Below are 72089 nucleotides of genomic sequence, written 5' to 3'. Positions count from 1 at the left end.
CTTTCATCACTGACGTCTCATTGACGTCACAGAATTTCTATTTGCTCAGCTGATCTCCATTATTACTGCACCTAAATTATCTTTTGTAGGTTTGGTTTACGATTCTTTGGTGACGTCAATGCGACATTTCGAATCTCTGCTTTGGTTACCCCTTGTTTGATGAAGCTCATATTTTTAAATATTCAACTAAAGCTCGTTATTAATAACCTCTCTTTCCATTATTAAGCCAACAAAGATCGAAATATGATAATGTCTAGTAAACTCTAGATAGATTAAGTATTAATAATGGCCGTAAATACATACTAGGAATAGGTCAGCATGTTTTTGTTATAAAAAGGGAGGTGGCAGCACTGGTATATTTGTCTTTTCGGTAATAATATTATGCAGAACTTTTAAACAAGTTGTTCCTGCGAGTATTGCGAGAACAAAATTCATACAACTAGACAACAACTATTAAAGTGAGGAAAATGTTTTCTTAAATAAATATTCATAATCATAATCATAATCATAATCATAATCATAATCTTTATTTGCTAAATAAGGTACAATAGGTGTTTAGGCAAAGTATACAATCCTCTTATTTTGCCTGTAAGGCGTGCAAATATATAGTCAGGTATGACGTAATTATTTTATAGTACCAAGTAACAAATTAGTATACACAGATTTAACTATTGCTTTTCTATTCACACATAAATGTCAAACATAATTTTATGTCAATATATGTTCCAAATTACATTTACAAGATTATCTAAGTCAGGTCAATTACATAATTTATACATGTCATTTAATAAATATTTTAATAAATTCATATTCAAAAAACAAATTCAGTCATTACAATGTCAATCATTACAATTTCAATTAAATAATTCACTTGATATTACTATAACAAACATAATTATTAGATCAGTACACATACATCTATTGTTACAATTTTATCTATGTATATTGTTCTTCTAAAAAATCTCTTATCGAGTAATAGGCCTTTTCTATGAGATAGGCTTTTAGGGTATTATTAAATTTATAACTTGGTGCTGATTTTATGCTGTCTGGCAATTTGTTGTAGATTGTAGGTGCCATACAGAATATATTTTTTCTGTACAATTTGGTCCTAGAGCCTATTGCTCGTAACTTATTGTTGTGCCTATTTGTGACTAATCTCTCATAGCTGTTTATTTCTTTGTTTACCATCACGGCTACTTCATGTATATATAGCGAAGGGAAGGTCAATATTTTCAAATTTTGGAAGTAGGTCTTACATGAATCCGTTTGATGTAACTTACACATTGAACGTATACATTTTTTCTGTGCTTTAAATACACTTTCATTACCAGATGCATTGCCCCAAAAGACAATTCCGTATCTCAAAATACTTCCTACATGGGCGTGATAAGCTGTAAGAATTGCGGTTTCGTTAACTACATTTCTTAATTTATATAGTGCAAATGAGTATCTGTTGAGCTTTTTAGTAACATGTTCTATATGCGTTTTCCAAGATAAATTGTGATCAATGTGTATTCCTAAAAATTTTGTTGTGTCAGTTTTATTTATAGTTTTATCCTTATAATGTATACATAGTTTTACCCGTTTTGTATTTTTATTTGCAAATGTTATCATGGATGTCTTGTTCAGATTTATTTTGAGATTATTATGATTTAACCAATTAATTAGTGTTGTAAGTGAGCTATTGATTTCATTCTCGTAGTTAGTTGAGGGATCCTCAATAAACAAGGCCGTACTATCGTCGGCAAATAATATCATAGGATGTTTAATTATCTTTGGAAAGTCATTAATGTAGATTAGGAAAAGTAGAGGACCCAAAATACTTCCCTGAGGAACACCGAATAAAACTTCTCTCGCCTTTGATAGAAATTTTGTTTCTGTTTTATTGACAGGACTAATGTTACTTATTTCCGTTATTTGGTTTCTTTTAGTCAAGTAAGATTTAATTAGATCTAAAGCATTATTTCTTATTCCATACGCTTCCAATTTATTGAATAATATTGAATGGTCAACATAGTCAAACGCCTTGGTCATGTCCATAAATATAGCCGTTACATGCTTTTTGTTTTCTAGGCTCGACATTAAAATTTTTAAGAAATTTATAATTGCTTGATTAATTGATTTATTTCTCCTAAATCCCATTTGTTCATTGGCCAATATATTAAATTTTTCAAAATAATTGTATAAATTATTATATATAACTTTTTCGAATATTTTGGAAAATACAGGTATTAGTGCAATAGGTCGGTAGAATTGCATATTTTGTTTATCTTGTTTTTTGAAGATTGGCTTTACTATTGTTAATTTCATTTGGTCTGGAAATTTACCATGCTGAATACATTTATTTAAAATATAGCTAAGAACTGGGGCAACGATTTCTGCAACATATTTAATAACTTTCGTACTTATGCCGTCGAACCCAGTACTGTTAGTGTTTTTCAATGACTTAATAATAAGAAGTATATCTCGCGTAGACGTTGGACCTATAAATATGGAATTTGGTAAGTTATTATTAGTTTTGTATTTATAATTACCATTACTTATGTGACTGTTGTTGTGTACATCATCTACAAAGAAGTCATTAAAATGTTGTGCAATGATTTGGGGGTCAGATACTAATTTTCCGTTTACTTTAATTGTATCTATATGGTCTTTAGGGATAGTGGTAGTGTTGTTATTTATTATATTCCACGTTGTTTTTACTTTATTCTGTGAATTCTTTATTATGTAATCATTTTGCGATTTTTGTGTAAGTTTAATTATGGTCCTGAACCTTTTTGTATAGATTTTAAATTGATTTCTGTAGCCTTCATTCTTAGTCAATCTGAATTTCCATAAAAGTTGTCGTTTAATCTTAGAGCACATTCTAATGCCTTTAGATAGCCATTTTGGACGTCTTGTCAACGGTATTTTTATCTTAATGAGAGGAAAACATAATTTATAAAATAACTGAAATAAGTCGAGAAAATTATTATAAGCTGTATTAGGATCGGCAGCGTTATATACTTCTTGAAATGATAGACATTTTATAGACTTATTAAATATTTTAAGGTTTTCAATCCGTAAGTCGCGTTTAAAACTATACCAGTAATTAAAGGTAAAAGTTTCTTTAACCGGACACTGTAGGGCCTGAGCAGTGTGGTCTGATAGGGCTAATTCTAATATAGAACTTTTACAATTACGCATATTATGTGCAAAATTATCTATACATGTTTTACTGCTTAATCGTGTCGGTTCGTCAATACATAGCTTTAAATTGTATGTGCTTAATAATTGCTCAAATTGTACTGCTGTTTTATTTCTTTTTAATTTATCGATATTGAAGTCGCCGCATAATATGATTCTTTTTTTATTTTTAAAACATAATTTGTGAAGAATTGAATCTAGTCTATTAAAAAACATGTTAATTGTTGACGAACTATTGTTGGGTGATCGGTACGTACAAATGATTATTATATTATGCTCTATGAGTTCTATAGCACAACATTCTATAATATTCACAATATTATAAGGTTCTATATCATCGATCATTCTAAATCTAAGACCGTTTCGCACTAATATGCATGATCCACCATTCCTGTTTTTCCTTAAACAGAATGAGGCCAGAGTGAAGTTTGGTATTTTTAAGAAATCTATGTCAGTTAAAATCATGTTATGCTCAGTAATACAATATTACAATATTACAAGTATCTACTACATGATAAAGACCGTATAACTAGCAAATAACTAACACGTAAATAAGTTATTTACAACGTCACACTTCCGATATTCCGTTGTTGCAATAAACAAATGTTTATTTGTTTATTAGAGTATTGTTTATTCATTGAGGAAACACCTTGTTTTCTTGTTACGTAGAATATTTTAAATAACATGTTATCTACAACTTTCCACGTCACTGCGGATTTCAAAACATATTGTTAGCATATCTATATCTAGTATCATAAATATCAATGTTAGTAAGGGTGTTTGTTTTATTTATTTATCTATCAGCTATTGAAAATTATCTGCAGAAAAACATATTTTTCTAAAACGGGACTTGTGGTCAGATAAAAGTTATGTTTCATTCTAAATGCTTGATTAAGCTAGCTAGCTTAATGTATTTATTTGTAAAGTCAATAATAAAAATATTTCCTATAAATCTAAATCTAAATCTATCTTTCGTTATCAACTAATTTTAGATTTTGTATCGTAATATGTAATAATTTCTATGATTTAGCAATTTATACACTAAAAGATATTCGATAAAAACTATTAACATTCAATAATTAAAAACATTTTAACAGTTTTAAATAAAACCTAAACAGTTCAGACATAACATAATACCACTAATCCGTAATTCCGCGCGTTGAATTCTTTTCAAGGGCGTAACTGGATGAATACGAAACTCCCTGAATCGAGTACGAATATCGTTTGCGAACCGCAACCTCGACGCGAATCGCCGCCCTAAATGGCCAGCTCATTTCGCGCTATGCACCAGATAGTGCACCGTTTCCATTGTTAGACAGTAAACGGACGATACGATGTTTTTATCGGCTGTTTTTAACTTACAGCAACTCGGATAGAGATGACGCTACACGATGTCTAGCCAATACGATTCTGAATTCGAAGATCGAAGATCAGATCTCGAAGATTTTTAAAGATTTAATATGATGATTTGATTCCAAACTAAACAAGCGGAGCATGACTGTGACCCCAGACAGGGTTCCATGGTCTGAAGGCAGATTTTTCTTTGCCAAACCTATATATTACATAACTATATAAATTCTTTAAGGTCCACTGATGGGATCACACCGGGAGGAATACTGAAAAATATTTGCCTATGTTGCATCAAATTACATTGCCAGAGGATGGCGCTGGTTAACGGTTAACACTGTCGACAAGGTTCACATAAATATACTAACTTACCAGATTTTCATATCAGCTTTTTTCACAATAATTAAAAATAGTACGACTTTAACGATTGGAATAAAGGGAGTCAAGCTCTACATTTTCATAAACAAAATTCTTGCATACGATTCCATAGTAACTACCTATTTCAAAATTCCTTAACCATATCCTCGTGTAATATATTCGACAGCTCAAATAAGTAACTGTATAAACAATAGGCGGGTCAAATATTCCTTTGTCAGTTCATATTTCTTGTATTTTTACACTTCATTAGGAATCTCGTGCTCCTTTGTGTTGCAATGGGTGTCGTTTGCTTATTTATCTTTTTCTAACACGAATTATCTGTAGCATTCCTTTGTATAATGTTATGGAGTATTAGATATTTTGCTCCTTTACACATAAAAGCAACAGGATAATTAGATACGAGTAGTTCTTGGTGTAGAGCACGCATCCTTTGACAGAATGAAAAGTATTAAATTCTACAGCCTACTAGGATAATATACTACAAATTTGATAACATCGGTCTAAATTGCATTTAACTACAACGCCATCTATTATTGAATTGACGCAACTAAGACTGCGATAATGCTGATAGAACGAGGCAATGAGATAGCACAAAAGGTGAGACGAATAGACATGATAACAATTAATTTACTTCAGTTCAAAGATTTCTTTATTCAGGGTGCTCTGTCTGGCTTAAGCGATAAGGATTTGTTTTTATTCTGTTTTTCTATTTTGACTGACCGTAAAATAAAATAAATAAGTGTTATTAGATAACCAAATTAAGTATACAAATCTGGGTCAAATAGAAATGATATTATCAGCATTTGGCCATACTTCGTGGATTTCCTTCAGATAACTCACTCGATGTAACGATTACGGGAACTACCGTAAACATGCAATCTATTAATTTGTCAATCGGAGCAGTCCCTAATTTGATATTGATCAGTTTTTATAAGATATTCACAGCACAACTATTATTCTTCTTTGTACTATATTGATAATATTCTTCACCTTGTAAAATAATCGCATATTTTAAAACATGCTTGTGAGTTATTGCTTACATCATTAGAGCGTGTAATTAGCGCATAAACCTTACGTTAAAATTAACTTTTTCGTCTGATCTGTCGCATTTTGAAATCGCAGATAATACAAAAACTAATGAAAATGGGCGTAGTTGCCAAAAATATGTCATTTTATCTGTAATTCATTTAGTAATTTACTATCATTACTATTAATTACTTTAATTAATTAGTGGAGTTAGTAGAGCCCTTTGTGAATTGACGGCGGCAGCACCACCCCACATATATTTCCTCCTTGTAACAGCCGTATTAAAACCTGGGTTCCGGTTGAAGTAACGGTAACAGTACACGGAATATATCATATGAATACTCAAGGAAAGCAAAGCATTTAAAGCCAACATTAGATAGCTCCAATCCTATTCGAAGTTGATTACAGATGAATACGTGTGGCAGTGACCACTAAGCAGTAGGCGGTCTCGCTCGTTTGTAACTCGTATCAAAAATAAATCTAACGAAATATATTCGCAAAATAAATTCGCAAATGTCGTGTGCAAATGAACCCGCGCGGCGAGGGTGGCGTACGTGCGCGCTCGCACGTCTCTCTAGCGCCGGGTTCTATTCCGGGCAGGACATTTACTAAGGCCTTATCGCTGCCAATTAATATTTTATTACACGTTCTCAATCGCTGGCGCCGCGGGTTGCGATTCTCTCAACTTAGTGACGTCGGTATGCTTATTGAGGTAACTGAGTCAGCCTTTCGCGCGACATGATTGTTTATGAGTAGTACAGGGGTTTTCCTTCTACTTAATATGTGTTATAGTTTGTTGGAAATTGATTTCCGTGTATTCTTATATGGAAATCTGAATTTTAGATGGCTTATTGATATACATTTAAATATTAAATAAAAATAGTTCACTCATTAAATATCAAATCAAGGTAATCATTCGTACTAACTTAAATTACTGGGCGTCTTACTTTCGATCTTAGGTCTAAAGAGAAACTCTGTCTATGATATGGAAGTCATAAATTTAATTCAGGTATTTGTCTGAACATAAAGATAAAAAAATCAATAATCATTCAATATGAAGAAATTCACACATTACTTTAATAGAATTTAAAAGAATAATTTTATGGATTTATTACCTGAACCGATTTATAAAACACTCATATAGGTAGTAGTCTCTTATTAAACCTACAGGGTAATAGAGAGAATCTGAGATTTATCGACTTAACTGTATGTTCTTGGAGCAAAGATACGACTATAGTATTTTACATAACAGTTACAGCGCGTCTATTAAGTGTAATCTGCGAAATCAATGCAATTTTCATCTGCCCATTCGATCTAACTATATATCTTTCTGAAATACGAACAGGGCGAAATAGAATTGGATTGAATATTTATTCGTAACTAGCTTTGTTCGCGTCTCCGCCTGATTGCATATTTATCTTTGTTAGAGCCCTCGTTTTGTGCAACAAAGACATCTATAAAAATGTATTTATAGTAATTTTGAGATTTTAAGTTATTCATGATGAATTGTATTTTATGATAACATGAAAGATAACTACAAAAAAGAAGTCCAGGATCTCCTTCAACCAGAGTCCTCCCTAACTTTATTTTGTTCCCAAGACTATAGAGGCACACCACTGAGACCCTAAAGATCTTTAGCGCTAAAGAGTGCCTTGCCAACTCCTCAAACCAGAATATAGTTGAAATCAAAGTCATGTTGAAGGTCTTGAAGTCATGTAATAATATAGTCATATAAACGGTACAGAGTAACGATATAACAATTATACGTAAGTAAGTTCACACTAGTGATTAGAAGTATTATAACTACACAAATATCTCCGTTATTCGACTGCTCTTGCTGAAGTCTCCGACCAGAATGTCGCTCTCTGTTAATTCGAGCGCCGCCAAGGTGTCGTCCCCACTTCACCTACCCGCATCTGTTTTTAAACTGCAGTATCAAATGAGTCACTTATTACTTTAATGTAACGTTATAAAAATGTGATATCGTTAATATCCAAGCTTCTTATTAACGACGATAGCATAGTAGTGCTTGGCACTACTATTAAGATCAATGTCTCTTAAGCTGGCCAAAATAAATCATTGACGCTAGTCGCAAGAAGTAAGAACTACAGAAATTTTGTGTATGACAAGTGTATGGCTAAATGTTCTAAATGACTCTGTCCTAAAAGTAGAATTCTAAACATTAAACTGAATTTGACTTCAGATTTCGGTGACTTACACAGTTATTAACAGCGATTTACAATCACAGGAAGTGCATGCTAGTGTACCATTTTTAAGTAGGTACCTACTTCATAAAAATAACCATTTTTTGTACTACAGAAAGTAGTAAGGTGAAAACTCCATATGGGTGTAAACATTCGTTTAGTATTTCAAAAATCTTGACATCATTATTTCGGTATTAGTAAATATTTTCTCTGTAGGTACAATATAAATATGCACTGAATGTAGTAAGTCGGTGTAATAACGCCTGCTACTTTTAGTTTAGAAATTATACGAAGTGCGATTTCGCTAGTTATAATTTTTAATTGGAGTACGTACCTATTTTAAAATATTTTTGGTATAATATAGTGACCTACTTAATGCATGACAATATGTAGAATATTTTTCATAATATGTAACGCTATATTCTATTAAGAGTTGTATCATAGTACAGACATGTAAGGCTGATATGCCCTTAGATTTTACTGAATTTACGGGACTTAAGTAAGTCCTAAGTTTTACTAATTCGCACTTGGCCAGCGCCGTGGAATATGGCCCTTAGGCCTAAGCTAAGGTCTCACAATTTGAAAGGAGACCCGTACCCAGCAGTGGAACAACAAAGATCCTTAGCAACAACGTATCATTGGATGTTAACATTTTTATTATCACCAATAAACTACGGGATTTATTAATCATTTATGTGGCGCCAACATTTCTGCGAATTATGTAAATTGAATGACATTTACAATCGAGGATATCTTGCAAATAAGAGATAATTTGCGATTCGTATGGTAGTTTTATACTAAACAAAATTGCGTGTATCGTGAGTTAGTATTTAACATTTTATATAAATATTATACATAATATTGTAAATAGTTAAGCTAAGAAAATATTTTTGAAATATTACCTTCGTTATCAATCTAATACACTACTTAGATAGTTTTTAAACGTTTCTAAATTTATAGCCTTACTGTGACTTTTTACGTTTTGACAAAATAGAGAGTTTTTTTTTTGTTTACGTATTTTCCATATATTTCCAATCAGTTCTGATATAATCCTCTAGGGGCGCTGATAGGAAATGTATGGGCAAATACGTAAACAAATACCAAAACGGTCAGTTTTGTAAAAAAACGTAAGAACTCATACTCAGGGTACTGCACCGGGATATATACCACACCTGTATAGTGGACAATGAACACACACAAAGGAGAAAACAGAAGCTACCAGATCCAGAACAGAATCTCAATTCATCCTTTTAACATCTGTCAAGCAGGGATCGAATCCAAAACCCTCCGCGCATCAGACCGGTTACCTCTCCGGGTAATCGTTTTTGCAAAATGTGATATTTTTATACAGGTTTCATGACAATATAAGTAAAACTTGACAGAATGAAATATTTTATAATCCAACAGATTACACAATTAGTTTACAACTTTCGTGAAATTATTTTGAGTCGACACGTAGACGGTAATGACCTCCGTGGCCAGGGGCACGGCAATGATGCAATGACGCGTCATTACGTCGCTTTTGTCAAGGTTATGAAGCTAAGTAAAGAGTTTACGTAACATCACATTTTACATTGCAATGTTAATTTGTAACACAAAGAACTGAAGTTGAAAATACTTTAACACAATGTAAATGTTATTTGTTTATGTGGCAACAAAGTTGAAAAATGTAACAACACTGCATACGACAATTATTTTTATTCCTATATATTAGATTTCACACAGTTCAGGAAGACATGACAAGATGCCTGAATCACGGTATCGAAATTTTCTAAACATCATACATTTTGAACAACCTACTGATCCATCCTTTACCATTTCTTTCCATATATAAGTATAGATATCTCACCGCCTTGTAATTGAAGGAAGCCATTAAATATTAAAGATTTTATTGAAACAGTAAAAATTTTCACAATTTGTACATTCGTAAACAACTGCAATAGTAAGAACTGTGTCGCATACATTAAATGGCTGACTATGTGTCAGCCTATGTGTTACGTCTCCGGCTTTCATGGTGTAACTTACGCGGAACACTGCTGACATGCGCAGTTATGTGACGCAAAAACACGAAATCGAACAAAAAGTGCGGAGAAATATCGTTTCATTCGTAAATGCTCTAAAACTACATTTTTTAAATATTTTTCAAACACGAAATAGATGACAGTGACAATTTCAATTGTCAAAACTGGTTACATTTTCTTGTTAGGAGTGAGTAGTCTTTACTAATCTATGTTTCTTTCAAATAATATTGCAAATGGAATTATGAGCCACATTGTCAATACACGCCACCATACGTTACACAACATAAGTATATGTGGGTCAAGCTACACAATCGATGGTAATGACTTCTGCTGTCGGAAACCTGTAATGACCCCATGCCCCATCACGTTGAGGTGTAATCAGAGAACACTTATAAATATAAATGGGATCTCTGCGGATGGGTTTCGGATCCTAAGTACAGTCTTTGTGTTGCAATGCCTAAGGATGAAGATGTCTTTCTTTTTTTTATGATCGCATTAAAGCAAACGAGCGTGCAGTCCACCTGATGGTAAGTGCCTACTCCCGCCCATAGACATCTGTGAGCTTCTCCAGGTAAGATTAGATTACTACCTGAGGTCGGCCACAGATGCGCCGCTACCCCTGAGGACTAAGCTGAAATGCCTCGGAAAAGTATGTCTCCCTTACCACACCACAATGTATTCAACTAACAATCACAATAGCTCTTTATGAATCTTTTTATAAGCCTTCCGAGGATACTTAAGAAGGAAACTATTCCGTATTCCTACGTTTAAGGTAAAAATGGGGGCAAATGTAAGCTGTAAATATGAAATCAAATAGATGCGGTCAGTGTTGTAAATAACTAATTATATTCTCTATTAATGCAGTAATTCCAATTAACTATCTAAGAAACATATAAGGATTGAAGACTTAAGTTTTCAATTACTAATTATTGTGGCAATTACCCATCTATGAAGATTCAGTAATAAAACGATTCAATGGACTAAGCCTATAAGTCCTTAAGTACCAACTATGTACTTTATAGGTCTTTACACTTTTTTAGTATTCCTTAAGACTTGTCGTTAATTACTAATTATATTTTTACTTAATTAAATAATTTACATGTGCTATTTTTGGAATATGTATTTCAATTAGACGCCAAAATCTCAAATAAAATTATTCACGCCATACTCAAGGAATAAATAAAAATAAAAGCTTGTGATAATAAGGATATTTGAACCTATTTACAGTAAACCTAAAAAGTAAAAACCGTAGAAAAAAAACTGGGCGAAAATGACAGTGTCTAATCGTATTTAACCAAAATTTCTTTCAAAATTTACACAAAATCGCGAATTAAGTGAAGATAAGGCCATAAATAGCACCTATGGTAGCTAAAACGAAATCTGGATGGGAGGAAAGGAGTCACAAAAATATAAAGGCGGATATTATTGTACTGGGATGTAGTCTACCAGGCATCGTCACCGCTCACAAACTTAACAAAAAGTTTGGAGACACAATTAATATAGTTGTTCTAGATTTGGCTGGAAATCAAAAAGTCAACGGTGCGTCCCAGCGTAACGTTGGGTTTCAAGAAGACGAGCAGGCAGACACCGAGACTTATTCGTTCGACGGAACCGCAAGACAACTTATCGACAACGTAGCTCGACACTACCTGGCTATGTTCGCTAAAGACTTTAAGATCTCCCTACCAGAAACTATTATTATTCCCAGAAATGTCACGGCCCCATTCAGCAAGATATTCGAATATAGCAACGGAACAACTGTACCATGTCCAAACGATTATCATGATTTTGATTACCTAAATTTTCTCGAGAGATTCGAACTAAACCAATATCAAACACTTTTAGATGAAAACATGAAAGATTTGTTCCAAACTAATAAAGTAGACGCCGCCTCCGAAAGATTGAAACTTCTTTATTACGATAAGACTACCATGGAGCAACATATTTGCGAAGCGCTGCTTTTTCCTAATTCCAGGCAAATTATGAGGACCATGGTTAGACTGGTCTGTGGCGTGCCTCCGAATACCGTTTCTGTCCTGTTCTATCTACATCAATGTTATAGGACTAGCAGCGCCAAGAACCACTTAGGCGGATGCAACACGAGATTTCGAGAGAAGCTCCTGGGGTATTGCAGAAAGCATCTTGCTAACAAATTGCAGCAAAGTATCGCTAAAATAACTCTTTCAGCAAAATCAATTAAAGAAATACGCTCGTATTCAAATAAGCAAGTAATTCTAACCACCATGAAAGGAGAAACAAATTATATTTGTAACTTACTTGCCATGGCCTTGAAACCTGACGAATTAGAAGACATTGAAGTGGAGGCTAATTTGCTATCCGAAAAGGAAGCTGCCATTGCAAAAGCTATGAAGCAAGGTAAAGCTAAGAAATTTATGGTACAATATGAAGAAAGTTTTTGGAAAGAACAAGGTTATAGTGGAGACATTTTTAGCATGCGAGGCCCAATACTCTGGGCAATGCAACGGCCAAAGTTATCAACAACTGGTGACTCGGAGCATTTCCCATCGTTAGTTGGATATTTAATGATCAAAAATGATAAAGAGGAGGACTCGAAAGAAGCTGTCATAAGACAGCTAGTTAAACTGTTCGGGCAGGAAGCAGCTAATCCTCTAAGTTACAAAGAAGCAAATATTGCTGATGTATTTGTACCTCGATGTGGCGATTACGTGGCGTTGCGCAAATTAACCAATGGAGCATGTCCACAAAATTTGGAGTGGGGAGCTCTCGACATATTTGCCGACGGTGACGTGGCCGCTGCTTTGGAAGCTGGTAACACGGCTTATCTACATTTGATGAGCTGTTTGCGTCCACAAGCGCAGTCGTACGAAGAAGTTGTTAGTGGCGAATGGCCGACCTTTTTGAATGAAACCCCCTATACGAAATGGTTTGCAAAATTTAATATCGTAAAAACCATGCATGTTATTGCATGTACAGCGGCAATTTATGTCGGCATACGTGTCATGCAATCGATGAGACGGAATTGAGGCTAGGCGTGCCAAAAAAATCCAAAGACTTCTTTGCAATGTTATGGATAGGACGAGTTTATTTTTAAATTTTGCTCTGTTGAATGGTGTGACTGATATGCACTGTTTTTGTTTAAAAATTCTCTGTGCGAAGTATCCAACAAACGAGCAATTAGATCGGAGGACTCGGTCACATCGCAACGTGGAACGACTTCTACATATATGGAAGACTTATGAGAGAGAAGAAATTCCTGCCCATTGTCTCTGACGCCATTTCAAATGCGTATAGTTTTTACAAGTGTGAAATGGCATTTTAGCACCGACTTGTGTTTCTGATTTATTTATAGCATTTTGCATCTTAATAAATGATTTATTATCTTTGACATGGAGGTCTTATTTGCGTCGTAAATTTTGGTCGTAAGTGTCCGTTAGCGCAATTTTATTATTGCACTTTGAACTGTTTACTGTTTGTCTTCCGTAAAGACAAGAAACTTACTTATGAAATATATATTTACTCAAATAACTACTTTTACTTCAAAGTGGTAATTTGAGTAAAAGTAATTAACTTTTGTCTTATTTCATACATTTAAGATATCTTTAAGATGATTGATTATATTATCATTGTATACGAGTTATATCTATAACTACTATGTACTTATAAAAATTTAATAAAATAACAAATTTTTTACACTGAGCGCCCTACATTACACAACGCTTACATTCGAAAACAGAAATGAATTTAAAAAATTGACCATTTTAATTTAATTTCAAGATTATTACCAAAAAATACTTATTTATTTTTAATTATAATTCCATATCATGACTATAAAATCGTCACATTATTATTAATGCAACATTGCCTTCATTATATTTTATCTGTTAAATATGTTGTAGGTAAAAGTAAAGTAAGTCTTAATCTCTGAGGTCTTAATTTAGATCACGGCTTTATGAATGCAAAGACAAGATTCTTAGCCAATCGTCCTACAGTACTAATAAACACGTCCTGCTCTGCTTGTGGTCGCGTGAGAATCCTGCTGGGTTTAACGAGGTGCTTGAAGGGCGCTTGAAACAAAAGTAAGATATATCGCTCTAAAAAATAAACTTCGTTAAAATTCATATGCAAAATACCTTTTTGAAAAAACCACAAGCTAGTTTTAAATGTAGATGTTCTGAGTAGTCTATAATGTATAATACAACACAAAGGTTTTTTGTTTCTACGATAGGTAGAAAATATCTGAAAAGTTTGTTCGATTACATATAGTACTTAGTAATTAACAATAAAAGTATTCTGTTTCGCCTTATCTATCTCAAATCAGCCATGGATGGACCTTGCTATCCACCAGAACTAAGTTGGAATGCGTCGTGTAACTTCTGTAACTTTTGTCTTACCACATCCATTGAACCAAAATACAGAATACAGAGGGGCCTCTGATGTTTAAGGGAAATCGATGTGGAATTGACGACGCAGTTGTACCTATCACAAAGTGTCCTACTATCTTCATGATGTAACTTATTTATTTTCCGTTTGCGCCCTTTGAAGCGCGGCTATAGTAAGTACCCTTTTTTTGACGAGGGGGAAACCTTCAAAAGGTGCCCGACGCCCTGGGATTGACCCCGGGTTATGTGGAACTTTTACCGCACTAAAACCCCCCCTGTGGCCGTCCTCGGTGTTTGGTGGAAAACTCCGGGATCTCCAACGGAACACAACCGGACTCCTCCTAACGCGATGCCCTTCTATTGGGCTCTGCCCTGGGGGGAGAGCAATTTACGCTCCTCTCACATGCCCTGGTGGTTACAGCAATATGCGACCACACAAACAGCTTTCCTTCTCGGGGTCGCTTGCTGGACGGTTTGAGCTCCCACTCTTGCCGCCCGCAAATCCGGAAGCCCCTTTTAGTCGCCTCTTACGACAGGCAGGGGATACCGTTGCCCTATTCTGGTCCCGGTACTACAGGGACAGGCTATGTTAGGTACCTAGTATATTATAATTGCCTTATTCTATCTGTCAACTGACTTCCATACTAAGAATTAGACCATGGGGCCATATGACCTCCGCATATGGAGGCCACATTATACTCATTACTAATGGGTCAAGTTCGAATGACCAACGAAACTATAAGGAAGGAAGACTCAAATCGATTGTGTAACGTACGATGCCCTTTTGTAGGGGCACAGAGAAGTGTGATTGACATGACAGCGTAGCCTATATTCTAAATTAATTGTCTCAACCATAATAATGAGTATGACCATTGCGTCTGAGAGATTTAACTAAAGTTAACTTAGTTTCTATTCGACTAAAGTACCTATTCTGGTAAAAACACGGTTATATAATTGTTTATTTGTATGGTTAATAATTATGACTGTGTAGAGATTTTTTTGTAAACTTTTATATCCAATTTATAAATTCCTGTTTCATTGCAAGATACGATTTATTACGTAAGTGTCTTGATTATTTCTTTTACAATTCTATAGGTTTGTAAATTGTGCTTAGTACAATGTATAATGACAACACATAATACCAATATCTTTTAAACTGAATATAGCTATGATCTTTAGCCAGGCGCTAAGTATAATTTGACAAAAACGGTAAAAGAAGTTAATCGACACAACGGACGACACCAGTACGACACTATTGAAAAAAATGTAGTATTTATTTTAAGTTATTTTAAGATGAATAATACTTTATGTTACTAATCAAAATAGTGATGTCCTAGTACATCTTCGAATCTCATGCTATTTCTGCAGTTAAAACAATTGCTATAATATTTTTCAAGGCTCATTGATTTGGTGACTTAATTGCTCAGGTCATGTTTTTTTAGATTGTAGATACATTTAGTACTAAAATTATGAGACAAATAGGTTAACAAACGCATTCAGTCCTCCTGATAGTAAGTAGTTCACATGGCACATGTCTTAGGCACACAATTACCCCCAAATAAAATTAGTCATAACTCATAACGTTGGTAGGTAAGTGTTTTGTGACGGCATATAGATGCACTAGTATCTTTAAGAAATAAGTTGATACACCCTATAATCTCATACTCAACTCAACATACTCAACCTCAACATACTCTCCAAATCAGAACAGCATATATTACTTAGTACTGCTGTTAAAAACAGGAATAGGTTCGACGGTGGTGCCTCTACACTACGAAACTAACTACGAAAGGTCTCTAAATCGTTTAAAATCTCCGCTCTAATTGAATTTAAAATCTAGTCACCGGTTCCGTTATTGTCCGGTTTTACGGTAATTGACTTATTCATTATTTTCATTGTATTCGTGATTATTCGTGATGACAATGATTGTACAGTTGGTACTTGGTTTCTATTTAGCTGTTGATTTAATGACAATCTTCTCCGTTTCTTTTTGTTCGTTTTCTGAACTTCCGCATCATCAATGGAATTCAAACTGCAATTTGTTTATTCTTCATTCAATTAACTGCTGAAATGGTATTCACTATATTGTAGTTTTTCATTGAACAACTTTGATGTTGATTTAAATAATATTACGTTTATAATCAGATACGTAAGATGATTATCTGCATTTTCTACATTTTTTTTTGTGAAGAACTAATCTGGATATAGTAAATAATAATAAAATTAGCTGATATAATACTTTATATATAATTATGTATTATCATATTAAAATAATCATTGTAGTGTCGCATTATGCGTAGCTTAATTATACAGAATATTATTACAGCAATTAAAAGACAGGTTGTAAATAATCCAATTAAATTATTGATTTTATTTTCAAAACAACAACACAGTTTAGATTTACTAATTAGTGTAATATTTTAATTTCTTTAACTGTTGAGGCATATTAAAAACATTATAATATCGATATACAGATGATTTCTGTACCATTAACATCCTTAATCAAATTTCCTCGACAGCCGGAAGTGTCCGCAAAAAAGAAATGGTATTGGAATTGGAATCGGTGGTGAGTAGGGAAGCGGAAGGCGTTTTGTTTTTTACTAATTCCGTTTAAACGCTTGGTAAGCACGCCACAAAAAACCTTTTAAACAATAATCCTGAGGTAATGGCAAAATATTGAACACGGGAAATCTGTCTTAGTAGCGTGGCAACAAGATGGAGTGGACCTTAGGCTTTCCACTTAAAATGAAACATTTGGTGGAAACCATATCGGTTTCCTACTTTCAATACATATATTGAACAAACATAAGTGAATCCAACTAGGCGGGGTTAGATATAGGTTCCGCCCATCATTATGTGTGATCAGTTCCAGATACGTGTGAAAACCTTATCAAACACCTTGTATTCTTCACCTCTTTTCACACTCTTCAAACCAGAAACAACAATTTTGATTAGGCAAAAAAGCACGTGGCAATGGTGCCTCTGGAGTCGACCACCGGAGTTTACCACCTCGTGTAGTAGTGTATATTTTTATCAAGTAATTTACTGCTGTCATCTTTAGGTGTCCAGCTAGTTGGACTGTGCCATTTCAGCTTAATATGGTTTATGCCATGACCATAACTTACATAACCTAGAGATATAGATTCCGTGATGTCATAGTCCCAGTGCTGTAACATGGTGTTTCTGGGTCAGCCAAGTTACGTGGGTGACCGCCGACCGCATGACAATTAGTCGCGCGTCGATATGATATTGTATAACCACTTTCCACTAACGAATCTATAGGCTTCGGCTTAACTATTGCTTTATTAATTATAGGTGCTAATTCTACTTGTTCATGTAGTCTCGGGAGCAGAATAGAGCTACGGTATCCTTTGTTTGAGGAGACTGAAAGGGGTTTCTGGGAAAATTAGTAGATTTTTTAGTTGAGTGCGTTGGCGTCAACATATATTATGGTTCCCTATTTCCACCATAACCATCCATACCAACTATAGCAAGCTACAGGTATAGGTAGAAAGTACTAACTACGTGTATACCTTTCTTTATACACCTAAAAATAAGTAGCTACTCTTGATTCTAAGAGTATTGGCCTCATCTGTTAAAAGTAAAAAATATGCGGTCTCACCGCATAAGTTTAAGGACTTCCAAATATTCAACTGACTGTCAATCCAACCTCCTACGTGTTCAGATAAAATAATGGGATGTTTTTGCATGTTGGTCAACTTTATTTTTGGAAAATCACGAAAGGTATGTTTGGGTCATTGAAATGATTATGAGATTTTATTCATGAGCATATATAGGTTTTTTAAAGATCACGTAATGTCTATTCTTTTATCTTCAGTCTCCTCGTAACTAGATTAGAAGCTATGTCTACATTTAGATATATCGATTGGTCTGTCTGTGATCTTATCTTATCCTGCAAGTCAATGCGCTCAGGTAAATAACCTAATAAAAACAATATTGCACTTGAATGGGTTCCATCATCAACATTCCAACATCCTTTTTAAGATCCTTTGTAACAGAATTACCAAATTTCTAATAACAATAAATAAGATAAGTTTTAAAAATAAAAAGTAATTACTGGATGAAATGAACTCGCTTTATTTTTGGAACAAGGACACCATTTCAACCATAGACTTAGATGGTTTTTCGCTACACTACTACTTATATCTATGACTTCAACACTACAATAAGATACAAATAGGTCACCTATCGGCGATGCTATCAAAGTCAAACTACGAAGATACCTAGGTGCTCTAAGAACGATTTTTTAACCAAAAACAGAAGTCAAATTTATACGCAGATCACTAAATCCACAAAATAAAACCATATCAGCGATGCAGATAATCCGTTCGTCAGTGTTTAACCTTGTCAAATAAAGAGGCATTGTCTCGTCAACTCGAGCACACTTCAATTGTATCGATAACAAGCGCCGTATACCGGTTCCATGAAGTTATTGTTATGCGTGATGCGTGGAACCTGCTATGAAAATAGTCTACTGGATTCCCGAGGTGTACCTTACTTTGTTTGAGAATCATTTTCGTCTTCGTCAATACGTTGGTTATTACGCACTTTGTGGCGGGAGACCCGTTCGTCGTTCGCCTCTGGTAGCACCACCGCCAGACCTAAAAACAGCTGTTTTAAGCGCTGCTGTGTTCTGGTCACTTCTGGTTAAAGGGTGCGGTAGAGAGACATACTTTTCTAGCCAGTGCCCATTGGGTGTACCTTTCACAGAAATGTAATTTTCAGATATCTGCTGGACTTACCAATCCATTAATAGGTTACTAATAACAACATCACCACACCTGATACTGCATTACTAATTCTAGCAGACTACTAGAATAATTTCATATTCAAGACATTGCTATTCGTTTCCCTAATAAATATATTTTGGCGTCTTGTCACATTCTCGGGAAGAAAAGGACCATCCAATGACACAGCTATTGAAACTCAATCAGTCCATGTCCATGACGCACATTACTGTGTCAAGAATACACCAGGATAAGCCAAATGTAATCATATAATTTGCGTAGGCATATTAATTTATGTAAATAAGAGTAGGTTAAGTGTTTGCGACCGTGGTTTTGAACACTTGGCCCACATAGATCGGCTGAGATCTGTGATACTGATAAGCTTGGACGTAGTAGTACCTAGGTACTGACGAGGAAATCATGTGTTAGGTATTTTATGACAGAGTCGCTTACCATCGCCGCCTAACATTGGCGGTTGCTAACGACAGTCGGGCTACCGCTCCTGTATATGCTTACTATTCCTCGTGTGTTACCTCCCTATCGTAAAAAATTGGTAAATGGACCTAATCTAGTAGCAGAAAGGTGCAGTTGTCATGTACTAAAATAAATAAGTACTCGTATATCAAGTTAAACACATATGTTATTTTCACTAGGCTAGGATTTTGGGAAAATATTAAAGTATATTTTTTTAAATAGATGCTTCGAAGCGTGGATCTCTTGTGGTCTTAATTTCCGAAATCGTACTAAAATACCTAAGAGGTACAACAAGTGCTAAAAAGTCGTCTTATATTTTAAAATAATCCTAAAAACATTTTCCCTCACTATACGAGCGATATTATTATCGTGACAGACATTGTTTGTGTTTCACACGCTTCCCATGATTTCTTGTTTGTGATATTCCGTCACCCGATATGTTGAGGTTGAATACAATTGCACCTAATTTAAACATGATTATCATTAAATAACATTAAATATTAAGGACACCTGCACTCAACAAGGCTGAATGTGAATCACCGGAAGGTAGTGCCTGCATATTGCCTATTGTGTTATAATGGACTGATCTTTCGAAACCTTTTTTGTTATTTTTTTAATTGTGCCTAGATTTTTCCCTTTTTTCTTTCCATTTTAGGTTAATCAAGTATGTATGTGCTACGTCGTTACCCCCAAATAAGTCTACATTTATACACCTGTTACTTTCAACACCCTTTAATTCTACACACAGGCCTCAGTAGATCAATATACTTTTACGACTTATATTTTACATACTCAGCAAAAGGTATAGTCAGTTCATGACGTTATAAACTTTGAATGATGTTGAAAAACTTCAAAACAATTTTATAGGTACTTGTACGAGTGTAGCTAATTTAAATAGAATATTTAGCACGTTTGCGTACTTACTAACGGAGATGACGTCGTAGCCCTCTTTCAACTGTGGTTAAATCTGACAATGGAAGTTACATAGATTATTAGGCACGTCCACGTATACTATATAAATCATAGGATATGTTTGAAGACGTCATAATAGTTGCGTAGGTAACTATAGAAGGCCCGTCCTGAAGGAGCGTCTGGCCTGAGATGCTGCGAGCTCAAAATTTTCTAAAAAAAATGTATGTCCAAAACGAAATTGTCTTGTTGATCCCGGGATTTTCCTAAATACGCAACGTGACCACTGAGGGGGTTTTAGTGATTAAAAATCTCACATAACCCTTTAGGGGGAAAGGCCCCCCTAAATGGTTGGGTATCTTTTCGAAGATTTTCCCCAGAAACCAAAAAAAAAGGTAAGTGCACGAAAGAAAGGGCGCCAGGACCAGAAACAATCACTGAAGTACGTATTCGTGAGCGAAAATTTCTTGAGGTATCAAACAAATAATTTGCCACGGGTCTCCTATAGTATAGTTGCGCCTCTGCGTCGTAAGTCGTACCTGAGTAAACTGTGGGTTGGTTGCGTCAAACGGCTCTAAACACATGTGCTATTAGGCAAATGACAATGGCTACGTCGTTCTGAACAATCTGCGAATCTATTATTGACTAGACACGTGTTAGCTAAGTTAGCGTAACTTATGATTTTAAACGAGTATAGCGGAATAGATACAAGTTAATTTGTAAGGACTATTACGTTATATACGCAGTACTCTAATATTAATGAATGTGATTAAATTAATTCATCGACATATTATATTGACATAAATTACCATATGTACAGTCACGAGCATAAATATATGACTATGGGCAGATTAGCAAAAATATCTGACACAAGAACGAGTTCAGTAATATCTCCCTGCAAGAACGCAGCAAAAATATCTGATCATAACGTTGATCAAATAATTGTGACCACCTTACGAAGCAAAAATATGTGACAATATTAATCTATTCACTTTTGTTATTCCGGCTCAAAATACAACTCGAACGTCAAGCCGCGTTCTTTTTCTTTTTTATGCTAAATCATAGAATCGTATCAGCCAGTGACTTTATAAATAAGAACTTATTATTATAAAAATAACACATCATGAAAATAATACAAAATAATTAATTAAAATAATACTATAATAAAAAGAAATTGAATAGGTTTCTAATAATACCCTATCAATCAATTCCTAAACGTTACTCGGCAGCTTTGAATAAAAAGATCTACTACCCACGTTTTAACGATAAAAATATATCAAAGCGACATCATAAAGATGGCACTTATTTCTCCGATTGCTAATTGTAGAACTTGGTATTGCTAATATAAATAAATAAAGTTACATGTAGCAATTAACTGTTGCGGTAACTTCTTTTTATATTTTTGTCTTAGTAGAATTTTCGTAACCATTTTAGTTTAATAAAGTATAATCTATATAATATTGTAAAAGTCGTTAGGACATATAATTTCTGTTGTATACAGGGTAAAATAGAAGATTTTCCTATAATTTGTCATTTAATCCCAGAATTTAATCCGTATAAGGGACACTATCCGATAGTAGAATTATATAAGGTGTGTATCTTTTTTTCAAAATGAACTGGTTCGATCCCCGTATATAGGGATATTTTAAATAATTCGCCAAGTACGGGTCAAACTCGCACATGGAGGCTTCCGTACCACCAGATGTTTACTATTTTATAAAAATAAGTATAATACTTATTTTCCGGTTGTCTTTTAACCCTTTGGGTACGAGTCCTTAAAAACTAAAGATGCAGTATTAGTTTTTATCAATATCGGCCTCGTAACTCCTTTTAGCATTTTTCGCTAATCCTTATAGATTCGGATTTGGAAAATTCACTCTGGTAAAATATATTTATCCTGTCTTTGTCTTTAACCCTGTTTTTTTCTTACTTAAATAAAAAAAATATGAAAAAATATTTATAACGTGTTTTTTGCTCATATTCTTTCTCCGGAAAAATACATTGGCCCCTTTGACCGGTAGGTTGATTGATATTTACATCAAAGATATTTGTAAATTATGTCAGATATTATTGCCCCTTTGACGTCACATGACATAACACATGTAACAATTATATGATCAACGTTATCATCACATATTTTTGCTGCCTATAATTGTCAGATATTTTTGCTGCGTTCGTGCAGGCATATATTATTGAACTCGTTATCGGGTCACATATTTTTGCTGATCTGCCCATAGTCATATATTTATGCTCGTGACTGTACATGCGAACATGCATTCCATCTGATTTATAGTACCATAGTACCTAATAACTGATACCCACAACCATCTAAAATCAATCCTAAGCAGTTCGATCAGATATGTCACCTTTTTACGTACGTTATTTCTAAACTCTCTATCCATTTATTCGGATCGGACAATTTCTTGTAGGCAGGTATTATTAAAAGTTAAATTTTGTTCGTCAAAATATTAGATTAGTTAATTATAAGAGGCGTTAGAGAAAGAGCGGCTATGTTGGAACGCTTCCTAATACTAATATAGTGCATTAATTGTCTTACTTTCCCCAATGAAATATAAAAAAATGTAGGTGTCATTGCTGCCCCCTACTTGGCCACGATGGGGGCTCTTATAATTTTTACCAAAGATTATAAGAGTTGAGAGGGGTACTTAGCCACGACTTTTTATAGTACAGGACATAGGTATTTTTTGCAAGGGGCAGGCCACTCTAACTCTAACTCAGAACATAAAATTAGTGTTATAAGACAGACATTATACAAAGTTAATAATAGTTTCCTTGCTTCCCCTGAGAATTAACTTGGCAGTTACGTTTTACATAAGTGTCTGCGTTACATTGCCCTTAAAACCAGACAGCAACGTAATTATTTAAATGTTGTTTGTCCATTATTTTTTCCAATTGATGTCACATATCCTCGTCAACTACAAACAAAAAGAGAAGGAAATGGGTTAACAAACAAAAGAGAAATACATTATATTAACCTTATTTGGACTGTTTTGTTTTATTTGTATGATATAGAAGTAGGAAATGAGCAATGAGCATGGACTAAGTGGCTACTGCTATCTATAACCTATATCTATACTAATATTATAAAGAGGAAAACTTTGTTTGTTTGATTGTAATGAATAGGCTCAAAAACTTCTGGACCGATTTAAAAAATTCTTTCACCATTCGAAAGCTACATTATCCACGAGTAACACAGGCTATATTTTATATGAAATATATTTGATAAATAGATTTTGAGGCGGTACAAGGTTTGCCGGGTCAGCTAGTATACTATAAACGTCTAATATTAGGTTTCTGAGATTGACCACTGGTCGTTGTTGCTTCCGAGGAATAATTTTGAATACTTTGGATTTCTTACCAAACCCTGTGAAACTGAAACACAGCAGCGTTTAACACTGCTTTTATTAGGAAGAATGACCTGATGATGACTGCCTACGTGGTGCGGTCTCTGTAACAGTCTGACGCGCAGAGGGTCTCGGATTCGATCCGGGCCTGGCTGTTTGTTTATGTGTGTTTATGTCACCCATGTGTCACGATACAGGGTGAAGAAAGCGTATTTTTTTAAACTCTTTTTACTCGCGATATCAATTTCGGTTTCAATGACCTATGTTTAGTCATCCACAATATCTACCTACAACATAATCCTTAAGAGGGATTAATTATATCAATTTATCCGAATAATACCAGTTTCGAGATTTTATCGCCGCCTAAATAAATAAACACAAAACCACTTGACAATAAGGTAAAATGAAATAAAATAAGTGCAGTGACACCAAATGATAAATAATAAAATAGTCAGAAGATAATAATAAAATAAGTAGGCAGAGTATAGCTATAGAATACCTTTTTCTAATATAAATACACATAAAATATTGTAAAATATAATTTTTACTTTTTTAAGAAAGCAGTGATAACCTAGTGGTTAAGAAACTCGACCTCTCGATCGAGGGGTCAGAGGTTCTAAACCCAGGCACCTCTGATTTTTCAAAGTTATGTGCGTATAGAAATTAATTATCACTATGTCTAAAACGGTGAAGAAAAACATCGTGAGGAAACCTGCATATCTGAGAGACTTATAAAAAAATCAACGGTACCTATGTGAAGTTTACCAAAACGCACTTGGCCAGCGCGGTGGATTATGGCCGAATCCTTCTCATTTTGAGAGGAGGCCCGTGCCCAGCTGGTGGGACAATAATGGGTCGATGATGATAAATTTGTAAAAATTATAACTCACTAAGCTAAATAAAGCCTGTGAGCAGTAAGTATGCAAAAACACACAATATCACGAAACAAAAAAACTAAATACCGTTAGCTAAATAATTAAATATATTAACTCACTCGGAATTGTGTCACTCATTTAGTTAAGTGTTAGGTTAAGAATATGTCTTAGCCTAATCAAATAAACCAAATGAAGTGACGCATACGTATTAGGTGCCTACTGCCTACACATATCGACCCCAGTGAAAATATATAGATACACAACGACCTGCTAATAACTGAGTGGTGGAATATTTCGTTATTTCTACACTATGCAAGTTAAAACAACAATGTCAATGTTATGTTCTGGTTTGGAGATATCACATTCAACTTTAGATAGCAGATAGCGACGGCCTTCACATAAATTTTCATAAACAGCAGTGACAACCTACTAATTACTACCAAACAGACCTTTAGGTAAATAGCCTAACATATAATTAAGATAGTTAATAGGCTGTGTGCCACACAAATTGATTTTGAAGCTACGCACGTCCGTTTGAGGTCAGGTGGTCAGCCTCGGAACACAGTGCTCTCTGGCATGACAATTTCAAAATAGCTATTCCATGATCTGATTTTTATCGACTATCAATGTCCAGCTGTAAAACAAATCGATGATAACTCCTACGACATTGTTTTCATTGATGTATGTAGGTACTCACCCATGTTTGTATTTTGTTAGTCTAGAAGCGTTTATTTCAAATCTGTTTTATCAGATCACTACCTATTTCCGTGTATAAATAAAAAAAAAATATCTTATCCGCAAATCCGCAACTTAATCTTTCCTAAACAATACGTTTTAACAAGAACTCTTATTATAAATCAATACTTAGTGTGTATCCGCATTAACAGTTCGAATAAAGTTATGCAAAACTGAAAAAATAATTACACAATATTACTCACAGGCCTGTGACGAAAGCCGCAATGGCTGGCCATTAATAAATTTATAAGAAGATTATTTAAAAACACAAGGTGGATTAATCTTTTTTTCTTATAATAATTAAGGAAGTCGCACATCGTACTGAAATGACCGTCTCTGATAATGGACTAGTTTCCTTTACTTTTTTATATATTTCAAAATCAGCACTTCCTCTGTTTTTAATACGTCTTATTGAATTGTTTATTGTTTTTTCATTATCGGTGGGCGGTGCTGTATTCTGTAATCATTGCACAATAGCTCCGATTTTACCTTCACCCTCGTTGCGCTTCGACATTGAAATAAACTGTCCAAATTTTTTATTTGTCGTCACGAGCCCGTTACTCGGCTAGGTTTAATATCGGTTACAATCAACCGTTTACAATATAGTAACGTGGTGTCGTGAACTCGGCCGAGTAGCATTGTTTTGTTCGCCGTGCACTCGTTGGCAAAACGTTTGGTTTCTGTCTGCAAACGTCAGTTGCGTCGCGGCGAAGCTGTGATTGACATTTTGTTGACGTATGCGCTGTATTTGTTTGGCGCGAGATGTCATCCAATATAATTAGCGAAAATTATCAAAATGATACGAAGTTGAACGGTTTGAGTGCCGCGTTCGCGGATAAAAGCCTAGCGCCTATAAACGGGAGGTATCGGTCGAAAAGTTTGTCGAGTGATAAGTTAAACAAAACGAATGCGGACCGGGCTGCTATTTTAGAGGATGTTGAAGCTCAGTACGTAACGGAAAAGTCTGAAACTCCTGGCTGTTTAATAAAAAATAAAATAATGGAAGACGGAGCGCAACCGAAACTAAATGGGTAAGTAAATAGATAATTTTCTTCTCGTACACGGTACGTACCCTTCACATTTCGACCTTTTGACAGATTTAGCAATGTTTTCGCTCAAAAGCGACTCGTTAACTTGAGTTAAAAATTAATATTTAAATACTTCAGCAGTGCTTAATAATTTAAAATAATAAATGTGTTAGTGCCGTCCTTTTGGCTGGACCTTAAAATCAAAGTAGTGTGAATCACGTGTACAAAGAAAATAAAATAAAATATTTCGTATTAAATATTTACTTAATGGTTTAAAAAAATATACTGACAATAAAAACGGGTTTCATAAAATAATTTGAGAAATAAAAGCCAGTAAGTCTGTTTTTTAAATGATGTATTCATAAAAATATAGGTTTGTAGGTAGCACCATAAAATGTTTGTGTAAAACATTAGCTAGCTGATAAAATATGACGCTTCATAAAACTCGTATTATCAGGTAGTTTTATTTTGTGTTTACATAAAACTTAGGTAAAGAATGTTCTGTGACTCCTCCGTTTATTATCTTGTTTAGGTAGCAGATTTTTCTTAAATTAATTTCTTTGACATGTGTAATATACAATAGTTTTATAAAATTATTTAAGTTTTTTTTTATATATGAGGGTAGTTAGTAAGAGAACTACAAAATGTGGACAAGTTAACCAGATACCAGGATGTAGTAAGGGAGACAAAGTTTTGAGAGGCGTTCCAGCTTAGTCTTCAGGGGTACTGCACATGTGGCGGCCCTGTGGTATGAATGTAATCCTATGTGGGATTACAGATGTCCATGGGTGGCAGTAGTCACTTACCATCAATTGGAGTGCAGGCTCGTGCCGGGTGCATATTGCAAAAAATAAAACCCACCCACTACTCAGAAACATACTAAAAAGTACTTTATTGAAGTTTGAATTGTATTGTAGATCTTTAATCGCTATAGAAAAATAAAATTTCGATGTGTGCGTGTATTCTCAAAGAACAGTTTTTACTAAAAAGTATATAATTATGTATATGGTCTTATATACAAATAATTAAATTATTTGCCTGTCAATTCGTTTCAGCTAATGTCGAAATGGCTGGACAGGTTTTGACGAGATTTTCACTGTCAGTTAGTTAATGTTATAAGTATCTTTTCAGCAAAGAAATTAGTATTCTTAACTAAAAAAAACAACAATGAAATCTCCAAAGTATTAAAACTTAAACATGGAGAAAATCACAGGGTTCATATAAATTAAAGATATCCATTTGTTGTCAATTTTTTCGTTTAAATTAGTTTACCACAACTATGGTATTGCTAGATTGTCAAATCTCTACATTGTAAACAATTAATTAGCAATAATTGTTTATTTCATTTGTTCAATATGATAATGTGAACTCATTGTGGTGCATTTATTGATAAAATCGATATCTGTTACGCAACTTGCAGTATGTTTTTGTATAGTTTGCCTAATTTATTTACAGTGTCTTCCTATCTTAAACTAAATAACATGTAGGTAAAAACAAAGTAATAATTTATGATTAAATTAATTGATAAACAATATATTGCTTGAATCTATTTGTATTTTCGTCTCATGTGGAAAATTGTGGTTTGTGTATTGTTGAGTACCATTAGCTTAATAGGTATTAAATTGCCTATTGTTAGTGGAAAATAGGCATTTCGAAAAGATAAATAAATCTTTTTTTTATTAAATGAGTTGCATATAGATTTAAATTTAAATAAATCAAATGAGATCAAACTCAAGGAGATTTGTAGGAACCATTGAAGATAATCGACATACTTACAAAAAATCAATAAAAAAAAAACCTATATTCAAGTGAAGCTTTTGCTGCAGTTATAGTTATATTTTTTATACAAGAGTATATGATAAGTTAAAAATCTTGAATAGGATTGGAATCTTAAATTAAATATAGACATCAAACCACACATTTTACATAGTGAAGAGCAGACACAAGCATTAAGAAAACCAGTTGATTTGTGTGTTATTGGTTTAGATGGCAGTTTACCTGATTTCTTGTCCCAGTTTGAGTCAATATAGGTACATGTTTTAGACAAGTGTTTGCGTTTGGTGTTGTTTTTGTTTGCAGATATGTCAGTCAACTGTCACACTTCTAATCAAGGTCTAGGTTTTGTTCTAGGATTCTAGGAAGGGTTAAGTTATCTTTATCAATTAATATATGTAGATAAAAGTGTTGTCAGTCTGTTTGTTTGATGTTATCAAAATGACTTAGGTGGTAGGACCCTTTGAGGTTTCAGTGTAGACTCCAGAGTATAATAATAACTATGACACACTAAAAACAGTTTTAATTGTTGCAGTTTTCTGGTTTCTGGGGCTTCACATAAAAATTGAGTTTTTATTGACTGACAAATTCTTAATGAGACACCTACTTAATGAGTACTTATATCAATTATCTAACAGATAAAAACGATTAGCCATCATGGACATATTGCTTCATAATATGTTTTACAAGTGTTAAGCTCATTAATAGATAAAATCGATCAACAATATTAATAATTAAGTACAAGTAATTACGAATTATATCGGATACTACGAGATATAGAAGGGCTTTGACTGCCTAAGTACTCAATTAAAAATGAAAATACCAGTACATGTCGACTGAATTATGAATGCGGGCGGGTGTTATGAAATATTTATCGCTTGCGTTAGATTAACATTTTTATAACATAGAAGTAACATAACATCACATAACGAACATACAGTCTATCGGATGGTAATGGTACAGGATCCCTAGTATAGTTTTCATCATTTATTACTAACAAGCTGATTTTTCGTGAGTTGCTTCGTTTCGACAAGACGCCCAACATTTTTCCTTACAGCAATGTTGGTAAATGGTAGCTTGATGGGGCAGCAAGGATAAAATATGTTGACCGGACGAATTCTAAAAATTTATTAGTAACCAAATTTTTCTTTGTTAATTATCAAGATAATTATTTAAATAACGTGAAAAAATATTTGTCCTACAAAATATAAGGTTTTTATTAAGGCGTCCCCCCTCTCCAACATGTATCATAAACAAGGTCATGAAAAATAATTACTAACCAGCTGATTTTTTTTTTATTGGCTGTCTACCATTTACATAGTCTACCATGCACATTGTCCTACAAATTGCATGGTATGTCATCTCGGACCTACGCTGAAAAGATGTTAATTCCGCAGGATTATTTTTTTTATTAGTAACTGTAGGACAAAGGTATCACGTGATAGGATAATATAATTTTTATCTAAATAAAACAATGTCCTACAAAAAAAGGGTAACTTTTATTAATCCTACAAGATTTGTAATTTAACTATAATATAATATAAATAAACTATAAAACTGGCGGACTGGAATAACGTACTTCGCAATTTGTAGGACAATGTGGGTAGTAAGCTGTGTAAATGTTAGACAGCTAATAAAAAAAAAATCAGCTGGTTAGTAATTATTTTTCATGACCTTGTTTATGATACATGTTGGAGACGGGGGACGCTTTAAAAAAAACCTTATATTTTGTAGGACAAATATTTTTTCACGTTATTTAGATAATTGTCTCGATAATTAATAAAAAAAAATCGGTTAGTAATATTTTTTTTTGATTCGTCAAATCAACATATTTCATCCCTATTATTTTAGTTATAAACCACAATCGAGAACTTTCGTACGAGAATTTGTTGGGCGTCTCATTGAAACGAAGCTATTCTGGAACACTCAGCTTGATACTAATTATTTTTACATTAAGTATTAGTACTACAACTTTTAAGTGTAGGTCCGAGATGACATACCATGCAATTTGTAGGACAATGTGCATGGTAGACTATGTAAATGGTAGACAGCCAATAAAAAAAAAATCAGCTGGTTAGTAATTATTTTTCATGACCTTGTTTATGATACATGTTGGAGAGGGGGGACGCCTTAATAAAAACCTTATATTTTGTAGGACAAATATTTTTTCACGTTATTTAAATAATTATCTTGATAATTAACAAAGAAAAATTTGGTTACTAATAAATTTTTAGAATTCGTCCGGTCAACATATTTTATCCTTGCTGCCCCATCAAGCTACCATTTACCAACATTGCTGTAAGGAAAAATGTTGGGCGTCTTGTCGAAACGAAGCTACTCACGAAAAATCAGCTTGTTATTAATAAATGATGAAAACTATACTAGGGATCCTGTACTATAAGTGGTTAGCGCTGAAAACATTAGAGTGTGGACAGTGGACAGGTGAACAGTGGCGGACTAAGGTCGTCGGAGGCCCGGAGCGGAAAGTTAAATGGAGGTCCCCAGTGTAAAAAGTTCACTGATACACATTTTATACATTGTTTGATTCTGACGACCTTTTTTTTAACAACTGTGGAGGCGCTCCAGCATCGGAGGCTCGGGGCAGACAGCCCCTTCCCCCCCTTAAACCGCTAGTCACTTGAGGTGAGCCTCAGACCCGCTACCGTTGAAGTTGAGTTCACCTTGTGTAAGTGACTGCTTTACCACACTCTTCAAACCACTGCCGTTATAAAGTAGAAATCGGCGTATCGGTAGTACCACTGGAGTCGAATCACTAAGGATTCTTAGTTACATTTGCTAAGAATTTTACGTAACAAGTTAGTATAGTTGTTATAGGACTAAATTACATAACTGAAATATCGAGTTGACATGTAATTTGATTGACGAGACAAAGTAGGTCATATAGTACATAGAACATACATTTGCAATCAAGAACAAAGTTGCATAGCGCTCGAACTCAACTATAGGATTAATGCACTAGTTAAGAATATTAAATATACAGAAAGCGTTGTACAAATCATTTGTTGCAATTTGAGACGCTTTCCCGATTTCAACAAGGGACAAGGTTAGTAAAAGTTGACGAGTAAAGTCTATCTTGGAATTTATTATGTGTATAACGATTATTTGCTTTCGATTTGACTGGTTTTTTTTTTGTAATTTTGAAATAGCAAGTAAAAATTCAGTCCAGCTGATGGTTATTGGCTAGTGCCGCTCGTGGACATCTGTAATCAACCCCATATAGGATTGGATTTCCACCTAAGGTCGGTCACAGATGCGCCGCTACCCCTGTGGATAAAGTGGGAACGCCTGGAAAAGTACGTCCCACTTACCACCCCCTTCAGAACGGAACACAACAGCTTCTGTTATAGGCAGAAATGGGCATGGCGGTGGTGCCGCCGGAACATGGGTTCTACCTCCTTTTAATCATTGTATATTTTGTAGTGAACATACTATTGAAAGGACAAGCTACAATGGTAATTTTCACCCTAGGTGAACCATGTGTAATCAAATCAAATCATTTTTTAAAATTCAGAATAGGTTATTTACAGAGCACTTTTTGAAAATCAATACATCTACCGCCACTTCACAAGGTATTTCGTTATGGAGAAGAAGCGGCGAAAGAAACTCCATAACACACATCTTTTTAAAAAAAAAATAGTGTTTAAAAAACTACAATGGCTCTTAACCTAGTGGTACATGTGGAGCTGGGGCTACTTCAGACCACACCGTTTTATCGGTCAAATAATCACTCAGCCTATAGTACGTTTTTTTTGTATCAACGTATACTTGATGATAGGTGATACACATAGGCCATGACTACTTGTATGATTTACCGGCGCTGTCTGCATATTTCCTACACTCCACGTACTCTGATATAACGCCAATAATACCGTTCTCAATGCAACTTCCTGGTATGTAATTATCTCACACATGCACCTTGCAGTACAGTCGATGTGAGAGCCATCTGTGGAGTAATAGGTAAATTGTGGCCGTTATTGGATAATTGCGTGTATCATTCTATTCACGCCTTGTTATCTTGGCTGGGGATTATGGAGTTGGAAGCGAGCTCCTTTGTATAGATAAAACATAATAATATTATAGTTACTGTATTTTCATAGCACATACTAGATAAATGAACAAATGACATTGTATGTATTTGTATTTTCCCTACATATTTCAGTATAAAGAGTTAAAAATTCTTTGACTGCATTAAATAATTTTTAATTATGTCAAAGAAGTATAACTTCTTATGGGTATACATACCAATTACCCTTTTTTTATGCATGTTCCTCGATTATTATAGAGAGAGACAGAGAACAATTACCGCAACCGTTAAGCCGCTTTTCGGATTAAAATCTTTATCGACACTAGACTTTTGCTGCGGATAATTGCCAACCCTAGCGAAAGGACTACCATAGTCGGTCAAGGGTAGATAGAAGAAGCTAAGTAAATTTACATTCAAATCTCCGATACGCGCTAAATAGTCAGTATTTGTACTGTTGTACATTAATATAAAACATTATGACATTATAATCTCTGTTGAAGGAAACGATTCATATTTCCTATGTCAACATTGCACCCTTGATTCTTACAAACGTTTTATATGAAATAGGAAAAGAATTTGTCTTTACTAATAATTGCACAATGTAGTTACGCTATGATAAGGTATCTTCTCATTAATAATATATTTTTCGGGAGAGAGGTTACACGTTTTCCGTGTGACGACATTCCTAAAATCTGTCACTATAAAAATCTTGAACCTATTCCACTCTTATTATGTTCTTTTTTTTCTTTCATTATCTACAACAACATTTCCACTAAGCTTAGTTAGGCATTCCAGAAGCAAGAAACTTGAAATCGCATATCTAGGTATTACTCGTAACCATTCGTTATTCGTTCGTATTCGTTTATTTCATTTCAGAGTATCACCGAATATTTAAGTAATAAGTTCGGGTGTAAGCAGTAATCCTTATCAAAATATTTGATTTCATCATCACAATCATTTTATAGTGATAAAATTCGCCCCTTCTTTACGTCCCATATTACCAAACAGACAATCAATTCCGGAACCTACATAACTACTGAATTAATCTACGGAAATAATCTAGCGTATATTATCATTTACTTATATATTATTTATAAACAGTAAATTAAGGTTGAATACTGGGACGTATCGTGAAATCGTGCGATATATTTTAGCCGTATGCCGTATTCGCCCGCGTGCCAAATCGAAACAAACCATTACAAATTCAAACTTGCGGATTGATCATATGGCTTGGTTCGTGTATGTTTGCAAGCGCTGATAGCCAATGAAGATTCGGTTTTCCGTAAGCGTTGGCGAGGCGTCTACAACCTTATGCGTTTGTAGAGATTTGGAGTTTGCGGCAAGTGGCAAGCGTGTGGTTGCACCATGAGGTATATATATCATACAAATAATATTATGATGGTGATAGAACTCTACGATTTTGTCTGCGATGGAATCATCGTCACATCTACTTCTACCCTATAGCAGCAGTGATGCGCTGTTGTTCTTTTTGGGTATGATAGTGAGGATTAATTAACCCAGTTGTGACCAATTTAGATGGAACTCATACTCTAAATTAGTTACAAATATCCATCGATGGCAGTGCACTTAATGTCAGCTGTTTGTTTGTTACTTTTATAAGTTTGAGACACATTACAACCTTATTTGTATTAGTTGGCTCGTTCCTAGCAACAAAGATGTAGATACCGTTCGCATTATTCAACTCATGTTAGGTCGTAATAAATATTCAATTGACGGGCAATGAAGGTTTCAATGACCATTTACTGTTTAACATCAAGTAGTTACTTCGATATGCTTGTTTGTTACGCTGATTCACAGGCGCTAGAGATATACATAATTCTAAATGTTGGAGAAGTTACACTTCTTTAACCGCTTTATGGGTAAAATACTTACGAAAAAGAGATTGAAGTTTTAATCTCGGTACTCTAGCACACGAACAACAACAAAATGTCATTGTGGGTAAGCAGTATAGTTTATTGATAATATACTTAGTTATGAAAATAAATTTTATTTTTAGGCACGCTAAATATGTACCTATGACTTACAAATGTTAAAAATGTCAAATTTATATAACACGCTAAAAACGAACTATTGCTTTTTTTATGGCTTAGGTAAGCTAAGTCTCAGTTTTTCTATAATTCTTTAAGTACTATCTATATTTAATCAATTAAAAACGTCAGTGAATATCAAATTTAGTTTTTATTTGCGTTATATTACGGTCTAATGTCGACCAATGCGATTACGACTAGTATTATTTAATGGGCATGTGCCAGGTGAACTACAAGCTCGTACTCACAAGATTAGTAACGCCATAAAAGCGTATGAAATTGAAGTGATTGAGACAAATTAATATGTAATTTATTTAACAACTCATTGTTTATAAATTACAATTATTTTAATTGCCGGTAATAAATATTATATGAAAGTGCAAATATGATATTTGGCTAACGGCACTATTAGCTAAAATATTTAAGTATTACGAGTATAACATAGCTCTTTGTAGACTTTACAACAATCTACTACAGGACTACGTCTGTCTATGAAAAATGTGGCTAATAAAATACTGTCATAGAGTGTTAAGGGATTACCGTCCGTTTTTTGATAATCAATCTATGTAATATTTTGCTAACCAAAATTGAAATTTAACTATTTCTGCGTATTAGATATTGTCAAATTTCTATATCAATAGATTGATTTTTTGTTAACAACAGACATAATTTTCATATTTATTTAAATCTAAATACTAACATTGCTTTGAGAGTACTCGATGTGACCTTAACAAAAATATTAAAACGATCCAATTAAGCGAATAGATTAATTCGAATTTAATGTTTATTTAATTATTAGTTGATTAGTAACAAATCTAGCACAGTAGGTATATTATATTCGATAATTTTGTTTGTCAATTACTTTCTCGTTATGTTGAAATGATATCATTGTTTGCTTATGTTGGGAGGTTAAATTTGAGAAGCGTGTGCTTATTCGACAGTTTCAAAGAAACCTGACGATCTGCCACATAAACATTTTACGCTTAGTGGTCGATGTTGAAATAAGTACGTTTTTACTTACGAGAGTTAAATTTTTTCACTTAACAATAGATTTTTAAATATTTGACATATCAACCTAAATTAAAAGCATTCATTGAGCTTTGAGCTTCTCAAAATAAAATGCTCATGGTTATTTGTTCATCGATAATAGCCGAAAATTTACCACTTTTATTAATTAAAAGGGAGGGAGGTAAGGGGGAGGTGTACATGGGAATGGAACGGAAGAAGTGCGTCATAAACAGTTACTTATAATATAGGGATATTTTTTCTAATAAAGCTAACCGTATCTACCACGAGTGGCCCTAATAGCTCCCCTGTTTATCAACCGGAGTCGCATTATTTGCGCATCTTATCAACGAATTGTGTGAAGTTAAGGAGCGCCCGACTGACGATAGGCAATGAATGTGTTAGATAACGCGTGTACGATGGAATCGATTAGTACGCGTCGCGTGATGCACTCGGCTAATTGAATTTTCGAGCGGTTTTCATTATTGACCTCCTTATGGGAGTATGGGAGTGAGCGCCTGAACTGTGCCATTTGGAATCTGCAACTGTTATTGTTTGTGTGTTGTCAGTATGACTGAAGATACGAAGCCGTTGCTGCTGTAAGTCTTATATTGTAATTAGTTGACGCGTCTTATCAGTACATCACAGTTGCATACATCTTTGATGTCTAGATCTGTAATGAACAGAATAATAGTTGTATTAGTAATTATTATTTATATTATCGCTACGCTTTGATCTCTGATGCCATCCAGGTTGGTACCTGGCCACGTGGTCAGATCAAACTTCACTTTGACTACGAAGTGCACGCCATATCCACTAAACATGCAATAGTACAAGGTATCTATGCGTAAACCATTGGTTTCCTGTCTTGATATATGAAATTACATATTTGTTGAGGTCAAATTTTAAATGACGCGTCCTAAACTTATACGCCACATCAAAATTTTTATGGATGCTAATATACACAGACCTTTACAGAAAAGAAATCTTAATTCATAATTTTGGAATCTACCTGGCCAGGGGTTAAATCCTGACCGCACCGTCAGACCGGTATGAGGACGCGCCACGCGGGTCAACACAAACATGACACTATATAGTAATTTAGGGTTACATGCAAAGCATAATGTATGTAACAATGTATGCTTACAGTTATTGCGTATCAAGTAACATGGGTCACATAACTAAACGACAGTTGGTTAATACATGTAATTCAAGTGACATTCTTAACTACGGATGCGATTGTGAAATATCTAATTAGCATTGTTTAAATTAGTTGGGAGATGACTGGTACTACCGAAATTCTCGCCGCTTGTGTAAATCTTATAGAGTTAAGCAACTTGAACGTAGTTGGGTGTTGGATGGGTTGGGATTGGCTTTACACACGTGTTTTGGAGAGCATTTCTTTTTACGTATTTTAGTCTTGATTGTTGTTTTGTCTATGGTAATCGTATTTCACAAGGGCTGTAATGAAAAAGCAAATAAGCACGAAGTCCACTTAATTTTATTTGAACTCTGACACCCTTGGACGTTTGTAAGGTCACACCTAAAGGATGATTTGGATTGTCGATGCTCATAAGTGGACTTTGTTCCCCGCTTAATAATCGTCCCACTTATTAGTCTGTTTGCGAAACATTAGTACACATTAAATTCAACCGATTTCTCAAAGGAAAGAGGCTGATTCACAAGTACCTATTCACAAGTTTCTGCTTGTATCTATGTTGTACATAACACAACTAAATCGTTAATTGTTACTAAAACACATGCTCACTGATATTTCCTTTACTTGGGTTGGGTTGGTGGCCTGCTCCTTTGCTACTCCAATTTCATTCAATAAATGTGGACTTACCAATAATGTGTATATTTAATTTGATTTGGTACAATTATACTATGTGATATCATTAGACTCCCAACACCGCACTGAGACTTGGTTTATCTACGAGTTTTTTCTTGGCGAACATTTTTATGGAACCATTTGACTTTAATTGGCCATATTACACATACTTGTATCTTACAGCCCACACCAATAAGTAATACAATAGGTTTGTTATATTGTATATTATGTATAATAAGGGCGTTTTTAGATGATTATTGTACGATTTTCGATTGTACGATAATTTTTTCATACAGAAATTGCTTGACGCTTGACTTTTTGTAGGAGATACGTAGCAAACAAGCATTAAGTTCACCTGATGCAATCAAACTCAAATAAGATTAGAGACCTACCTGAGGTCGGTCACAGAACCCTATCCTTTTTTTTTGTACACGAGGGGGAAACCTTCAAAAAGGTACCCGATGCCGTGGGAGAGACACAAGGTTATGTGGGACTCTTACCGCACTAAAACCCCCCGGTGGCCGTCCTCAGCGCTGCGTAGAGGACTCCGGGATCTCCAAAGCAACGCAACCGGAGTCCTCTTAGCGCATTGCCCCGTCGGGCTCCGCCCAGGTCGCTCACCGCACCGTCTGGTGCGTACGACGGTATGCGACCACACATACCGCCTCCCTTCCCGGGGCCGTTGGCCGGGCAATTCGAGCTCCCACTCTTGCCACTCACGACCCCAGAAGCCCCCTTTTAGTCGCCTCTTACGTCAGGCAGGAAATACCGTAGCCCTATTCTTGTCCCGGAATTACAGGGATAAGAACCCTATCCCTGAGGACTAAGATTGAACGCCTTACCACACTATCTTACGTCTGTCGACTTACCCTCGGCAGAATGAAAGCCTTAAATGATAATCTCAAATAGCGTACAAGCCTGATAGTTTTTAAAAGAATTTATAACATCTTATTTTGACTTTTAAGCATGCAAATGTTCAATTGTGATTGCGACACGGTTTTGTAATGCACCTTGGTATTGGTAATATAGCAATGCAAACACAACGACACTTTGTACGACAACAGTGGTGCTGTCGTGCGGTAGTAGCCCTCAACCATTTACTTTGAAAGCGCCCTAACAGTGTAATTAATGCGACGACGATTTGCTAATATGAAATTTCATAATCAATACTTGTAATCAATTGATTTGTCACACACTCCATACAATGGATTGTTTATCGGCTTTGAATTTGTTTATCATAAGTTTTGGTTATGCAAACGTTCCTATTACTGTAGCTGAGTGTAGCGGGATTATAAATTGCAATTATGTTGTTAGTTACTCTTATTATGTAGCCAAATCATAGGAGACTGATTGTACACTTCAATTGTGATATTAGTATCGTTTTTATGGGTGATTCTGATATTCGGACGTCGAGGTGAGTTTATTCGGACCAGTTTGAGAATTTCAGTGATTTTTAATGTAATGAATATAGTAAATAGGTTTGAAGATTATCTGAAGGTAGTCAAAGATCATCTGTATTTAGATAACCCTAAATTAGATTAGTTCTCGTGAGGCTTTGCTGTTCAATCAATCCATCAAATCAATCTATATCTAACGGCAAACAGGTATTTTAAGGGTATACAATTTTTGTATGTTTATATTAATACAACAATGTACATATATTATGTATTGCATTACGATTGTTAAAAATTTCGGGTTTTGTCATTTTTAATCCGATTGGAAGATTTAATAAAAGTTCAATAAACCTTTCTACTCTATCTGATACAAATGATGTGTTTATGTTAACGTATTTTTAATCTAAATCTGATAGGGTATCATTGCCCGAAAGCCCCCATTAAATTTATCGAAAATTACTTATCAAGCACTTGTAATACGCACCGAATTGTTGATTAAGTGCTTCGAGTGTGTCACAAGTGATTTTTTTGCACTATCTGCTTGTTTGGTGTGTCAATCAATCTTAATAACATGATCAGACTTATCACCGCAATCTATCTAATTTTACCTGCCGAAAATCAAAATTGGACAATGTGTGGTATGAAGAAAATGTCAAATGGCGGTCTTTGGAAGTTAAAACATTAGATAAATGAAAGAGGACCGCTCTGCGATCACTATTTAGGGCGATTTAAGGTTTCGGTTTTCAAGATCCGAACAGAGAGAATTTTGTATACAACACCGTATATAGATGCACAGTGAAATTGAATGATGCTTGAAATGGGACCACACCAGACTTATTAGTCATCAAATGATTGCATACATATATTGTCGAAATATTATTTGTTATAGTACGTATAAAACTGCTAGTCCGCTCTCAATATAGAAATGAATGGTGTCGCCATAGCTAATTGTATGACTACATCTGCTCGCAACAACTTCAGAGCGGACTAGAAGTTTAGCACGGACTATACCCGTTTAATATTCAGTTCCTTTTATTAATTTAAAGATCACTAACTTCTATGAATCTTTACTTAACGAGTGATTAAATTGCATGTAACTAGATTTTAGTGTCGCGTACAATAAAATATAGGTACTTATTTTTATGTCAAGGAGCCATTTTATTCGAAGTCTACATTCTCCGGCACTAAAATAGTCGTTAAATTTCGAAACATTTATTCTTGTCAAGCATGTCAGTAACTATTCAGTGGTATTAATATAAACGGTAAACTTTATTTAAAACTGAATTTATGTGATAGGTTATAGATTCTTCAAAAGATATTCTATAATGAATTTGCGTCTACGTTTATAAAACAATGATCATAGTGATCGTCAAGTGGAACACACTTGTAAAACGCTAGAAAGGATATTTTTCTAATCACGTGGGTTTGTGCCGCTAGCTGCGTGTGCGTATTAAACAATATGTTGCAAGTGACACACAACGTGCAGGCGCGACAGGAAAAGTCCTCATATAAGTCATCCGCACCACCGGAGAGTCCGGAGACTGTAGTGTCAGGCCGCTATACCTGATACACGTGTTTATGCGTGGTAGTTTGTTGACTTTCAAAAAGTATTCTATATGAATCAATTTTGAATAAATGAGATTTGAATTTGAATTTGATGGATTCCACCTTCACACGAATTAACTCCCTGTCGTCTAATCGCGACCAATATGTATGAAATAATGATGCATGTTACACGCATGCAGGAATAATAGTGCGTGAGTAGAAATGACCCTAAAATGTCATTGAAATTGAAATAAGACGTTTCCTAACAAAATAATATCACTTAACGTTAGACTGAATTACTAGAGTAAATATAAGCGTAGTGTAGCGTGCAAACAATTCGTGTCGAGTCCTACCGGAAATTGGCATAGGATCCGCTGATGTTTGTCAACTAGATATTTGTACATGAGGCAGAAGGTTGGAACTAATATTTGAAATAACGTTTACTTCAGTAAGTATTCACGTATTTACTTTAGTAGTTGTTGAATTGTAAGTTTAGTAATATGTAGATTGTATCCAAATACCTAGTAACCTCAAAAGATGCTCAGAAATCGTTGTAATAATTTTTAATACCTGATAAATGCCAATAGATTTGAACTTTGACCGAATCTCGGAAGTGTCGTAGGCTTAGCAGATTTTGTATGCTAAATGTCCATTTGCACAAATTTATCGATAAATAACTAATGTTTTGGTTTAAAACTAATTATGAGAAAACTTTTTAAATTTTTTTCAGTGCTATTTTATTTAATTTTAAAAGTCAATGTTACATGACATCTTACCGCCTTGAAATACCTACGTTTTATTGTAATTATATACTTACAAATACAATTTTCCATACGACTTACTCCGATGAGATAAAACAAAACGCAAAAACTCATTGCATCATAGATAGGTAACCTTACCGCCATGGCCGATACAAAACATCTTAAATGTGGATTAAGTAAAAAAAATATGAAATAACTTTTTACGAAGAGCCCGGTCAAGTGTAATAGGGTTGCTTCCATCGAGAAATGGGCTGTTATGCTTCAATAGGCAATGGTAATAGTGGACGATAGTCGAAGATAAAAAAGGAGTAGTCATGATAATTTCGGTAGCAAATGTATGTAGACTGGCTGATGTTTATTTTTTTATGATGTTGATGATAATGGAAATTGCAAATTTACAGGCAATATTAAAATTGTCACCTCGTATGTATCAGCCGCCGTCATACTTTTCCACAAACAAAAATTGCTTCACGTTAGAAATGGATGTCATGGTGGTAGGTCCCTGCTCAAACTATAGTAAATTTGGTAGAACCCTTTGCGGTTCGACTCTGGCGGCACCACCGCCACACCTATTTCTACCTAATAACAACAGTGTTAGGCGCTGCTGTGTTCCGGTTTGAAGGGTGTGGTAAGGGAGACAGACTTTTCGGAGGCGTTCCAGCTTAGTCCTCAGGGGTAGCGGCGCATCTGTGGCTGACCTCAGGTAGGAATATCTAATCCTATCTGGGGTTGATTACAAATGTCTATGGGCGGCAGTAGCCACTTGCCATCAGGTGGACTGCATGCTCGTCTGCTACTCCTATATTATAAAAAAAAAAAAAAAAATATTGGTCCTGAGACCTTGTAAATAATATAAGAATAGGTAATCAAGGTAAAATCAAGGCGAAATATGGTCACCGCACATGACCATACAGATGATCTATTGTAGATTATTCTTAGATTATTATTAGAGAAGACAAGCCCAATAGTGGGTTATACGATCGATACGATCTTTCAATCAGAAAAGTGTGTGATGTAAACAACAAACAACAAAGGTACAATAGATTACTTTAACAACAATAAACAAGTAACCGTCGCTTGTATGTAACGATTTGTAATAACGATCATTATTATCATTATGTTGTTAGGTGGTCACTTTTCTGTGCTCATTGCAATACCAACGTGAATCGTGATGTATCTATCCACCTCTATTTTTATTAGAATTATAGCGAATATTGTGTTTATTGGAGCAGATTGTCCTGAGTTCAGTTTATATTTTTCTATTTTAAGTCAAATTGATTGCATTCATAGTTCTACAATTTTCTTTTAATTATTTTTCAACATTTGGAAGTCTTTTAATAGAATAGAATACTGTTGAAATTTAAATTTAATCAAAGAGATTAGTTCTTTATTTTATAAAACAAATTCAGGCTTACTCCGACTAAGTAGATGTCTTTTAGGTAAGAATATAGGCTTGTTTGCTTCAGCAGGTATCTGAACCAGGAGTCATATATCAAGTATTTTATTCCAAGTAGATTCTTTTCAGAAATCTTTTTGAACGCCATTAACTTGCTACTACTTTGAGGCTACTAATTTGGCCCATTCCTGGTAGTTCAAGTGATTAGTTGAACTAGTTGGACTTTTTTGTCCGACTAGTTGAACCCATAAAGGTATTTACATGCAGTTGATCTACTGGAAACAAAAAAAAGTCTCATTTATTTATTGTTAATTAGAACGATACATTAATCACTTACACTAATTAACATGTCAAATTCAATGTCATTATACAGGAGACTCATGCGTCTAATAGGTGGCTAAGAAAATATATTAAAGTATATATGGATGTATAATTGTATATTAAGTTACATAATATGACGTTGTTCCAGGTTCAAAGATGGCAAGGCGACGTACGGCACGGAGAGCCCGGCGCGGGGTCGGCGCGTCATATTCTGCGTGCACGGGAACCCGTCCACGGGGTGCTGTGCTGTCATCGAGACCACGGCGGACGGGGACGACGCCGGGCGGAACGGCAGTATCAGTGAGGCTGAGAGTGAGTAGCCTTCGTTAGACCAATACCCTTAGTATGAGTTTTTACGTTTTGCTCGAAAACCGTCACTGTTTACGGTGACCATTTTCGAGCTAACGTAAAAACGCATACTCTTCATGGTTTGACTCCAGAGACACGAACGCGAGATTATCATAGAATGTTAAGTGGTCAAGAATGTTAAGTGGTCACTAGAGATTCACTACAACGTCTTTCAACACCTTCATCTATTAAAGTCTTAAGATTTTCGTCTCGTTGCAAGAAAAAATTAAGAGCATAAGACGAAGGTTACTCCTCAGACAAAGCATAGAATAGATATTTGGTGACTACATCTATCTAATTCTCAATATATATTTTTTTTAATTTTCTTAGATACTAGTTGATATTTCTCTAATTTTGTCGCTTAAATTTCCAGGGCATTGTCACAGATCAAGAAACGAAGAAATAGACAAGCGAGCACGAAGAAAACTCATAATTGCTAGTATTTTATGTGTTATATTCATGATAGGAGAAATTGTCGGTAAGCATAGAAATTATATTTGAATAAGTAAATATTATAAAGTTTTAAGCATACTAGTCTTAGAGTAAGAGTAGGTAATTAAACTAAAAAAAGCTTCCTTGAAATATAGTTAGTAATTATGTCAGTCAGTATTATTACACGCAAACATATAGAAAAACCGAGATGAATTAAAAAATCTTTATAATTAACGTTATACTAGGCCAACTTTTTATCGGTTATTCAGCCCCTAAGATGATCCTTTTAAAAATCCTTTTGCAATTTTATGGTTCTAAATTAATCAGCTACAGATGTACATTGTCTGTAGGGATTTTAAATAGATAGATGATCTTATAACTGGTTCCAGGTATAGATAATGTTAAATTCTGTTTCCAGGTGGTTACATATCAAACAGTTTAGCGATAGCGACGGACGCGGCGCATCTCCTCACAGACTTCGCCAGTTTCATGATATCACTCTTCTCACTATGGGTCGCCAGTAGACCCGCTACAAGGAGGTAGGACAGTAACCAAATTTAAAAAGTATTATATTCGATTGAATATTAGTCATACCAAGATCCATTTGGCCATCTCCCTAAGTGGCAAAAAGTGCTCGGTCATTCCTGGGTACTATTTTCATTATAACACATTAATAGTAAGTGTCGAAGACTTTGTATGCTCATATTATTAATTGTATTATATTAGTTATTGTTTAGGAAACACAATATTTAGTACATACAATAGCTTTCACATAGACTTAACAAAAATTACCAAAGTGGCCAATAATATGTGATAATAATATCGCATTTTCTTGGATGAAACCGTAAAACCGTGTTCATTCAAGTGGTTATCATCGTACTATTGTGTACGTTCGGGAGATACTATGTAAGCGTCGAGTTGCGAGGATACTTTATCCGGGCTTTTTAGATGGTCAGTAGTGTATATTTGTCACTTTTTATGACATGTTTTTTTAATGATGCAGTATGGTAAAGGAGCGTCAGTGAAATTGTAGATAATATTTTAGGAATTTTTGCTTACACATGTTCGGGGCTTCTGTACCCCGGAAGCCCCGTATCATTGATACGTCTCTATGGCTACGTCTCTGTAGCTGGTCTTTGTCTCTCTCCCTTCAATTAGGATGCCGTTCGGTTGGTACCGCGCGGAGGTGATAGGCGCGCTGACGTCAGTGCTGCTGATCTGGGTGGTGACGGGCGTGCTGGTGTACATGGCGGTGCAGCGAGTCATCTACAAGGAGTTCGAGATCGACGCCACGGTCATGCTCATCACGTCCGCTGTGGGCGTTCTTGTTAATCTCATGTGAGTATGATGATCATTTTAGGAAATAATATAAAGGGTGATTTTGTCTAGTGTAAGTGGACGGCGAAATCTGAAACTATAAAGATTAGTGAAAATTCTAAAAGGAGTCACGTGATTGATTCTGACGAAAATTAAAATTTCAATAACATAAATCTAAATCTAACCGGGAATAGAACGTCTTCATTTTGAATAAAAAAATATATCCTATAATTTTTTCACAAAACACGACACGCCTACAAAGATGAAATTCTGGCAAGCAATGTAGACATGATAAATGAGAGAATGAAAACCCATTTTTAGGAAAATATCATGTTGTACCCTGCATCCGATTTCTTATTTTGCAATGTAACTTACCAATTTACCATATTTTTACAGCACTCTAATTTCAATAAGTTTTACACATTTGTTAATTTCATGAACGTGTATTAATGAATGTTAAGTTAATGTTAAACGATATGTTTCCAGCATGGGTCTGACGCTCCACCAGCACGGCCACAGCCACGGCGGCGGCGGCCATGGCCATAGTCATGGTGGCAGCAACCCTGTTCTAAACAATAAGGTAACCTACTTGCTATGATTATTCATTCAATATTATCTTTGAAGACGTTCGATTTTTTATTATTTATTTGCGACAGGCATATTTTTAAAACTCGTTATTTGTAATATACCTACGCTTATTTTAGGTAGGAGGCGACTGTTTGAGGACCTTTGTTTTATATAGAGTTGGTTACAGATGTGTAAGATAAGTGACTACTTAAAAACAGTTATACTACTGTCTTAAGACAGACGCCAGTCCACAAGTGAAGAGTTGTAAAAACACTTTTCATACTCACAGCCCACACTAGGCTTCGCTGTGTCCTGTACCATGGATACACACAAAGACAAATACACAAAAACACCCAGACCCGGCACAGATACTCAAATTCATCATTCAGATGTCTATCTGGCCGAGGAACGGACGCGGAACCCTTTTCACGTCATACATGGTGATCGCTCAGTCGTCAAATTGTACATTTCAAGTGTAAATTTGAAACCAAATATCGTTGTACAGCAGAAAGAACGCGCGGATTCGGACGCGGAGAGCGCATCATCCCAGACGCACGCGCACTCGCACGCGGAGAACATTAACGTGCGCGCCGCCTTCATACACGTGCTCGGAGACTTCCTGCAGAGCTTCGGCGTGCTCGTCGCCGCCATCGTCATATACTTCCAGGTGAGGATACAACAATTATTCGGTCAAGTAATTTGTAGATGAAACAATCAATAATATATTTATCAATTATTCAATAAATTGCATCACCCAGCCAATCAAAAATCAATCAATTATATCATTCAGTCAATCAACTTCTATAATTTGCAATCAATAATTCATTAAATTCTACCACTGAGCCAATGTACTAATTCAATCAACTAATTTATTTTTTAATCAATAATTCAATAAATGTTATCAATCAATCAATTAACTAATATATCTTTCAATCCATAACTCAACTAAACACTGAATCAAGCATCAATCTGTCTACCAATTATATTGTTTGAATACATAATTATCACTCAATTAATCTCTTAATCATTCAAAAGATTACTCAATTAATAGATCAGTCAATCATTCTACGATCAACGATCAATCAAGTAATACGTTTATATGTTGCACTGTATTTATTTAGCGCACTTGATTTTCATATTTGCGCCTTTTGGTAAGTCCTTTGTTTAACCACATTTGTCTATGGAAGAAGCCATCTTCTAAAATCTATAAAATGTTCTTGTTTCTTACAAAAATTTCCAAAATGCTATTTAGTTTTGTTCTAGTATAATAACACTTAAATAAGTGTCTATCAGATCACATTTATATTTCGCTAATGTTATTGATTGTTGAGTAAAGTATCATGCATATGTTCATATATTATTTACTAAAATAAATTAATAATCCGTAGCCCGAGTGGAACCTGGTGGATCCGATCTGCACGTTCCTATTCTCGATCCTGGTGCTGATCACCACCTTCAACATCATCAAGGACACACTTTTGGTGCTCATGGAGGGCTCGCCACGAGGCCTCGACTTCCAGGTGCGTTACATATACCGTGTACCAAAACCTACATGAAGACTCTTAACCTCTTAACACTGTATTTTAATGTAAGGTAACGTAACATAAATGTGGTTTTGTTACTAGAATCTGATATGGTCGATAGTATACAATAAGTAGTACTAAGACTTTATTCTAAGGAGGACTAACTATGTGTGATAAAAACAAAAAGGCTAACTAAGAACTGACAAACTATATTAAACATACTTTATCAAGATTGATCAGAAAAAAAAAAGATATTTGTTTAGCTTTACCGTCAATTGTCTTAAAATTCTGATGTCCTTAAAGAATAAATTATTTGTATTAACTGTTCTTATCTGAAAAGCTTTCGTCTTTTTGTTTTATATTGGTCTAATTAAAAGGAAATATGTATTTTTTATTAACAAATGTATATTTTTAGGATGTGGCGAATACGTTCCTGTCGCTGCCGGGCGTGGTGCGCATCCACAACCTGCGCATGTGGGCGCTCTCGCTCGACAAGACCGCGCTCTCCGCGCACCTCGCCATACGTAAGACACATTACTTATTATGACGAACTAACTTCCGACGTATTCCCGAGGATATGGGGCGATTCAAGAAAGGTACAGAAATGTAAGTTCTGTAAACTTGGTGATGTATTGGAGAATAACGACATGGTGCAAATATCCATTGGCGATGGTGACTGTTTTCCATTAGGTAATCGGTAGATTTAACAAAAAAAATATATACGCCTTAAAGCCGATCTCAGATACTACTTGGGGACCATTTATTAAATATAAGGGTAATAATAATATAAGGGTCCCAAGAGGAAGATAGTTTGGGAAAATCTCTACATACCCTTACTTTAGGCAAAGGTAATATTTTCTAAGTCCATATTTTATTAAATTCGCGTGACTAAGTAGTTTGGCAGGAAGCACATTTAAGCTTATAAGGTAAAAAAAAACCTATTTAACAAAATTTATTGTTTTGAATAACGAAATGAAATAGGGGATGGGGTTTCAAAAATCAAAATACTACTACTATTTTTAGGAAAGGAAAAGTCAAAAAATGCTAAAATCATCATTACGTAATTAATGAATGGGCCCTCATCAGTCAATTTTATAATAAAGGCTTATAAGTAAAGTTGAGTGTAATGGTCTTACCAAACGGTGCAAATAGATTAAAATAGTCTCTCAAATGCCTATTTTTACTACTACAAGTAGTTCAAAACACTTCCATATAATAATTGCAGGTAGCGGCGTAAGTCCCCAGAAGGTTCTAGAGGAGGCGACCCGGCTGGTCCACGAGAAGTACAACTTCTTCGAGATGACACTCCAGATCGAGGAGTTTAGCGATGGCATGGAAGACTGCAGCCAGTGTAAGATGCCCCAGACATAAGTCGCGTTTACTGTAGCTCACCTGTTCATGTTAGTCTGGTCAATAATGTCATTGAAAGTCGGAAATTATAGAGAAGTGCAAAAAAAGTGTGGAAGTGTAACTCCTGTAGTGTTAGTTTAAACTTAAAGTCTGAGGAAAGTGTGCTCAAAATGATGTAGTGTGAAAGTATTACTGCCAAAGGTGTAATGTCACTTTAAGCAAAGTTAAAAACGTTATTTTAAGTATTCAATTATGTATATGAATAATAAATTACATGTTAGCCCGTGTAAGATTCTTTGAAGATTGGTTAAAAACTAATAATTTAACTTATTAAAAGACACAAATCTTTTAAAAGGACTTGCGGGTTCATAGTAGACATATGTAGTAGGCAGATAAATACAGTGTCATAAATCATCAAATTTCGAAACGGAGTTACACTTTGGTTATATTTTGAACATTTAAAAAAATCTACTATCTCTTTCTAAAGTAAAGTTTTTTTTGTATTGACCAGAACTCTAGTAACTGAACCGTAGATAGTATTATGTTGAGGCTGATATGTAGTTATATTTGTGAGGTGTGAATGGGGTATTGATATGCACAATTTTACGTTCAAACGCACAAACAAACAAGTTTTCTATACTCATAGTTGATGCACAAAGATTACGTTTTGGGTAAGAAGACTAGATGTAACCTATTATATTTCGGTTGGGGACTTGACCCAGCCAAAGGCAAACTTTGATGTCAAAAAAGGTTTTAGAAAGGGGATGAAAAATAATATTCTCCTAAATAAGTCGAAAGTTGGCGAAAATAGTCCCGTCCCATTTCTCAAATTTTGTGGTCCTATAAAAGTTCACGGATGGACTTAACGCACATCATTTTAGATTCTAGGGTAAGGGCTTAGATCGTCAACTTTCTGAAATTTGCCCCCTTGGGGCTTTCCACCGCTTAGCCCCCTAGGGTCTTCCTACTATAGAGTAATTCACATTAATTTTACTTTGCCAGACAGATTGTCCAATACAAATTTTAAAGTTACATATAATTATTCCAAATACCCATTCATATCTCCACTGTATAGCAATAATATAACCGAATGTTACGAATATTTATAAAATGTATTTAGTTACGTAGAAATCAGTTTTATTATACAGTTGTTATACTCGTTTTTTCCGAGTTTCACGTTTTCGCCGTCGCGTGAGAGGGCGCCACATGTAATGAGCATTAATAGTAGTATCTTGCGAGTAGTGTGTTGGTATGCAATACATGTATTCTGTAATACTTGTTGTTAATAATCAATCTATCGAAATGTTGAATAATTTGTTACAGAAATTGTCAAATTCGATGTTTGATAGGCATAACTATTAGAATAGTAGCAGAAAACATATATTAATATTGTTGTTGATCTAATTCACTGTATTATTTACGTATTGACATTTATATTTTTATCTAAGTATTCAAACATGATTCCAATTATTGATTATTATTGAATGCAGGTAATGATTTAGTAAAATTTCAAGTTTTCACAAGAAGCCAATCACTCCTTATACGAGATAGCGATGAAAATGAGAAAAAACAATGAAATTATTATGTAATAATTATTTTATATACATGTTGATACATGATTTTCAAGAAAAATATGTATTGCCACTGTATACTTGTTTCCATAAAGAATGTATTATAAATGCAGCTTTTGTATGTGTTTCTCGCTCACACATATATTAGCGAGATATTATTAGAAGCGCCATTTTTATAACATCTTTATTGGCATAAGCTATATGCAGAAATAAATTGACGCACATATAAACATACAAACTGCATCAAACCAATATATTTATTGAATAATAATAATATACTTTTTAAACTTTACTTACTATTTATATATGAAATAATTAACAGTGAGACATTCCTATCCGAGGCGTTCAAAATTCCTACTTAGTTCTCAGGGGTAGTGCCGCATCTTTGGCCGATCGCAGGTAGGAATCTAATCTTATCTGAGGTTGATTACAGATGTCCATAGGTGGCAGTAGCCATTTACCATCAGTTGGACTGTATGCTCATTGTGTTACTTCTATATTATACAAAATAATAAAAATTATTCCATATTAAATATGTAAATATGTTTGTTAAAATTGTTTAAATGATATAGATTCGATGCAGCTTGTATGTTTGTTGTATTTTAAAAGGTTTTTACTAAAAATGATTGTAATAATTATATATTCCTTATAAAACAGGGTTAATCTTCAAACAATGTATTATTAATGATTATGTCTCTTAATCCTATTCGTAACGTAAGAGACTATATGATATTTAAGGATAAGATATTTTAAAATATAACAATGTTAAGATATTTTCTTAATTATTCGATTTTATTGTGCCAAGACACATATCATTTGATAGTTAGTAACTGTTTTATTATTAACTATTGTATGAATATATTTAATTGTATCGAAATAAAAAATGAAGAGTTTAGTTAAGATTATAGAAAGTAAAACCTATTTATGGCTTATAATAGCAATTTATTGTTGTTGTTTCTTGGTTTAAAGGGCGTTGAAGGTACTAATGGGGTGCTACATTTCGTTCATTAGGGCTAATAAGGGTTTGTAATCGACTTCATGGAAGCAGTTTTGGGATAAGGATATATTTAACAACTTGTCCGCTAAGTTAAGATAAAAAATACGATAATTTTTATATGGCACTCATTTGAATAACATTTCTTAATCTTGCGTATTCATGGCATATTCTTTTCTTTGATATATTAGTGCCACGGAGCCGTAAGCCAAAAGCCAATTTTGACCTTAAACTCCATTTTTTATTTCTATACAAGTTGTATTAAAGTTTATAAAATATTTCTCGTTTCATAACGAATTTTTAAGAACCAAACTATAATGAAATCTTATTGTGATACATTCGCACAAATATAGAATGTACATAAGTTATTGTGAAGCATTCAAGCTATATTTTTGTATAAATGCCTTACTATTAGCAATAATAGTTATTTGTATTGTATGTGTTAAGTAGGTGAGTAAATTATGTCCAAAAATAAGTGTCCTTAGGAAGTGGAAGACTTCCGGGTATAGGTTAAGTAAAAGCATGAATATATTTGCAATAAAATATCAGATTCTGTTGAATAATGTGTTTTATTTTCTATTGTGACTTTGATGCTTAGGCAGTGTTTCTCAACCTTTTTTAAAACACGTATTTTGTGAAAAAATGTGTTTCCTGTTTCAAATATGTATTATGTTATAAATATGAAATCCATGAATAAATATTTTTTCCAGTTAAATACAAAATTAATTACATAAAATTTCTAAATTAATATTTTTTTATTTTAAATATTTTTTCAGTTATATTATACTTTACTAAGACTTCCTGTCTTGTTGCGAACAAGATACCTTACAGGCTTTGTGATCGCTCAGGGGATGTGACCCATATGTTGAAAAACACTGTCTTAGGCACAGGGATCAAACACACAAGCACCTTCTTACATTACATCAGTATAATTGATCTTATATAAAGTCTGGCCCTATTCAGCCAAATTCATTAATTGAATAGGAGTTTATTTGATAGCAGAATATTATTATTAAATCATTTAGCATGTTTAAGTTATAAAATCAATTTAACATTAAAATTATATAAATGCTTGTTTATCTAAGCTACACAATCAGTGTGCAATTAAAAATCGATACCAGGAAAGCCTCCTGATAGTTGCGTTTTAGTTTTTGTACTTATAATAATATTGTATGCAAAAATTAAATTTGAATATCATATTATCATTACACGTAGAATACACTTCAATATGTTTGTGCGACATCTTCCTTTTATATGCGACCCCATTGATAGGCCTTAAGACCCACTATCCTTTATATACGACCACCTCACTCCACACTTTGAACAACACTATATTATTTACTCACAAACTTCCTTAAGCACAACATATTTTAAGTTCAGTTCTGGAATTGCGCAACCCAATTCAAGGTAGGCAGGCAGCCGGTCTTGGCGATGTGGCTGAAGAACTTCACAGACTCTCGCGCTGTCCTGGTTTTGTTTGGAGATGAATAGTCCACTTCGTAGAGACCGAATCTCTCCCTAAAAATAAATTGATTTAGCATAGCTTTTTCGTAGCAAGATTACGGAAGATTTTAAATATTACTTTAAAATGTTATATTAACTTAAGAAAAAAAACAGAATTTATCAATGCAAAATTTGGCAAATAGTTTCTTTGGTGTTACAAATATACATAGAGGTTTCATAGAGGTTCGTCAGTCTTTTTGTATATTCCTGAAGCTAAGAATTATACTTTACTAGTTTTTGTCCGCGGCTGCGCCCGCGTTTAAAAGAAAATAATATGACATACTAACATACATAAAATTGAAAATTCGTACCTTCATTGGAACAACAGTGGCACCATCTGGCGAAAATTGGTCGTACCAAGTCAAGATCATCACTTGATCAAATGCATAGTTTACAATTCAATCCTTACTAATATCGATTAAAATAATCGATTTTTTTGGTCCAAAAGATCGATTTTCCGATTAATAGATCTCAGATCGCCACGCCTAGTTTCCGTGGGATTTCCGGGATAAAAACTATCCTATGTCCGTTCTCGGGTCTCAGACTATCTTTGTACAAAATTTCATTAAAATCGGTTCAGTGGTTTAGGCGTGAAGAAGACACAACCAGACAGACAGACAGACAGAGTTACTTTCGGATTTATAATATTAGTAGGGATTTTAGCTACTTATCATGTAAATGAAAAACAACGTTTTTAAAGTGATAGTTCTACGATTTTGCCCCCATGTATGTCTTTTTGGCGCCCCTCATGTGACGTTGCCCGATACGGTGGCACCGCTTGCGCCGCTCTAGGGCCGCCCCAGAATGTATAAACCGGTGGACAGTTTCAATCCAAAACGACATGCCAGATGACTTACGAGAATCCCCTAGTCCACTCGAAGTTATCGATCAAGCTCCAGTACGTATAACCGACGACGCGGCAGCCGTCCAGCGCGATTGCGGCGTGCAGTGCGCGCAGGTAGCTCAGGATGTAGGCAGTACGACGCCGGTCATGTAGCCCAGGGGGAGTGGAGACACCGTTCTCGGTTATGAGCACGATTGGGTTTTCGTACGTCCGCTTTATCCAGTTCAGCGCTTTTCTGAACCCCCAGGGGACCACCTGGACAAATAAAGATTTTGTATATTGTGACAAATGTTGTGTGTTGGTAAGGAAGTATTTTTCCGAGGCGTTCCAGCTTAGTCCTCAGGGGTAGCGGCGCATCTGTGGCCGATGTCAGGTAAGAATATCGTATCATATCTGGGGTTGATCACAGATGTCCATGGACAGCAGTAGTCACTTACCGGTGGACTGCATGCTCGTCTGCCACTCTTATTTTGTAAAAAAAAGCTAAAAAGTAGTACTCTTCGTGTTCAGAGCCTGAAGGCACTACTACCATAAATATTATTGCCTGATAATAACAGTTTTAAGCGCTGCTACATTTTGGTATGAAAGGTGTAATAAGAGAGAAATTTATAGCACTTAAGAGGGCAGACACGAAACGCCCAAAGTGTCTTCAGGAGTAGCAACGCATATCTGATTTTTATTTTCTCTGGAGTTAAATACAGACTTCCTTAAGCACTAAAACTTTAGGTGCATAGGTTTACTCACAACTTTACCTTCACCGTTTAAGCAAATAATGATAGATAATAATTAATGTTTAATGCGCACGTAACTTCGGAAAATCATAGGCGAACCTGGGAATCGAACCTCGAAACTACGTTAAGTCTAATTTTAAACCGCCATTAACAAAATACTCACTCTCAACCAAGTGGAATTAGTTTTCGGCCAATCCTCTTTCTGTGTGCTGTATATCCCGGCGTCCTCTACGAAGGACGGCTGGGGGCTTATCTTGCCCTTCTTCGGCGATATCAGGTACGTGGTGTAATGGTTCAGGCCGAGGAAATCAGCGGAGCCTTGCATGTACTCGACTTCTTCTGCCGTGAACGTCGGTAGTCGCGATCGAGGGTACCTTTGCTGTCTAGATGCCTCGTCGACTCGTTTTCGCATGACTGCAGGATAGTCGCCAGTTTTAGAGAAGATTGGATTGGCGAACCAGCCAAACTAAAAAAATAAAACACAGTAATTTATGTTCAATCTCTGTCAACTGTATGTGGGTAGAAGCAAAATATCCACCAGAGTTGTCTTGCCAATGTCCCTTCGTGCGACCAGTCGTCGTCTTGCGCTCGGCGGGAGCCTACAGACGTTCTGTACGTGCCCTCTCGCTGCTCCTTTCCACGTGGATTACCCTTGTGCCGCGTGTGCATTGTGAAGTGCAGAGACTACTCCTCCGGGAGATCAGGCCGTGCTTGCTTCCTCGAGCCCCGTGACAGCGCCGTGCGCGTCCCTCCTGACGCGATTCAAGTCCGCAGATAGACTTGGAAGGCAAGGTTGGTGGTTTTGCTACTCATCCGCTGGGACGAGGATTGGGTCATACCTCTCACACTATACAGTCCACTTATATCCTCCCGTGGGATTGCGTGGCCGTGCCCGCATACCTACACACCTCGCGGTCTAGCCTTCGACCTGGACCGCACAATACTTTTGGCCTTCGAGCCGGAAGTAGAATCCTATAACCCATGTGGTCTGGCCTTTGAGCTGGATCGCACAAAATAAGTATCTAATAAAATTTTCTCCACACTTCATATTGCGTCTATTTCGCCCATATAATAGTGGAGTGCCCCTGTCCCCATGGACATCTCTAATCACCTCCAAATAAGATGAAAGTCTTTCCTGAAGTTTGAAGATACTTTGCTACCTCTGAGGTCTATGTTGGAACGCTTCAGATAAGTATGTCTCCCTATTATCGCACCCTCCAAAGCGAAACACAGCAGTGCTTAAGACTTCTGTTGTAAGGCAAAATAGGTGTCGCTTTGGTGCCTCCGGTGTCCCACAAAGAATTATATTACCTTGAAAAAGCCTTATTCCTCATAACCTAGTCTATTATCCTTACATAGAATTGTCTTGCTGTTTCGGCAGCTTCCTGATCTTCTGGCGAGGTGGTGGCAGGCTCCTGCCATCCCATGTCGATCGTGATCCCCATTGCACCTGTAAAATATTGTAACATTGAGGATGACATAGTTCTCCGAGGCGTTTCAACTTAGTTCGCGGGGATAGAAACGCATGTGTGGCAGGACTCGAGTAGGAGTCTAATCTTATCTGGAGTTGATTGCATGTCTATGGGCAGCAGCTATTTACCATCAGGTGAATTGCATTGTTAAAGGTGGTAGAACCCTTTGTGGTTCGACTCCGGCGGCACCACCGCCACACCTATTTCTACCTAATAACAGCAGTGTTAGGCGCTGCTGTGTTACGTTTTGTAGGGTGTGGTAAGGGAGACAGACTTTTCCGAGGCGTTTCAGCTTAGTCCTTAGGGATAACGGCGCATCTGTGGCCGGCCTCAGATAGGAATATCTAATCCTATCTGTGGTTGATTATAGATGTCCGTGGGCGGCAGTAGCCACTTACCATTAGGTGGACTGCATGCTCGTCTGCTACTTCTATATTATAAAAAAAAATTGTCGTTTGCTACTTTTGTATTATGAAAAATAAAGATGTATTGAGTCCATAATTGTATGCGTAGTAAAGAAAATCGAGAATTAAATCCAAGATTGAAGAAAAATACCGTTTTTCTAAAATGGAAACTTTCGAAGGCGTATTAGAAGTTGTGAATTTTTGGAAAGGCTTTTTTGCATGAAAATGTTACCAATAGATTTAGAACTATGCGAAGACTATAGATAACCAAATCCGAGAGTGGCAGAAAGTCATGTTTAAATGAGCAACGAAGTAGCTTTTGATAAAAAAGTAGGTAACAGCTGAATCGAGCAAGTTATTATGGATACCTAATAAATATCGATATTATCCCTATATTATCAAAGAGCACGAAGTGCGTCACCAAATTCCAAGAACACAGAGTTATAAAAGGATAAAATTCTAGAAAGTAATAATTAATAACAAACTAAAAGAAAGTATTATTTTTATGAAAATATGATGTATCTTTTGTAGGGTTTCGTACCTAAAGGGTAAAAACCGTAACCTATTACTAAGTGGGGAGACTTTGTCTCTTACAGGGCTCTATAATTTTTACACTGTATTTTTAACGGTAGCCGCAATAACAACATATACTAAAAATAAAAAAGCTTAAAAATAAATGGGGGTCGCCATATAAGTAAGAGTTATCTTTCGGCGTTTTTTGTAGCGTGTATTGAACTGGAATAGGTACAGAGTTAATTTACTTACTATGATAACGAATACTAAAAATAAAATTATATTCTACCACGCTAAACCACGCTAAAATCCACAAAAAATAGTAAGTAAGTCCTGACAATTCTGATGAGAGGGATGGGATAAAATTATTAAAATCGTGTATTGTCATCGGTTCTTGATAAGTGTTCAAAATTTTAAATTATTCAGACCGTTCAAAGTGGGTAAAAATTGAGTTCATATATTCCGTTACATACATACATAGAGGTCAAACTATTAAAAGCGTGGTAAAAATATGTAGATGTAAATTTGGTATGACGGTACGGGACCCTCTGTGTGCGAGTTCGACTCGCGCTTGGCTAATTATATTACATGTAACATTCATCAACGTAGCTATAGGATTCGTCTATTAATTGTCAATTGAAAAATATCTGTATTTAAGTATACATTGTAAGGTGAAGACCGCCTCTGTGGTGAAGACTGTTCTTGATTGATTTACGCCCTCTAACGAAACGCGTAATCGACAGCTTGGTATAAAATTAATTGGATTCTAAATCATAGATTTATCAGTTTATTATAACCTTTGAGCTCATTATTTATACAAGGCATCGCCATGCTAGTATTATCAATGAAATATGTATTATGTATTAACGTAATAGTAAAGCTTTATTGTTCAACGGTTGAACTTCAAATATGCGTTCAAAAACATCAAAACTAAAAGCGCTACAAAATATATAAGTCCTACAATAGTGGAGCAGGTTTAATTTGCCGTAGCAACCAAATATAATGACTATAATTAGCTATAATAAAATATACACATAAACGTTGATATCGCAAATTAAATATTGTTTATTTAATTTTATTTGTCGCTCTGGAGATCGGCAAAAGGCTTATCTGCAGTGTATCTGCCTACTTATATGACCAAAGAAATGAAGACTTAAAAAATCAAATATTCATTTTTAGTACTTTTCTAATTCGCAAAATGTTTGCAAGTCGCAACAGAAAAATTAAATATTCATCTTTTGGTACAGATATTTATTCACTACGTCATCTATTCGTAGTAGTATCTATAACAATCGAATGTTTTCGATCCACAAAAATTGTGTCAATCGATCAGATTACCATCCCTAACACAGTTGGTACGTTATCTTCTGATCCCTTGACTTACCAACTTACCTTATGACTTACGTATGAGTATGACTTAGGTATGACCTACCATTCAAATGCGGGAACTCCCGCTTATACATGCGGTAGGCCATCCCATGTGCCCGCAACACGTTGTGGCCGCACAGGTAGTCCTCGAAGCCGCTGGCGTTGGCCCCTGGCGCGTCCATCCCACCGTACCCCGCCTGGCAGAACGACAGCGGCTCGTTGAACGTTATCCAGTCAACACGCATGTCCTCGAACGATTTTATTAACACCTGGAATTATTAAACATGTCTTTTTGTAAGAGACAAAAGGGGTAGAGAGACAATAAGATATCACTGTCAATGATGACCATTTGTGACTACCCAACTTCATATTTATAGAATAGGAGTTTTGCCTTATACTGGTAATAAATGCGTTGCCACGTATGCCGAAGTACTAAAGTTCCTTATATCTAAGTTTCTTCCACAGCAAGAATTTCTATGTCGCAGGTACACGCACTGTGGTCCAGATCGGTATTGTGATCGCTATAATAAAAGACTCATAAATCTAAACTTTTACTAACTATTTATTAATCTGTGACTTTTACTATAAAAACTAGGCATATGAAATAATTTCGAAAATGAAAAAAAAACACCTACTCGGGCATAATCCACGAAGTAGTCAGCCATGATGGGGTTGGTCCAGCCGCCCAGGTCCTGCAGGCTCTGCGGCAGGTCCCAGTGGTACATCGTCACGAGCGCCATCAGTTTGTTCCGGTTCAGCTCGTTGATCAGCTCTCTGTAGTACCTTATGCCGTCTTCATTGATTTCGCTGTAGAAAAGACAAGTGGTAGAATCCTTTGTGGTTCGACTCCGGCGGCACCACCGGCTCACCTACTTCTACCTAATAACAGCAGTTAGGCGCTGCTGTGCTCCGTTTTGAGGGGTGTGGTATGGGGGACAGACTTTTCCGAGGCGTTTCAGTTTAGTCCTCAGGGGTACCGGCGCATCTGTGGCCGACCTCATGTAGGAATATCTAATCCTATCTGGGGTTGATTACAGATGTCCATGGATAGCAGTAGCCACTTACCATCAGATGGACTGCATGCTCGTCTGCTACACCTATACTATAAAAAAATGTATAATACAGATTTAGTAAATGAGTAGGTACGTACTCTACACGACGATCCACATGTACATATCCGTTCTCCAGTACCGTCATCTGGAGCACTAACCATTAATAAGATATCCTAGTGGTTAGAAATCGAAACATTGACTGTGAAAAAATCGTGATAAAACCAAGTACGTTTTCTCATAATGCTCTGATTTTTTTTGAAAAATATTCTCAATGTATTGGTAGAATACTCATATAATCTACCAATCGCAAGTTTAGTAAATAATTATGAACTGCACCGTATTCAGCTGTGGAATAAGAATCTGTTGATGAAATTGATGATAAGATGTAGGTAACGTACTTAGCAAGTCCGGTGGGTAGCACCCTCGGCCAGGATATGGAGAAGCGATAGTACTTGACGCCGAGGTCTGCCATCAGCTTGACGTCCTCCCGGAACCGATGGTAGGAGTCAGCCGCTACGTCACCGTTCTTGTGGTCGAAGATCCTCTCCGGATGCTCGTGGGTGTATCTGTCCCAGATGCTCTCGGATTTGCCTGTGAATTCACAAAAGACACTTGAAAATACTATAATCATACAGTAAAATATTGGCAGACTGCAGGACTGTCTTAGGGTTTGGAAGGACAGAGATACTTTCACCAAGTGTTTCAACTTACTGAGGTGTATCCGACGTATCTTCAGTCGACTTGTGGAACTCCAATGCTATTAGGAGTTAAATACTGAGGCTTACAGAAATTGTGATCACTATTCCATTTCAAGATCGACGAATGAACACGACTATTTTATACGACAAAGGAAAGTACTTTGAAAAAGTACGCATTATCACATTAAAATTTATATCAGAGGCTTTTTCTGAAGAGCTGGTAACAAATTATTCTTACCTGATACATTCCAGGCACCCTCAATTTGGTACGACGCGGTGGCCACTCCGAAGTAAAAGTTCTTCGGAAAACATAACTCCCCATTCCGAAACGCAACGCCCCCTTGAACCCTAAATTATTAAAATAATATATAAAATCTGTCTTAATCATTAAATACATTATAACATATTATCACACTTCATATTGTTTAAAAATTTATCTACCTACTTACTATTTTTAATTTTCCTTCTTCAAAACATGAATGCGATTCATTCATAGATAATTTATATAATAAGTAAAACAGTAATAAATAAGGTTTATTGAGTGAAGTATCATAAAGTTTCTGTACAGTATAAAATAATAATGTGAATAAATGTGTACATACATTGTAACTAGATAGTAATTATTATAATTATGCTACAAGTTATGCTACAAGAAAGTACGAACTTCAATCGACTTCAAAAGTAATACCTACTACGTAATGGGTACGTATTTGTATTTATTACTTTAAAACAATCTTTTACATTGGGCATGTACTTACTATAGAGAATATATTTTTTAAAATATAGTATTACTGTTCTATGTAGGTACATAGAAATTATATTATTATGGATTGGAACGCCTGAACAAAACTTTATACTTCTAGACTAGATCTACCGATTTATAAATGTAAACTACATGTGTGGTGTTAAAGTTTAAGTTTAATATTCTTTAAATGTTTATAAATAATTAATTGAATTAGTAACTTTTTATCTACAAACATTAACATATTCGAAAACACAATATTACTTTACCAAAAATTATAAGCTTCATGTATTTAATTCGTGACTTACCCGTTAAAAACAGCTAATATTAAACCAATAATTGGTATGTTATTCATTTTCCCGCTAGGTCGGTTACGTAGCCCGCACTGAGATATCCTACTGACACTGCACACGATACAATCAATCTATTCATAACATTAGGTACCTACTAAGATGTAATAAAATAATGAATAATTCTTATCACTCGTTCGCGGCATGTCAATGCTCGATCGCGTTGAATAATAAATGTGAACTTATAAACTTATTTAGACCTACCTATTACCTATCATCATTTTCTCCATGGTCCTTGGGTTTTCCCTATTCCTTATGGGTACAGAAGTCTCAGGGCCCTCCTAAAGGCCAAAAATTATTCTCTTACACGACAAGTGTTTGCTAAAAATTAAGGTCAGCATTTCTAAAATTTAATGTTGTTGTTGTACTTTAACAATAAGTATAAATTCAAAATTGGGCTTTTTCTTATTTTAAATTTTACTACAAATAAGTGCAACGTAGTCGGGTTTTTATATTTTCCTAAATCATTACTTCGGGGTGTGCCCAAGGGCCCCGGGCAAATTCTTAAGACCGCCCTGTGGGTCTACCGCCTATCCCAATGCTATAGCTATAGCCATAGATGATACACTTAATATATGGCTATAGCGTTGATGAAAGGTAAAGCGAAGCACTTAGCATAGCTTTCATTTTGAGCGACCGCCTATGATCGCCGCACTTTTGTAAGAGCTCTAGCTTTAACTTTATTGATCGAAAAAAATCGCCGAACAAACATAAAAAAAAATATATATTTATATACGGTCGAATTGAGAAACCTCCTCCTTTTTTGAAGTCGGTTAAAAATGAACGAAATAAGTCTGGCAACTGCGTTTGGTTAATGCTAGTTGATTACGGTTTACGGTTTTTATTTTATTAATTAAAAATATTTAATTTAATGAAAATATTTGTAATTTTTTAGTTACTATGTTAAATTATTATATTAATGTAATTACAAGTACATTATATCACACCAAAATAATTGCCTTTTTTTATTAAGCCATTGAAAAACTAAACGCGTCCTGTCAGTGTCAACAAATTAGCGGTGGCCGTTGGCGTTTAGCGTGGTTGTTACTTGTTTGATCATTGTGATAATAATTCATACGTAAGTACTCTTTTTATTAATTGTCCCTATGTGAAAAGTTATTCTTTGGTGTTCTGTGCACAAGCACCATAGGTTCCTACCTATGGTGCTTGTACGATTTGTGCTTTTTCGAAGTTATTGTGTCGCCGAGCCGTGTTTCCCGCCAAACACTACAAGTACAAATGAGGGGAATCATTATATTAAGTACACATAATATCCCTTTAAATAAGCTAGAGAGAGCTTCCACTATAATTATTTAGTTTTCTGTAATGTGTTTCAGAGGTCAAAAATGCCCGCAGCTCGCAAAATTGCAAAAGAGTGGCGACAAGTGAGTATTTATGAACCTTAATTGATAACATATGATAGGTTAGGTACTTGTTTGTTGTTAAATCATTTTGTTTTTGTGTTGTGTTTGTGCTATTGCATGAGTTATTGAATATGATAAGATACTTACTTTCTTATTAGCATTTTGTTTTATGGTGTTTGTGTTATTGCAGGAGTGATTAATTAAATTACTCATTAACATTGAAGGAGGGTTATGGATTAACTTACCTATTAAGTGCTCAAACTAACTTTTGTGTGTTGCGTTCCTTTGCACTTTAGTACTGGGGTGACCTCAAATGTAAGGTGAAGAAGAAAGGGGCAGCAATTCGCCAGCATGGTGGTGGTACTGGCGGGGGCCCGCCATGTGGCATTTTGACACCATTAGAGGAGCGAATCCTATCTATAATCGGGGTGGAAAATTTTTGTTATTTCCTCTTTATTATTTCTTATGATTTTTATCCTTGCAAATTAAGTGATTATATTAGTCTATTTTTGGATATTATAAGTGTGTGTGTCTGTCTGTTTTTGTTGCACCTAGCTCCTAAGTAGTTAAACCATTTTAATTGACATTGTTTTGTTTGATAAGGGACTTTATCAAATGTGTTCTTAGCTAAGATTTGGGGGTGGAATGATTTATTTAATATTAAGTAGATAATAGATATACATATCTACTTTTTTACTACTATTTAGCTTTCTAGGTAGGTATTATGATATTATTATACAATCATAATTATAATTTTATTAAATTATCAGTACCATTTACTGCTACTTAATAATATGTAAAATCAAAACATACTCTATGACTGTACTAACCCAATAAGCCAAAACAGTAGGTTACCCTACCTAATATAATTATTGCTGTGCAATGAAATTAAACTCTTACACATAGATGGAAAACTAATAACATTTTGTTTTATCAGATGGGTGATGATGTGCTACTGCCATCACCACCACCACCAACATCACCACCACCACCACCACCACAATCACGGGTGATAGTGCTGCCCCTGGAATCAGACAGCCCCATTGTTGGCAGCAACTCTATTCCATTGGGTATGTAGGTGACATAATTTACATTATTAAGAATAATTTATAGGTAATAAGAGTAAAATGCTTATACATATTCTAATAACAAACAACTTTTTCAAAGAAACATGAGTTTAATTTTTTTGACTGTTATTGGTTGGGCAATTTAGCTAATAATAATTTGTAGATACCTTGTTGATGATGGAGGTTGGGCATTGTGGGTATAGCAAGGAAACAATTTAGACTGGCACTTTTTGTATTCTTGTAAGGTTTTTTTTATTAAAGAACATAAAATAGAATAATTCAAAATAAACATTAATATTTCTTAAAATAGAGTAAAAAAAAGCTATGAAAAGAATGCCGACCGCCAACATACCTAAATATGTACAGTAGTTACTCATACATTATAATTTCATCTTTTATCATGCTACTAAAATAGACATTAATATATAAATCTTTAATGTTTTTAGAAAGTGAAATTCAAATGGAGTCAGAGCCGGAGGTTGAGCCATCTCCAATCCCAAGCGCCCGCAAACGACCTAGTAAGTTATTTTTAAAAGAGCGGCTACATTTCCTATAATAAGCGCACTAAACCATTAAACTAGTTCCGTTTAAAGTGCCCACAATTTTCGACACTAGCGCCAAAATTCCTTGGTTTAGCACTATGAAGTGTAGCCACTGCATAAGCAAACTTCATGTCATCTGAGTACATGTTATTATATACCTTGACCTCATTCTCAGATTCCTTAAAATCCTTCCATGTTCTCATTCTTCCGTGATCTCTTTGTTACATATATGATCAACTATTGAAATGTCATTATGCCATAGAGAGGAATTTTTAAAACAATATAATTACTTGAACAAAGGAGTAAAGTATTCATCAATATTTTTGTTTCAGAAAAAAGGAAACATGTCGCTGAAGACGAAGATGACGGTCATGCTGAGCTGTCAAGGACCCAAGGTAAAACTAACGTTTGTCAGCACGCTTAGCGCAGCGATTATTCTTCTTTGTTGGGCAACGCGGGTTCAATTCCCGCACGGAACAAATATTTTTATGGGGCGCTTATCGTTCAGTAAAAAACGATCCGCAAAAACTTTTGCTAACAATTCTTTTCAAAATCATCATGCATGGTGATGTTGCATGATTTGTAAATCATTCATTCGGAAAATCTTTGCAGCAGTGTGAGCACTTAATTTTATTTGTTATAGTGCCTCCACCGCGTTGGGTCCTTGACCTAGAAAACCGTCGGGGCGCCGATGAACGCGAGCGGCTCGAGTTGGAGAAGCGGCGGGTCGCGTTGGAGGAGCGGCGGCTGGCTCTAGAGGAGCGCCGCTTAGAACAAAATCAGAAGTTCGAGGAGCGGCGGCTGGCTCTAGAGGAGCGCCGTTTCGAGGACGAGCAGAGGTGGCGACACGAACTGGGCTTTGAACTATATATTTGTCTGGACTGTCCTCAGAATTAAACAATAACTGGAATGTTCCTGCACATCCGCAGTTTTATTTATATTTTTACCTTAAAATACTGATTATATTATTCCAGGATATAAAGTACCGGAATGTAAAAGTAATTTAATTGGTAAGTATACAATAAGGGATATACTTTGCTGTTATTTCCAAGATTGGCTCATTGATAGACAGATTACATAACACTTAAAACCGGTTTATATGGTTGCACAATACAAAAACCTTAGCTTAAGAACTGTTTAAAAATGAAATTATTTTTTTTTCAAACGGACACTTCATTTTTTTATATTTAAATGGACAAAAAAATACTTGCTTAAGTTTGCCTAAATACCTATTTAAGTTAAGATATCAATTTAAACTAATTAATATATAATTCATAGATTACTAATTTATGATATAATTAAATAAAATTGGAGTCTGTTTTTAATATTTGAAATAATCGCTTTTTACTATATGCATATGAATATACCATGCACCAAAATAACATTTATATCACGGCGTGCGTAAATGGACGTTTTACGCACGCTTCGCGTGCGCAAAACCCCCATTTCCGACCCCGTAATATAAAATTTTATACAACACGCGGACGAAAAATGTTTTTCTGACTCGTGTGATTGCAGTCCTCGCCTGCGGCTCGGCCTGCAAACTCACACTTGTCAGAAAAAAATTTTATATCACGGCGTGCGTAAATGGACGTTTTACGCACGCTTCGCGTGCGCAAAACCCCCATTTCCGACCCCGTAATATAAAATTTTATACAACACGCGGACGAAAAATGTTTTTCTGACTCGTGTGATTGCAGTCCTCGCCTGCGGCTCGGCCTGCAAACTCACACTTGTCAGAAAAAAATTTTTCGTCCTCGTATTGTAATGTACTATTTCGTCCTCGTATTGTAATGTACTATTGTCTGTTTGTTCTGGCTAATCTCTGAAATGGCTGGACCGATTTTGACGGGGCTTTTGTTGGTAGGTAGTTGATGTTATGAGGAGTAACTTAGGCTACTTATATTTTAGAACTAGCTATGCCCCGAGGTTTTAGCCGCGTTATTTCTTTTTAACGGGGGTGAAACCGCAGGGCACAACTAGTAATAAAAACAATCGTTGCGCTTCGGGAACACTCTTGATATTAGTGGATACCAATTAAAAAAATATATAGGTACCTAGTTAACCTTAGAGCTGTATATTTTGATCAAAATATTTTACCTACTACCTACTCAAGCCTCAAGGTAAGGTTATTGTCTACTTGTCTGGGCGTGCGGTGGAATACCCCGGCCAAGACCAAAAATAAAGGTTATTATTTTTGATGGTGGTAAGTTCCAATTATATCTTATTTATTTTGTGTTATATACACACTTAATGATTATCCACTCTAATTGAAAAATGTGAAATAACATAATTATTTTGTAAAATACCTATCCAAATTGTGTCGGTATACAGTTAATTATATTAAAAAATAATATGCCAATGTAAATATTGTTTAACCTTAATATCGTAAATACCTATTTGATGCAAGAGACACATTTAACTCATGAAAACTCGTCCCGGAGCTTCAAAAGAGCTTTACCAAAGCTATTGTATAGAGTTATAGAGTCGTCGTATTTAGACAATCTATAGCAGTACTATAGCTGCGATACCTACATACTTATTGTTTCTTTGTGTACTACTTCGTAAAGTTACTAGCTACTCGGCACTAGATGGCGCAGAATACACATAATTTCTAGAATAGTGTGCCGCTATGTATGAATAGAACATTCTCGACTACGTTGGACGCTAATAATTAATGCGAAAGGTCTTGAACATTCACGAACATTCGCGCAGCGGCTAACAGGTGGCGCTGTGGGGACTATATAAAGGCCCCTGCTGCCGTTCCGTGTCATATCTGAGTAAACGCGCCAAAGTTTTAAGATAAGAAAAGTGCAGTGAAGTGAACAATTTCTTTACAATGTCTCTGCTCCCGTATTTATACGACGTTCAGCGACCATTGCGTGGGATGGACCGTGACTTCTATGGGCCAAATAATATGTTCCCGTTCAACCAAGTCGTTCCTCGTGAGTTCTTCGATCCTAGACAGTTTATGAAACCCTGGGAAAACATGTTTATGCCTTTGGAGCAAATTATGCGACCCATGGAGCAGTTGGTGAATGCTATGAACCAGCTAGCAGTGACGGAGGGATCAAAAGTATCCACAGACGGTGAGAAATTCCAGGTGAACATTGACGTGCAGCATTTCGCACCGGACGAAATAAGCGTTAAAGTCGTCGACCGGCACGTAGTTGTCGAAGGAAAACACGAAGAGAAACGGGATGAACACGGCTATGTTTCCAGACAGTTCGTAAGGAGATACGCCTTGCCGGAAGGATGTCTGCCCGATACAGTGGAGTCGAAGCTATCTTCAGATGGAGTGCTATCCATCAGCGCACCATTAGTCCTGGCGTTACCATCTTCGGGTGAAAAAATCGTTCCGATCGTACACACAGGCCCTGTCAAAAAGCAAATTGGATCTCCTGAGTCAATCCAAATCCAAGAAGAGTAATTAATGTTATTTTATGTGTAAATACTGTGTTCTTTTGTTTCTAAGACTGATTCGTGCTATTATATAATTATAATTTTAAGTTACGTGAATATATATCTAAATTGTATCTCTAGCTATTGTTTTATTTTCCTTACCCTTTCCATGTATTTTTAATAATATACAGAGCTTAATGCTCATTAGAAACTTCATATTTGAGAAGATATAGTACAACTCCTGTGATAAATAAATAGTTCCATTTAAACTTGCATTTTAGTTATTTTCTGAAGCAGGTTATGAGTTATTTCGCAAGCAATAATCTACGCTATAATAAACTTATCTAAAAATAAACTTGTTTGCATTGGATGACATACCTATGGACGGGATTTACTTTCACAGAAAGTATCTCGAAGTAATGTAATGTAAGTGTAATGTTTATATTTAAACTGATAGACGCTTGTTTATATTGTAGATACGAATGTTTTGATGCAACATTCACAACAGATCAATCAATTTGTTTTGTAGAATTTATGGATATCGTGAAATGTATCATGACAATAAAAATATATGTGTATTAAGTATATACATATATACTAAAAATAATTTAGTGAAAGTAACGTACCAGATATATCCTTTTTATCTTCGATCACTAAATCGAAGTTTATTATATTAAACTTTCATTTCTTTTTTTTCTTTTTTTATTTTCAGAATGTTTATCTGCAGCCAGAGAATATATTATATTTCAAAATAAATTGTTTTAAAAGATTGTAGCGCAAGTAAAATTTGGAAAGTAAAATATCTTGTCCTCTACAAGCTTTTGAAATATTTTTTTAACAAAACATTTTTCTTCTAAAGCTTCAAACAATTGGAATATTAACGCAAAGACAAAAATACATAGGAATATAAGTTTTGAAGCAGATAAAAGGTAAGTTGTTAAAAGTGTTAAGTTCAAAAGCAAAGCCACACCCATTTCTTCCTATTAACAGTAGTGTTAAACGCTGCTGTGTTCTGTGTTTGAAGGGTGTGATAAGGAAGGCTTATTTTTCCAAGGCGTTCCAGCTTAGTCCTCAAGGGTAGCGGCGCATTTTTGGTTGACCTTAGGTAGGAATATCTAAACCTATCTGGGGTTGATTACAGATATCCATGGGCAGCAGTAACGTTTTAACGAAACAACAAACAACAGTGAACAGTAAACAAAAAACAGTAACGAAAAAAGTTTTACGTACATAGCTTATATAGATAGTAGTGTTGTTTTTTATATCTGCACTTCATTTTTGATACTTGTTATTTGAACAATTTCTAGGACACATAAAACCTTGTCCCTGTAGTCTCGGGACTAGAATAGGGCTACGGTATCCCCTGCCTGTCGTATGAGGCGACTAAAAGGGGGCTTCTGGGGTTGCGGACGGTAAGAGTGGGAGCTCGAACCGTCCAGCAAGTAACCCCGGGAAGGACGACGATGTGTGTGGCCGCATACCGTTGTAAACACTAGGTGTGTGGGAGGAAAACTGCTCCCCCAGGGAAAAGCCCGATTGGGGCATCGCGCTCGGAGGACTCCGGTTGTGTTCCATCGGAGATCCCGGAGTTCTCCACCAAGCGCCGAGGACGGCCACCAGAGGGGTTTTAGTACGGTTAAAATCCCACACAACCCGGAGTCGCTCCCACGTCGTCGTGAAGGTTTCCCCCTTGCAATAAAAAAGGACACATAAAGCCTAACTTAGATAAATACAAATTTAATGTACCTATAAATTCCAACTAGCCAATTTTGGATTTATGTAGAAACAAAATTTGGGATTACAATCACTTGCATAACTATAAACAGTAGACATATAGATACACGAATCAAGAAAATTATTATGAAAACAAATTAATAATAGAAACAATTAGATACGACTAGTGTGAAGTAGCTTTAGATTGGTCTAGAATAGGTACATAATACCTATAACTAGGTAACGCTGCCCGGGCGAGGGCTGTATTGATTTTCGAATCTAGACGCTGTGATTGGTTGCATGACTGGAAGTAATACGTGCCTCAATATTTAATAACCAAACGAGTTACGCCCATTATTAATATACAATCTATCCATTTTTATCTACCCAAGATCGAAATTCGAAGATGTCTAGTATGAAGAGATTATCAAATTTTGAACTTTTTTAGAAAAAAAATGGATAGATACAATGGGCGTCAAATTAAGAATTATCATTAATAAAGATGTTATAGTATCATTTAATATTCGTAATATAAGTAATGTATATTTAGGTAATAGATATAATTCTATTTAGATTACAATATTGTTGTATTGTAAGGACAAGCAATTTCGTTATTCGTAATGTTTGTCCCATTTGTGGTAATTATGGTAACGGAAGTAAATATTAAGTTCTAATAATCATGTTACTCGATTTAATCTGGAATGCTTTAAATATGTCTCCCTTATCATACCTATCCAAGCTGAATATAGCTTTTATACTGAAGTTATAAGGTAGAAATAGGTCTGGCAGTGGTGCCTCTACATAGGATTCTACCACCTTATCATTGTTATAGTAAACAAAAATTTATATAATTAAAATGGTGGTAATGTTCAGACTGTTAAAGAAGAGAATGTTTAAGATTTCTATTCAATTAATATTATTATAGTTTCATTGTTATAGTAATCAAAAACTTGTAATAATAAAATGGTGGTAATGTTCAGACTGTTAAAGAAGAGAAAGAGGTGAAAAATTAAAGACAAATCACGAATAAATTTTTATTACGGTCACAATACAACAAGAATATCATTTTTGATATCAAAAATTAATACATTTATTCCGAAAAAGAGTAGGAATGATAGATTTAGTAGACGACTGCCACGGAAACTTTTACTGATGATTGATAGTATTGGGATCCATCTCTGCACCATAAATGTAATCCTTTCTAGGGATAATGTAGTATCTATTATCAATCGCAATATATTCGGCATTGCGATTGTTATCTGCTTGATACATGCCCTGCGGGTATCTGCGACCCTCATAGTCATCGTTGGGTTGATTGTAGTTATTTGTTGCATTATTGGGTTGATTGTAGTTATTTGCAGTATTGACGGGTTGATTGTAGTTATTGGCTGCACTGATGGGTTGATTGTAGTTATTGGCCGCACTGATGGGTTGATTGTAGTTATTGGCCGCACTGATGGGTTGATTGTAGTTATTGGCTGCACTGATGGGTTGATTGTAGTTATTGGCCGCACTGATGGGTTGATTGTAGTTATTGGCCGCACTGATGGGTTGATTGTAGTTATTGGCCGCACTGATGGGTTGATTGTAGTTATTGGCCGCACTGATGGGTTGATTGTAGTTACTTACTGTGCCAATGGGTTGATTGTAGTTATTGGCTCTCACAACACGCCTTATATTTCCACCTGGGCCCATCATTGGAGCACCGCCTGGAGAGCATATATCCCCGGCCGGACCGTACATATTTTCGTGTACGAAAATTATTCTCCCGGATGGCGCAGACACGTTATCATCTTGAGCATTCCTGTCTCTCGGCTGAGCGAACCTAATCCCAAGTGCACGAATGTTCCCGTCTGAAGGTCTCACATGAACGTATGGACCACGAATAGTGCCGGCTGGAGCATTGCCTTGGTTGCCTGACATACGCACACTTCTGGCCAGAGCTCGCGGGTTCCGAGCTGGATAACACGGAGCACACATTTTTTCGTATCCAAGTTTTACAGTACCTGGTGATGGAGATTTTTTGGGCTTGTACATAGATTCGAAGCGATATTGTTGCACACAATTCAAAGTTCTTCTTGCAGTGTCCGTGACAGTTTTGGAGTTAGCGCAAGGATAATATATGGTTACTAGACCATCCTGTTCAGGCGATTCATCAATCGGCGCCAGAATGTTTAAAAATCCGTCTCTCGATGTCCACGTGTCCACGTAGTTCATATTAACACCCTTCGGAAGCTTGATGCGCCGAACGTGGTTGTATGCCGTATAACACTCGTATGCCTTTTCTTTCTTTTCTTTGTAGTCACCTTGAATAATAAGGTATTCTCGGTCATGTTTCATTGATATCTCGTCCACGGAAATATGGTTCACGTTGATGATCACATGAAAAAGGGAGTCATTTTTGTTAATCCTCCTGATTTGTAACTCGGGAATCAATTGAATAGACCACGCTTTACAGAATTCGTCCGAGTCGTAAAGAACCCAGGGATAAGAATTGTTTCCATCCCGCTCAGGTTCCATCATGGTGAACTGAGCGTGCTTGTTGCACTTCCGCCGTTTAATAACCGAATGACGGCGCATGGCGCATCGCGCAACCAAAAAATAAAAAGTCCAGACGCCCTAGCTCGTAGCGGGAGGAGCGATCAATACTCTAGTGCTATATGTAGGCATGAGGGTCTAGATTGATGCTACACCTAAGTACCTACCTATACGGGGTGTAAACCCTATCAACACTGAGCAAGGTTCATTTTACTTTACAGCCAATATTTCCTCATGATTTGTTCTATTTTACTCGTTTGTAACCCACTATTTTAGAAATAAAATATAACCGAGTTTTAAATAATATGGTCTAATTTATTAGCATCCGACTTGCATAAACATAAACTAAATAACTCATACATCTATATTATTTAGATCAAGTTTTAGGTTTTAACGCCATCTGTTGGTGAGTAGCATGTATTATATTTGTGATGTAACTTTTTTATAATTGTATCTACAACGATAATAATGCCATCTATGGAACAACAAAAATATTAAGCAGGGAAGTGAAACATTTGGTAGAAATTTACGTAATAAAAAAATACACACATCACAAATTTTATATTTGATTAATATTATTTATGAAACGAATAAAGATTTCTCAATGATAATATTGTATATCAATATAAATGTTTAAATGTATTTTTTCTAAAAGTTAGTTAGTTACTATTTAGGTTTTTATTTATATTATTTACAATTTACATTTAATTATTTACAACATTAGTCTAATAAAAAAGTACTAAAATAATATATGAAACATTAATGAAAAATGAGGCTTTAAAAATACTTGTAATAAAATAATTATAATGTAATTATTGAAGCAAAAACTATTTAGCAGTTTTAATGTACATTTAAAGCAACATTAATGGATTAAGTTAATGACAAATTATTTGATAAAAAATATTTTT

At 35.3% G+C, this 72089-nt stretch overlaps 5 protein-coding genes across 10 annotated transcripts; 4 read left to right on the top strand and 1 right to left on the bottom strand.

Annotated features, from left to right (window-relative positions):
• The first annotated feature begins 11409 nt into the window (after nt 1-11409).
• Nucleotides 11410-13529, top strand: shps (putative monoamine oxidase sheepish). The gene has a single exon (XM_073081509.1). It carries the CDS (start codon nt 11524-11526, stop codon nt 13165-13167), a length of 1644 nt encoding a protein of 547 aa, XP_072937610.1. The 5' UTR covers nt 11410-11523; the 3' UTR covers nt 13168-13529.
• Nucleotides 13530-26262: 12733 nt separating this feature from the next.
• On the top strand, nt 26263-48564 carry LOC140749554 (proton-coupled zinc antiporter SLC30A2). Of its 4 annotated transcripts, none has more exons than XM_073082654.1 (10): nt 26263-26660; nt 42925-43088; nt 43498-43602; nt 43975-44095; nt 44715-44894; nt 45360-45453; nt 45949-46107; nt 46829-46960; nt 47379-47487; nt 48189-48564. In XM_073082654.1, the coding sequence occupies exons 1-10, from the start codon at nt 26392-26394 to the stop codon at nt 48332-48334; spliced, it is 1479 nt and encodes a 492-aa protein (XP_072938755.1). In that variant the 5' UTR covers nt 26263-26391; the 3' UTR covers nt 48335-48564. The 4 variants fall into 4 exon arrangements, with proteins under 4 accessions (XP_072938755.1, XP_072938748.1, XP_072938771.1 ...); XM_073082647.1 differs by having other exon boundaries at nt 26264-26660; nt 45946-46107; XM_073082670.1 differs by lacking the exon at nt 26263-26660 and adding an exon at nt 35964-36127.
• A 3605-nt stretch (nt 48565-52169) lies between these two features.
• LOC140749539 (myrosinase 1) lies at nt 52170-60680 on the bottom strand. Of its 2 annotated transcripts, none has more exons than XM_073082632.1 (9): nt 60514-60680; nt 59702-59811; nt 59164-59356; nt 58349-58520; nt 57778-57982; nt 55312-55406; nt 54120-54422; nt 53239-53480; nt 52170-52396 (listed from the first exon to the last, which is right to left on the bottom strand). In XM_073082632.1, the coding sequence occupies exons 1-9, from the start codon at nt 60558-60560 to the stop codon at nt 52255-52257; spliced, it is 1509 nt and encodes a 502-aa protein (XP_072938733.1). In that variant the 5' UTR covers nt 60561-60680; the 3' UTR covers nt 52170-52254. The 2 variants fall into 2 exon arrangements, with proteins under 2 accessions (XP_072938733.1, XP_072938726.1); XM_073082625.1 differs by lacking the exon at nt 60514-60680 and adding an exon at nt 59905-59972.
• Nucleotides 60681-61560: 880 nt separating this feature from the next.
• Nucleotides 61561-64448, top strand: LOC140749522 (uncharacterized). Of its 2 annotated transcripts, XM_073082606.1 has the most exons (6): nt 61561-61633; nt 61893-61940; nt 62857-62989; nt 63433-63504; nt 63861-63923; nt 64172-64448. In XM_073082606.1, the coding sequence occupies exons 2-6, from the start codon at nt 61902-61904 to the stop codon at nt 64423-64425; spliced, it is 561 nt and encodes a 186-aa protein (XP_072938707.1). In that variant the 5' UTR covers nt 61561-61633; nt 61893-61901; the 3' UTR covers nt 64426-64448. The 2 variants fall into 2 exon arrangements, with proteins under 2 accessions (XP_072938707.1, XP_072938715.1); XM_073082614.1 differs by lacking the exon at nt 61561-61633 and having other exon boundaries at nt 62216-62989.
• Nucleotides 64449-66286: 1838 nt separating this feature from the next.
• On the top strand, nt 66287-67070 carry LOC140749506 (protein lethal(2)essential for life). Its single transcript, XM_073082581.1, has one exon. It carries the CDS (start codon nt 66368-66370, stop codon nt 66956-66958), a length of 591 nt encoding a protein of 196 aa, XP_072938682.1. The 5' UTR covers nt 66287-66367; the 3' UTR covers nt 66959-67070.
• The last annotated feature ends 5019 nt before the right edge of the window (nt 67071-72089 follow it).

Source organism: Epargyreus clarus, unplaced genomic scaffold (genome assembly GCF_041222505.1).
Source record: "Epargyreus clarus isolate Ecla_fem2 unplaced genomic scaffold, WU_Ecla_fem_2.2 ptg000003l, whole genome shotgun sequence".
NCBI classification, from domain to species: Eukaryota; Metazoa; Arthropoda; class Insecta; order Lepidoptera; family Hesperiidae; genus Epargyreus; species Epargyreus clarus.
The sequence above is the reverse complement of the archived record's forward strand: the minus strand, read 5'-3'. Positions and strand labels throughout refer to the sequence as shown.

What these genes read in the sequence shown, in the direction of transcription:
- LOC140749522 (XM_073082606.1), top strand. Translation starts at nt 61,902, where the DNA reads ATGCCCGCAGCTCGCAAAATTGCAAAAGAGTGGCGACAA. An exon ending in CAGCAACTCTATTCCATTGG is followed by an intron (nt 62,990 to 63,432) that starts GTATGTAGGTGA and finishes TAATGTTTTTAG; the next exon opens with AAAGTGAAATTCAAATGGAG. An exon ending in TGAGCTGTCAAGGACCCAAG is followed by an intron (nt 63,924 to 64,171) that starts GTAAAACTAACG and finishes TATTTGTTATAG; the next exon opens with TGCCTCCACCGCGTTGGGTC.
- shps (XM_073081509.1), top strand. Translation starts at nt 11,524, where the DNA reads ATGGTAGCTAAAACGAAATCTGGATGGGAGGAAAGGAGTCACAAAAAT.
- LOC140749506 (XM_073082581.1), top strand. Translation starts at nt 66,368, where the DNA reads ATGTCTCTGCTCCCGTATTTATACGACGTTCAGCGACCATTGCGTGGG.
- LOC140749554 (XM_073082647.1), top strand. Translation starts at nt 26,392, where the DNA reads ATGTCATCCAATATAATTAGCGAAAATTATCAAAATGATACGAAGTTG. An exon ending in CAGTATCAGTGAGGCTGAGA is followed by an intron (nt 43,089 to 43,497) that starts GTGAGTAGCCTT and finishes TTAAATTTCCAG; the next exon opens with GGCATTGTCACAGATCAAGA. An exon ending in GGCGTTCTTGTTAATCTCAT is followed by an intron (nt 44,895 to 45,359) that starts GTGAGTATGATG and finishes ATATGTTTCCAG; the next exon opens with CATGGGTCTGACGCTCCACC.
- LOC140749539 (XM_073082625.1), bottom strand. Translation starts at nt 59,957, where the DNA reads ATGAATGAATCGCATTCATGTTTTGAAGAAGGAAAATTAAAAATAGTA. An exon ending in AAATTAAAAATAGTAAGTAG is followed by an intron (nt 59,812 to 59,904) that starts GTAGATAAATTT and finishes TTAATAATTTAG; the next exon opens with GGTTCAAGGGGGCGTTGCGT. An exon ending in CTACCCACCGGACTTGCTAA is followed by an intron (nt 58,521 to 59,163) that starts GTACGTTACCTA and finishes TCTTTTCTACAG; the next exon opens with CGAAATCAATGAAGACGGCA.